Consider the following 72,089-nt stretch of genomic DNA (forward strand, 5'->3'; position numbering starts at 1 on the left):
TTCTACCCTCAAAGTTGGATCCAAGAAGCTCAAAGGAGTACGACAATCGTGCCCATACAATGCTTGAAAAGGGGTCATCTGAATACTTTGTTGGTAAGAAGCATTGTAGGCAAACTCAACGAGTGGCAAATATTGAATCCACTTTTTGGGTTCGCGACAGTGGGATGCCCTAAGCATATCTTCAATGACTTGATTGACTCGTTCTGTTTAACCATCAGTTTGGGGATGGTAAGCTGTACTGAAACATAGTTGAGTCCCAATAGCCTCGAAGATAGCCCTCCAAAAGTGTGATGTGAAGAGAGAGTCACGATCACTAATGATTCTTCTAGGTAACCCATGCAGTTTGAATATTTCCCTGATGAATAATCTTGCAATGTCTGAGGCTTTATAGTTTGTCTTGACAGGGATGAGATGTGCAACCTTGGTGAGCATATCTACTACAACCATAATAGAGTTGTATCCTCCCTGAACATGGGGTAGACGAACAATGAAGTCCATACTAATGGACTCCCATTTAATTTGGGGAATGTCAAGTGGTTGCAATTTCCCAGGCATTTTGACATTATCTGTCTTGATGCATTGACAAGACAAACATTTCGTGACATATTTGAGAACATCACCCTTGAGCCTATCCTAATAATAGCTCTTCCTAACCTCATTAAGGGTCTTGGCATAGCCAGGATGTCCTGAGAAAAGGGGAGTCATGGCCTTCCCAAAGTATCTTCTGCTTGAGAGTTTGGCTTTCAGGGATACATAATCTTGTCCTAAAGTAGACAAGTCCACCACTGACAAATAATTCTTGATACTTCGTCTTTAGCTTCGGGTCTTGATCTTTGATGGGGATCTCCCTTAGCAATTTCTGGTAGATGGGGTCATGACATGCTTCTTCTTTTGCTGGCTCAAGAATTGGGTTTTTTGTCATTGATACCTTTGTGGCTAGAGATCTTGTTGATGATGGATCGTGCAAAATAAGAGAATTTAGAAAGGCCTTGCGACTAAGTGCATCGGCAACTACATTCTCTTTTCCAGGCATGTTTTTGATTTCAAAATCATATTCTTCTAGCACTTTGATCCATCGACGTTGCCTCATATTAAGCTCATTCTAGATGAAGATCCATTTAAGACTCTTATGGTCTGTCACTAAGGAAAATTTGTTACCTAGCAAGTAATGTCTCCAAAGTTTGAGAGCATGGCTGACAGCCAGCAGCTCCAGATCATGGGTAGCATAATTCCTTTCATGGCTCTTCAATTTCCTTGAAAAATATGCTACAGGATGACCTTCTTGTATAAGCACACATCCTAAGGCAAGTGCGCTAGCATCAGTTACCAATTAAAACTCCTTACTAAGATCAAGAAGTTTCAGGATGGGTGCTGATATTAAGCTTTGCTTTAGTTTGTCAAAGCTGGTCTGTTCCGCAGGTGACCATACAATTACTACTTGCTTCTTTAGTAGGTAAGTCAAAGGTGCTGCAATCAAAGCATAATCTTTGATAAAAATCCTGTACCATCCTATCAATCCAAGGAAGCTACGTATTTCTTTGACAGAAGTTGGTGTTGACCATTCTAGAACATCTCTGACCTTGGCTAGATCTAATAAAATCCCTTCTACTGATACAATGAATCCCAAATATTCAATCTATCGCTTGAAAAAGGTACACTTCTTCTTCTTGGCATAAAGCTTGTGTGCTCTCATTGTTTCAAGAACAATGCGAAGCTTGGGTTCATGATCTTCTTCCTGTTTAGAGTAGACTAGGGTATTGTCAAAGAAGACAAGTACGAAATCATCAAGATAGGGCCTAAAGATATCTTGCATTAACCTGTTGAAGGTAGCAGGAGCATTCATTAGCCCGAATGACATCACTAGGAATTCAAAGTGTCCATACCTTGTGCTGAATGCAGTCTTCGGGATATCTTCTTCCTTGATCCTTATCTGATAATATCCAGATCTGAGATCTATCTTAGAAAGTTTTCGCTCCTTGAAGACGGTCAAGTAGTTCATCTATTCTTGGAATGGGGTATTTATTTTTTATGGTTGATTGATTCAACCCTCTGTAGTCAATGCATAGTCGAAGCATTCCATCTTTCTTCTTTTGGAATAGCACTAGAGCTCCCCATGGCGAAATGCTAGGACGGATGTAACCTTGGTCTAACAGTTTCTTGAGTTGCTCTTTCAGTTCAATAGCTTCCAGGATGGACATCCTATATGGCCTCTTTACGAGACTGGTGTAGCTTCTGCTGCCAGCTTGATTTTGTGGTCGACTTCCCTTTGAGGAGGAAGTTCAGTCAGATCCTCGGGAAATACGTCTGTGTATTCCTTTAACCATGAAGGTTCTTCCCTAGATTCCTGATTCTAATCTAGCTTATTCAAATTAATCAGATAGACATGTAGGCCCTTTCTAACTCCTTTTATTATCCGTGTTGCTTTTGCCAGTTGTATTTTTGGCTTACCAGCCTTTCCTTGAGTCGTAGCTAGTTCCCCTTTAGAATTTTGGAAGGAGACTTGGCCCTTTCCACAGTGGATGTGGGCATCATTGGGTATTAGCCAATCCATTCCAAGTAAACATTCATGGACACCTAGGTTCATTACCCTAAATCTCACCGAAATTGGCTTCCCACCCAGTAGGAATTTCACCTTAGCAGTTTGCCTAGTACAAGAGACCTCACGACCATTTTCCAATTCCACAAGTAAAGTAGGTGCATCTATTGTGGCTATCCCTAGTCTTTTTGCACAAATCGGTGAAATGAAGGAATGTGTACTGCCACAATCAATTAGGGTTTTGAAGCTTTTACCTTCATAATCCGATGGAGTTTGGATCACCGAGAATTGGTGATTTGGACCCTTCTTGTGCAGAGTGGCATGGACCGTTTCCCTCTCAATGTTAGCATCCATGGATGGATCTTCTTCATCACCCAGCTCCTTGTTGGGAACACTGGAGGTCCTCCCTCTAGCCATGACGGTGGTTCCCTAGCCATGTGCGGCTCCATGGAATTGCCCTTGGCGATGTCCTCTGCTAAGCTTGGGACACTGCCTCTTGAAGTGTCCGAGCTCATTGCAATGGAAGCAACGTAGATTGTGGTCATTACCTTGTGTAGGAACAAAGTTGTTGATGACATTGGTCCTAGCTTTCTTCCTTTGTCCCTGATTCTGACCCTGCGCTCTTTTAGTCTGAGCCCTATACATTCCCTTGTTTTGATCCCTATAAGGCCAAGTCCTGTTGTTCCTTGGCTTGGTCTGCACTTCCTGTATTATTGGAGCAGCTCGAATGAGTGCATCCTGTAGGTCTGTTGGGCGCATAGATTCCAATCAGGTGTTTATGGGTGGATTCAACCCAGCTGAAAACTTTAACACCTATTATGTCATATCCATTGGAGGTGCGTAATTTAGGAGAGAAACGAACTTTGAATAATATGTATCAAGGGATAGTCCAAGCTGCTTCAATTCATAGAATTCATTCATCTTCTGTGTGCGGTAGGCAGGTGGCAGATACCTCCCTCGCACAGCTTCCTTAAGCTTCTCCCAAGTGACTGTCCCTTCCGAGATCGCTTGGTCTCTGCACCATTGTTTCCACTAAAGTCTTGCTTCTCCTGTAAGCTTAAGTTTGGAGAGAATAGCTTGGTTAGCAGGTGCAGTTTCTGTTGCCTCAAAATAGTCCTCCATGGACTCGATCCAGATCTCAGTGTCAGCTTGAACAGTCCTTCCCTTGCCATTGAACTCAGTTGGCTTGATTTGTTTGAGAAGGAACTTTTTCTCTTGAATCACAGTTGTACTTAGTGCGGGAGTCGAACTTGGAACTTGCACTTGGGGTTGCATCTGGACAATAAGATTCTTTATGTTAACAACTTATCACTCATTCCCCATATCGCATTATTATGACTTGCACAGCTTTTAGCCAAGTGACTTAATCACTTAACACATTTGCTAACATTTACATTCAGGATAGACAATAGTAAAAAGTCTTATTTATTCATGAGGGCATAACCCTTTGTGTACATTTTCTTTTCGAAACATAAGACAAGCTGATTGATACATCAATTTAGGGAAAATAGGATCGTGTTACAATCGGCTACAGGGACTGAGTAATAATATGGAGTGGGGTCATGGATTTTCAAGAAACGATAAGTCATAGGAAGCTTGGGGTATCCCTTCCTTTGATACCCGTTCTTCTCATAGCGCCCTAGCACATTGATTCTATCTGCATACTTGTTCTGCTTGACTTGCCGACCGCCAACATGCAAGGTTGCGTTTGTGTGAGCTTTGACAAAGATGAATAGCTTCACGATCTTTAAATCCTCCATCAACTTGATTATCTTCAAGTTGGTCTGAAGATATGCGAGTTGGTGGGCTGCTATGTAGTATATTCCTAATTCTCCCGTCCATCTCTGTTCCACATACAGGGGTGAAGGATTGTAGATGTAGCCAAGAATATTCATCATGCCTAGCCTCTGATGATAATCCGAAGCATGCATTGCAATCATGAACATGACCTGCAACACCAAGAACTTGCTCCATGCTTTGTGCCTCTGCAACCCAGCATCCATAAGTGAGTAAGGAAATGCTTTAAATAGAAAACAATACTCTATCCCACTCACCTTCCCCTGGCTGTCCCCTTATTCCCCTTTATTTTCCCCCATTAAGTTCCCTTATAAATCTTAGATCCCGTTGGTTCGCTCTAATACCAACTGTAACGTGCCCACTTGTCCGCTTCTGGGACACGTCTTAGCAGCCCATCGGGAGGAGGGTCTAGAAGGCTCCGCCTGGCACTCTCAAGGAATGACATAGGGTTTGCAATCTAGGTCTTCCTGAGTCTGCCCAGAGTGGAAGTGTCTGGCCATTCCCACTTGGGATCGACCTGAGGTCAGGGTTCCTTTCCTATCAGTAGGAATAAGCTAGCGTCGAACTCTAGATGTACCACTTTGTGTAGGAACAACAGAATCGAAGTTGTTTCACGAGAGGGATGCGGAGCTCAACCTCTCTGCCATACGGCATAGTCCCATCCCTTTCCCCTAAAACAGAATAAATTGAGATTCTACATCTATTGACACTAGGTCTTCATAGTCTTATATGATCTCATCTTTTGAGAAAAGTTCCCAGCTAACTGGGACCACCCTTCCATAAGACGGACCTAAGTCACATCCACCGCACTTTCCTCAGTTTGCTTTAGATATCTAATTACCTAACACATTACGTTTTGACATGCAAAATCAGCTTCCTTAATTAAACAAATTAATCACGGGTTTCTTCATGTAACTTAGGCACCGACACAAAAACAATGCCAAGCAAGTTCCTTTTTCTCCAATAAATGCTCTTTATTTATAAAAATCCTGGAGTATATCCAATATTGCACCCGAAGGCTATCCCAACAATCTACAGGATTGCTGCTCCAAGTTCCGCCCGTTGACTAGTACACGCGCCTCGAGATCCCATCTCGTGGCCTCTTGTGTGGGATCCGGAGGAGGCAAGGGATTTACAGCCAGATCCTCCCCTGGCTCCCAAGTGTCCTCCTGCTCAAAGCAGCATCCACAGAGAGACCTCTCGTGGGGGTTAGGCCCATATACCCGGCGTGGCTAACAACCCCCTTGGATAGGGCCAGGCAGACAGTCAGAGGTAACTGTTCCTGCCTCTCCCTCCATGCTTTTAACCTGAAGCATTAAGTGTTTTCCTTGAATTAGTTCCTTGAGCAAAGAGATCAAATAATGTACCTAAGTACAAGCACGAACATTTCGGAGGTCGGTTGTATGACTGACTGCTAAGGTGTGACTCCTTTCTCCCTGAATGCTCACAGCATCCGATCTTGGGTCTTTTTGCAACTTGGCGAGATCCCAATAATCTCAAACAAGATTACACAAGAAAATGATATTGGAAAGTTAACTTATTTTTTTACTTGCCCTTTTCCTTTGGGTTTTACCTTAGGGTATCTTAACCCTAACTCAAGCATTAGGGTCAGTCAAGGCAATGAACATGCCTTATTCACAACCCAACCAAGGGTCTTTTAATCTTCTAGTTTCAACCAAGTTCAGTTAACACACTTGGCAACACATGATTCTTCATTTAGACCTTCAAGATGCAGTCTAGATGCATGTGATTTCTCCATTTCCCTTAGTGCGGTTCCATGCAGAATTTTCCAATCAACCTTATCCATCATGCACATGGTGCGCGATGCACCGGATCACATGTGACTTGCATATATGAAAGTCTAGAGTTTTTCTAACGATGCAAGTGTATCTCATGAACAGAAATTAACATTTCATGTGTTTCTTTTAACCATGATTGCGAAACATGAACTCTAAATGACTATTCATGCACTGAACTAGTTAAAAAGCTATCATTTTATGTGAAGTAAGGCGATAAACTCATCATTTTATGTGTGTAAAAGCTATCATTTTCTTCATATAACCTTATGCAAATTCCAAACTCTACCGTTTTGCGCATCCAACTTAGTATTTAGAGTAAACTAAACCCTAAGACTCATTGTTGTTCCATGCACGTCACAAACCATTTCACCTCTTGTACGAGAAATAATACCTAATTAATTTTAAAGCTTAGAACCTAGGTTTGATTCGTGTTTGTTGTGTTGGTCACTCCGCTCGCCTCTCCAGCATTACCGGTATCTTGGGCGCCTACGCTTTCCACGACTTTTTTCTTGGGAGCCATTCGCCCCGCGGAGATTGGGCAGTCCAGACCTTAACGGGTTTCGGGTTGATAGGTTCGAGTAGGAAAGACCGCTGGATGGGATCCTTCGTCGAGGGAGTGGTTTGGGTGTGGCTTGTTGCGGTTACTCATCAACTCTCACTCCCTTTCCTTCTTTCTTTCTCTCTCTCTCTCTTCTTCTCATTTTTCTCCTCTTCTCCTTCTTTCTCTCTCTCTCTCTCTTCTTCTTCTTTTCTTTTATTGTCCTACTCTCTCTCTCTCTCCTTCTCTTCTTCTCCTTCTCTCTTATTCTCCTACTCTCTCTCTCTCCTTCTCCCTCTCCCACTTCTTTTCTCCTCCTTCCCTCTCTTTCTCTTCTTTTTCTCTTCTTCTACTTTTGTCCTTCTACCTCTTCTTCTTCTTCTTCTACCTCTCTTCTTCTCCTTCTTCTCCTCTCCTCTCTTCTAACCCTTTTTTTTTCCTTCTTCCTCTACTTCTTTCTCTCCTTCTCTTCCCTCCTTCTCCTTCTCTCCCTCTTCTTCTCTTCTCTCTCCCACTCCTTCTTCTTCTCTCCTTCTCCTTCTCTCCTTCCCCTTCTCTCCCTCCTCTTCTCTTCTCTCTCCCACTCCTTCTTCTTCTCTCCTTCCCCTTCTCTCCCTCTTCTTCTCTTCTCTCTCCCACTCCTTCTTTTCTCTCATTCTCCTTCTCTCCCTCTTCTTCTCTTCTCTCTCCCACTCCTTTTTCTCTCCCTCTTCTTCCCTTCTCTTTCCCACTCCTTCTCTCTCCTCACTCCTTCTCTCCCACTTCTTCCCTTCTCTCTCCCACTCCTTCTTCTTCTCTCCTTCTCCTTCTCTCTCCCTCTCCTTCTTATTCTCTCCTTCTCCTTCTCTCCTCACGGGCCGAAACTGGATGGCAATCAGGGGGAAGTCGGTTTTGTTTGGAGGGACCCGCAGCGTTTGGTAAACATGCCTCTCTCCCCATCACCACTACTCCCACTCTCTCTCCCCCCGACGTGTTGTTGACGAGGAGAGAGGGGGGAGTAAAAAAATTTGTACTGGTGAAAAAAAAATTCCCTTGAAATTTAAAAAAAGGGGGGGGTTCCTGGGGGGGGGGGGGGGGTGTACACGGGGATATTACAGGGTAAAGGGACAAGAGTTGGTGTTAGTTCACATAAAGATGTTGCACTTGGCCATTACTTAGCAAGGATTGATCAGCATGTTTTCTTGGTATTTCATAACATCTTCTCAAAGGAAGCAACATGGCCTATACTATGTATTAAGGCACTTACAAGGCTACTTGGTTTCTCTGGGTTACAATACAATGCACACAAGGTGATTCTTTTGGAGAAGACTGTGGCAATTAGGATTTTTGGCTATGGTCCTGGTTTCTCTACTTCTAGAGTAGGATACTTTCTGGCCCTCTCATCTTATGCTTTGGCAGCAAATCGAACTAATATAAAATCAATAGTTGGCTACAAGAGAAGAAAATTTATGCGTTATAGAGGAAATATCCCAAAAAGGGAGGATGATGTAAAGGCTCCTGAGAGCTAGCTTCGTACTTTCCTTTCTTGAATTCTCAAGTTGAAGTATTCATTGTTTGAAGTTGTCGTCGAAAAATACTATGAATTTTTTAAGTTGAAGTATTCATTCTTTGAAGCTGTCGTCGAAAAAACCAATTGAATAGCTCCTCAAGAGCATTACTTTTTGTAACTCCACCTGCATGTCTTGTGCTTCGAGAAAAACTTGTACGTGCTTGATAGTGAGATTTTTCCATGCCTTGGCCGCTATAAGTTGCGAGGGGGCCTTGCTCCTCCACAAAGTAAGGCCCATGGATATGAAGGATATGCTTCAAATTCATAAGAGTAACAATCAGTTTCTGCCAATGAAAATTTTATCGAAGAAAGCTTGGATTAAATATTCTCTCTTGCCAAATAAAAAGTGGTATCTTTTTCTCCCCATGCCTCCTTTATTGCCTGAACAAGATTTATAATCGAACATTTGAACTCTTCTAGATATGTGTACATTTTCGTTTGTTGCTTGAGGAGCTTTATGAAGACATCAACATGTCTCCAAACCTCCATCCATAGAAATGCAAGTTCTGGTGTGGTTGCAACATTTGTCGTTATCCCACACAGCTCTCTCCAATGCTCCCAAGTAATGCTTACATGTTTTCTTGTATGGTTACCTAAAAAACGTCTAGCTTTTGAGCCTCCCATTGAGACATCAACTGAGACATCTCTTGTTTTCCCTGAAAGTGTTGGATCTTTTCTTAAATGAACTTGACCTCCATGAAAACCCATTTTGGAGAGTAATGCCTCACGTTAGTCAATACACTCATTCGATAAAGACAAAGGCTTAATTGAGTATGCATAGTCAAGATGCAACCTGAGAAGTTTATCGATAATTCTAATCTCTGCAAGCAAAGTACATATATGAACATTAGTAAGAGGAATTGAAAGAATTGGATCCCATATATCTTTCTTGTTTTTTTTTAAAACTTAGATCTATAGAGTCTCTAGTTGGGGCTCTTCTTACAGGGCACAAGTTGCTCCAATTTTTAGACCCAACACTTTCCATGCAATAAATACAAGGATATTTTGCATTTTCCCCATTACAAATTCCAATCATACATTTGATAGTTTTCAAGTCAGCGCTCATATGCCATTCCACATTAAAATTACCAGCCCCATCAACAACCAACATTTCTCCTTCACTTTGAGACTTAATAATGTTTGGAATACCTGTATGAGTAAACAACCGTTTCAGTGTTTCATGATTCTTAATTCGTACCTAAGCTGCACCAACCCACCAAATCTCCATCTCAGGCTGGAACTTATGCACTGGTGCTTGACCCCCACCATTACTATATTCCAATGCCTTGTTCATGATGCAAATGCTGACTCTTTCCATCTTTTTTTCTTTTTAAATATGTGCTTCATCTAACTTCAAGGCAAACTTTAAAACACCGTGACATTCCTCTAACGTGAGTCTATACATGTGAACCATTGCAATTTGCACTCTTCTTAGATCAACCCATATATTGTTAAATACATTGTATTCAAAACTAGATTTTGTTTTTGTCTTTTCATACAGCATAGATTCTTCAATATGAATGTATTCCCCGAAAACTTGTGGAATCTTACGATTCATGGCAGTCCTTGCAAACCGATAATCCTAGGGCTCGAGGTAACCCAAATGCAGTTATTCTATTACATTTTAGATTTTTAAACCATAATCTTGAGATAGCCCGATAACCTTTTCGACTAATGCCCACAGTATCACATGCTTCTACAATTTCGTTTAGTTTTACTGTGTCCTTTAAGTCCTTCACTAATTCTTTGAGAGTTGGGCCTCTCAAATCCATATTTTGAGGTGACCTAAGAATCCTCAAAATATCATTCTTATTTATGGTCTCTTTTAAAAAACTGATTCTCTCCTCACTCTCTCAAATATTTATACCCGACATGTTGGAGACATATTCTTTTGCAAGATTCAATCTTCTTTTCTTTGCTCTCTCACACAAGCTAGTTATATTTTTCAATGGTCTCTTTCTCTCTCTTAATCCTATTGGAGTTTTCTTTAAATATGCTAACTTGTCTTGTAATGACTTATTAGCATTTTCCAAAATGTCAATCTTATTTGTAAGCTCAGAAATTCTTGTATGTGCAATAAATAATGTTTTTCTCATTTTATTCATTTGATCCATGTATGTGTAAGATGCAAAGTATAAGCTTTTACAATACCCAAGCAACCCATTATAACCTTCCCCAACATATCTCACGTAGTCATGAATATTAAAAAAATTAGGAGGTTTACCTGTTGAAGGATCCTTTGGATAAATATTTCCATCTACCCACAAATCTATATGTTTCTTTCCTTGAGTTTGCAATCTGTTGGCCTCCATCTCATCTATTAGTACTCAACGATGTATAATTCTCCAACATGAATAAATTAGATCTAGTTGGATGGTAAGTTTGTATTTGCATGTGCTTGCATTTGTATCACTTGCAGAGGTGTTGCTAAACATTTTAGTAGATCAATGGTCGCAGTGATAAGAAAGTGAGCACAAAGAAGAGAATGGCGAAAGAGAATGGAGAAAGAGCATGTGAAAAGAAGACGCGGGAGTAGCCAAATCACGATATAGGTGGACATTTCTCGTGAAAATACAAATTCTCCCAAGTTCCAAGACAAAAAATGGCCGAAAAGGTGACACTAACATAAATTAAATTTGAGGGATAATTAATGGATAAGCTCTTTGATGAATTCAATATTCTCTCATTAATCACATCTGAGCAACCAAATTTGGCGTTTTCATTCTTCCAAAATCTCAACTAATTAGCAACTTAATCATTTTCTTACAAGTGCCTTTTTTGAAGCATTTTTGGCCCTAATGTCTCTAGATTTCTTGCATTTCTAAACTTTGGCATAAGTTCCTAGTTTGTGGATCCTGGTTGTATGCAGCTAAGCCTTGCAGAGCTCTGCGGGGCAGTTTTCTTTCCTCCTCTAGGTCTGCTATGATGTCCTCAACTGGTCTACCGCGGTCTTCTAGCCGGGTTTGAGTGTCGTATTTGTACACTAATTGTTGGACAACCTCAAGAAAGTCTCATAGGTTAAGCTCGTTGTTGCTTCTACGACGGCCTAAGTGTTAGAATATCAAGCTCCCGCTACTCTTCAGTCAGTCTATCTTCATGTGTGTGACCAACATTAAATGGATACATCTATACACATGTGTAACATTCAATAAGCCGATGTAGTCAGTGACTCAACCACAGTTAGTCTTGGTTAGTCATACCTATGTATGTAAGTCCCTTTTAGTTATTAGTATGATGGAAGAATAATGAAAGAAGAACAACAATGAGCTAAAGCTCATCTTCCACTCCACTTCGTCTCTCTCCCTCTCTTCCAACATGGTATTAGAGCTTGAATGCCTGAATCCTGAAGGCTTGGCAGTGGCCATTTGACATCAAGACATCATATCTGAAGAAAGCGTCATCAAAGGAGACTATGCCTACAGCCCGCAGAAGCTATATCTTGCTACAAAAATGGTTTTTGGAGAAACGGCTTGCTATTCCTGACCATTTCGACGTAGTCTACAACTTTGCATAAGAAAGTTGTTTCAAATTCCTCACAAATTTTGAGATATTCAGCACTGACCTGTGCAGACTGGTTGTTTACCGCAATAAACAGCAGGTGATTCCAGGGCACTGGTGGCTTTAATCCTAACAATGTATATGCCCTTATTATCATGCATTTGACCATGATATTGGAGTGTTAAATGCTCAGTTTTGGAGTTTATTTGTAGGCTGGAAATAGTGAACTAGTTGCTGTCCTGAATTTGGAAACAATATACCTACACGGTTGAAGTATCTGTGATGCTTATTTGCTACTAACAAATGCTTGAATCATACCACTTGAGTGGTAGATGCTTTTTGGGATATTGTGAGTGCTGAAAGTTCAAAGTTTGGACTGATTTGCTACTAATTATACCAAGGTATTGACTGGTTATTGTCTGTAGGAAGGATACCTATCATCTTCACTTGACATACATGCAATATATTCTGACCGGTTGGTGGACATGTATCAACTTCTACATAGAGTGGCAACTGAATGAGATGTTTTGGGGTCGTTTTGAGGTCTGAGTACTCTTGTTTTAATAGAGAAAATACTGCTAGTTATAGCAATGGGCTAGCTATATTTGGTACTACTACTTGCATACAGTATAAACATTAATACTTGTATGGACATAGTTGGTTGCTAGGATGTTTTGCCACTACCATAGAATGTTTTGAACTTATTTGAGCTTGGTTTATGCTCAGTTGACTGTGTTTTTTCATTGTTGAAATACAGTTTACAACAAGCAAGTTGTCATGAAAGCTATTATCCTGAATTGCAGGAAACTGTCCTGAATGGCATAAAACTGGTCTTGAACTATAGGAAAAGGAGTTAGATACTTATAGGCTGTATACATCACTGAATACTAAGCTGCAACTATGGCAAATGCTCAAGGCACTGACAATATCACTCAAATTGTGGGAGAAAATCTAGACAACAAAAATTTTGCTTTATGGAAGTTCCGTATGAAGAATTTTTTGGTTGGCAAAGGTTATTGGGTCTTATGTAGAGATGATGAGACTGAACCTGAAATACATGAAAGAAATCCAACAAATGATTAGAAAAGGGCTCATAAGCTATGGACTGAGAGAGCATGCAAGGAGTTACATTGGTTTTTCTTATGTATATCAGATGTTATGGTTATACATATTACTTGATGCAATTCTCCAAATGATGCATGGGACATACTCATGAAGAAGTATGGAAATGTAACACATGCAAGAGAGATTCCACTAAAGCAACAATTCAATAACATGTCTAGGAATGGCAGAAGCATTCAGGCCTAAACTACAGAGATCAAGAACATAGCGGATCAGCTTGCCACCATTGGATCTTCAGTGTCTGAGGATGATATGATTGTAGTGACATTGAATGGATTTGGCAAAGAGTATAAAGCATTTGATACGTCTATTTCACTGTCTGAGGATGATATGATTGCAGTGACATTGAATGGATTTGGCAAAGAGTATAAAGCATTTGATATGTCTATTTCTGTGAGAGTTGAATCCCTTGGTTGGGATGAGTTGATTGCTTTGCTGCTACATGAGGAAGTTAATCTTGGACTGAATACCAGTTCTAGTACATCTCAAAGCAGAGACATTGTTCTTTACTCTAGACAATGTGGCAGAGGTGGCAACAGAGGCCGTGGCTCTTTTCAAGGTCGAGGAGACACTCAAAATACTTATGGAAAGTATCAACAAAATGTCTGGCATGGCACAAATACATAGGGTCCGCATGGATTTGGTGGCTTTAGAGGTAGGGGGAGATCACCTCATGGTAGAGGTGATGGATCTAGTCCATGGCAGTCGAATAATCAGTCAAACAGAGATAAGGATTGTCATTACTGTGGCAAATATGGACACATTGCAAAGGATTGTTGCAACAAGCAGGGAGATATGTAGGCAAAGGGCAAACAGCATGGGCACTATGCATCTTCTAGTAGTGCTCATGATGAGCAGGTTGACAGATTGTTTGCCATGCAACATGTGTCTAAGAATGCATCTAGGCAGAACAGAGATGAGAGATGGTACATTGATTCAGGGGCTTCAAATCATATGACAACCCATGGAGAATGGTTTGATGAGATGGTTGCAGGTTCACATGGTTATGTGTGTACTGGGGATGACACCCAACATGACATTCAGCACACAAGAATTGTTCCGTTGTTGATGCCTAATGGCAAGAAAAAGAGCTTCATGATGTACTACATGTACCTACATAACCAAGAATCTTTTGTCAATTGGACAAATGGCAGAACAGAATCCACATGTGAGATTTAATAGAGATGGATGCTTTGTTGAAGAATATGGTACTGGCTACAAATTGATTTCTAGAGGCCAAAGAGATGGCAGAATGTTTACTCTTGATGCGTCAATTCCAGAATTGAAAGCAACCATGTTTGCACATGATGATGGTTCTATGCGAGATGTTGAGATATGGCATAAGCGGATTGGCCATGTGAATGTACAAAAGTTGAAATCTATGTAGCAGAAGGGGATTGTGCTTGGACTGCCTAAGTTCAAGTATCATGACTTTGGACATGTATATAACACATGTCAGTTTGAAAAGCAAGCACCGTTTCCATTTATGAGACATGTACAGAATAGCTCACGACCCTTGCAGCTGGTACATTTATATTATGGGGTCCGTCTCATAATGCTTCGTTTGGTGGTGCTTATTACTATGTATCCTTCATTGATGATTTCAATAGGTACACTCGACTTTACATACTAAAACATAAGGATGATGTGTTTGATGCATTCAAGGACTTTAAGAAGCATGTTGAAAATGAGTTGAGTTGTAAAATTTCATGTCTTAGATCAGATGGAGATGGAGAATATGTCTCTAATTACTTTGACATGTACATTGCTAAACATGGGATCAAAAGATAGTTAACTTGTTGTGAGGTGCCCGCCCATCGGCGTTCCAGGCACTCTTTTAGCGGTCTATCGAGAAACAAATCTAAGCGTCGCTGCCCCGGCACTCCCAAGGAATGTTCTGAGTTTTGTCGCCAAGGGTTTTTTGAGTCCGCCTCGCAATGGAACGTTCACGACCGAACCCACTAGGATCGACCTGAAATTCGGGTTCCTAGTTGTCAAGGTCTCCTATTAGCATTCTAGCATCGGGTTTTGGACATCCTACTTTATGCAGAGATACCCAACCCGAAGCAGATCTATGCCGCACTTGGTTCAAAGAGAATGGGAAACGAGAGGGATGTGTTGCTCAACCTCTCTGCCCATAAGGCATAGTCCCATTCTGGTCCCCTAAAACAGCATGAATCAGGTTCTAACCTATCAATATCTAAAGGTCGAATGACGATAAAAACTTGTGAGAAGCCTCCCAGTTCTCTGGGACCACCCTGCCATAGAACGGACCCGTCGGGGATTCCGCCCACCCGCTTCCCTTAATAGCTTTAGTTTTCTAATTAGGTCCTACCACATTTATGTGTGACAATTAAAATCAGATTCATTAATTAAGCCTTTTAGGGAACAAGGTTCGTTCGCATAAATTATAGCACAGACACGAAAACAGAGCAAAGCAGTCTATTGACAAACAAGTTCAAACAAGTTCCTTAACTTATCTTCAAGTTAATCTTTGTCTCCCGCCCATACAGGAGAAATTATGTTTCGCTTCTGTCCAACAAAAGTATCTCTTTTGCCATGCAGAAGTAACTGGTCCAATTCACATGGCACCAAAACTCAATCCTTTATCTAGAATAGGATCTCCCAACATGCCCAGATGTTGGGGGCCACGGAGGTCTTCAACTCCATTCTTGACCTAGCAAGGGGTGTCCAGAGCTCCAACTGACCCACAAGCTGTCTAGGAGCGAAACATCATTCCCGTGGTTGGCCTTTTCACCACTCGACCTTCGGCCCGTGAATCGAGCAGTGCCCTTTTCGGGTTAATACCCGGTGCGACCATGGAGGTGATCCACCCGTACAATATATCCTTCCCTAATTAAATCCTTTAGGAATCAAGAACAAAAAAGGCATTCAGCCTATATCATTTTCTAAGAAAACATTCCTTTAATCCCATGGTGACTTGTCATCACAGACCCTTGCCATGCACTTACCATAAATCATAAGCACTTGGAATAATCATCCAAACAACAACTAACAATCAGTTGAATGTAAAAGCATTTAGGATATTGTTTGATCAACCAACAAAACCAATTGCATTCTTTCCAAAACAATGCAAGAGTAGATGAAATAATATTTCCCATTGCATAATTGCTCTTTCCCTTGGGATCTAAGAGCAATATTATGCAAAAATATTCTTAACACTTCCTTTCTTCGGCTAGGGTATATGTTAAGGGTTCAAACACTATTCATGATGTAAGTTCTATAGGTCAGTTACCTTGATCGATAACCCAACCCTGAATTTGGATTGGCAAAAGTCATCATTATCCAACGGATCTCAAGACATCCTAGCTTTAACCCTTATGATCAATTTCTTGTACTAGCTCTGAGTCAGTCATGAGGCAACTAGAAAATTATCCTCATATATCAAACATGTCATAGGCATAACGTATAAATACTCGATAAGATAAGTGTGAGATTATCTCAAGTAATTAGACTTTAACATGCCTTGCCTTGAGCTAGAATATAATTCTTCTTAATATTTGGGTTCTTAAGCTAAGTACTTTTGAAGTATCTAAACTTTAAATTAGTACTTCTCTATTCATGATTCTTAATGTCATATTATTTTAGCAATTATGCTATTTATAACCCTTGACTATACTTTAATCTAGCACTTGTATGCCCAATCTTTTAATGTCGTTCTTTTGACGGCTATGCCATTCATAACGCTTGACTAATTCTTCCTTGTAATTGCTCTACTAGCAAATAAGTCATATGTAACTGGATGCAATTATCTATCCTTGTTATATGCACTTCACAAACTCCATCTTCCGAATAGGTGAGATGAAATTTATCCTTTCCCATTACCTATACTCGTGCAATAGTATGGGGCCTAACGTATCTCATACGAGAATCAAAGCAAGCATCAATCAATTTGAAAATACATTACTTACGACCGGAACCGCAGTTGGATTGATAGTGATGCCTTTGCCCGAAGCCTTGTTGTTGGTTGCGGGATTGTCATCCGCACGCGACATTCCTTGCTTGGAGGACATCGTCTGCAGGTAGACTCAAGAGATTAAGAAGGTGGAGTAGATTCAAGATGGGAGAGCGTAAGAGAAGATGGTTAAGTCAAGGCTCGAGATAGAAGGAATTGAGCTAATTCTCTTCCTTGCAGCCTCTCGGGGTGACTCTTCTCTCTCTCTCTCTCTCTCTCTCTCTCTCTCTCTTTCTCTCTCTCAAGCTCTCTTTCAAGCTCTTCCTCACAATCTCTTGGAGGAGTATCCTCCTCTCTACCTCTCTCTCGCAGCCTCTCGGGGTCTCCTTATGCTCTTTATGCCTCTCCCATGCCTCATATTTATAGTGAATTAGAGAAGAGGGCTTGTGGTTGAGAAGTGGAGCTCTTTGTGGAGGGGGATCTTGGAAAGATCAGTGATCTGATGCTCAGATCATAAATCTGATGGTTCCATTGGCTCCGAAAGGGGGGTAAAACCCCAAGACACTTGCTTAGAAAGCTCTTAGTTCACTCCTTCTTCTTTTCTCTGTTCGAAGTGCTGTCTACTGCCTGTAAACTGCGATCGCGGCGTGCGCGATTTCGCCATTCACTTTTCTTTATTTTTCTTTTTATAAAATCTTCAAACTAACTAAAATATCACTTGTCTTTTCTTTTAAATGGCATCTAGTTCTAAAAATCTCCATATCTTTTTTTTAAAAAAGGATAATATCTAAAATATCTAAAATATACTAGCTTTGCCCAAAATCTAATATTTTTGGATCATCTAAACTATACACATCAACCTAGTGATTAATATAACTCATAAGTCTCGTTCACGTTGCAATTTACGTGAAGGGTAGCTACGGTCTTTACCAATTCGAGAAAAACATCGAATTTATGACTCTTGATATTTCTAAATAAAATATTTTAAATTAAATAAAAATTGTCAATAATTAATGTTAGTTAGTTTTTACCTTAGTTAGTCTTTAGTTAGTAATCTTACTAACTTATTAATTGACTAACTAACTTACGAACCAACCAACTAACTTTTATTGTGCGGAGATATTACACTTGTAGCTATACACCACAGCAAAATGGTGTAGCAGAAAGGAAAAATAGGATACATATGGAATCGGCAAGAGCTATGCTGAATGAGAAGAGTTTGCCAAATGGTTATTGGGTTGAAGCAGTAGTGATTGCTGTCTATGTGCTGAATAGAACCCCTCCAGCAGGGATTCATGATGTAACTCCATATGAGAGGTTGTATGGTCATAAGCCTGACATTTCACACTTGAAGGTATTTGGCAGCATTGCATATGTGCATGTTCTTGATGAAAAGAGGAAGAAGTTAGATCCTAAATCTATCAAGAGTGTGTTCCTTGGTTATGCACAAGACCAGAAAGCTTACAAGTGCTATGTACCATCTACACATGAGACATTGATTAGCAAAGATATTGTTTTTGATTAGCTGGCATCGTGGTATGGTAATCCTATTGCAGTGGCTACTGATGGATCAGCCACCAGCACTAGTAATGCTAAAAATACACCTACATTGAGTACATCTATGAGTGGTCCTACAGGTGATGGGTCACCTACAGTAAGTCAGTCAAGACGCTTGCAGAGTCGTACTCCTACGTCCACTAACATGGATATGTCAGAGAGGGGGAGATTGGATTAGGGAAAAGAAAAGATGGTTGAGGATGTGACATGTCCACTTATAGCGAGTTATGAGTCATCTAACATCGACAATTTGGATAGTGAGTTGGGAATTCCGTCCATTATGACGCCTGGAGCAAGGCAAAGTCGTTATGTACCGCCTCATGAGAGGCAAGCTCAGAGTGAGCCACAATTACTGAGATCTGAGAGAGTCAGAAAACCAGTTGACAGGCTTACATACACTGGTTATTCAGCCCACCATTATGCATATATAGCTAGTGTGACAAGTTACAAAGAACCTACAAAGTTTGATGATGCAATTACAAATGATAACTGGTGTGCTGCCATGGATGAGGAGTATGCAGCCCTGGCTAAAAATGAGACATGAGAATTGGTTGAGTTTCCTAAAGGCAAAGTTCCCATTGGCTACAAATGGGTGTACAAGGTTAAGTGCAAGTCAAATGGTTTATTAGAACACTATAAGGCCAGGTTGGTTGCAAAAGGATATGCATAGCAATATGGCCTTGACTATGAGGAGACTTTCAGTCTGGTGGCTAAAATGGCAATAGTCAAAACTGTCATTGCTTTGGCAGCATACAATGGCTAGAAATTATGGCAAATGGATGTCAAGAATGCTTTCTTGAATGGTGATTTGGTTGAGGAAGTATAAATGGAGCTACTTGAAGGCTATGTTCACCCGAACTTTCCTACACATGTATGTAAAGTGGAAAAGGCTTTATATGGATTGAAACAGGCACCTAGAGCATGGAATGTTTGGATCAACAATTATTTATAGCAACATTGATTTACATTGGGTGATGTAGATCACAGTCTATTCACAAAGAAGACAAATCGTGGATATGTGTTTCTAGTGGTTTATGTAGATGATCTTATCATCACTGGAGATGATGAAGAGAGCATCATTGAAATTAAATCATGTTCACAAGTTGAATTCAGAGTCAAAGACCTTGGTGAACTAAAGTATTTTCTTGGGATTGAGGTAGTCTCTACGCCTCAAGGTATATGGCTGCTCTACAGAAGCAGTATACTCACATGACATGTTACAGAAGTATGGTATGGTTGAATGCAAGCCTATGGAGACACCTCTTGATCAGAATGTCGAGCTATAAATTGATGTTGGGAATGATATAGAGAATGTGGCGATGTATCGGTAGATGGTGGGCATCTTGATATACTTGACTATTACCCTTCTTGACTTATGTTATGCAGTGGGGTTGATTAGTCACAGTTCATGCAAAAGCCTTGCAAACCACATTTAGATGCAGTCAGGAGGATCATGAGATATGTAAAGGGTACTACAAATTATGGGTTGTTTTATGCATATGGAAAATCTATTGACTTGATAGGGTTTACTGATGTTGATTGGGCTAGTTGTGCCTATGATAGGAGGTCAACCAGTGGTTATGCATTTGGATTGGGCAGCAATATGATCAATTGGCAGAGTAAGAAATAGCCTATTGCTACATTGTCTAGTACAGAAGCTGAGTACAGAGGAGCTGCCTTAGTGGCTTACAAAGCAGTTTGGCTGATAAAACTATTGAAAGACTTGGGAATACAGCTGGAAAGCAGAGTGAGATTGCAATGTGATAACCTCAGCAGTGTTATGTTGGCTAGCAATCATGTCTACCATGCTAGGTCCAAACATATTGAGGTTCACTACCATTTCATCAGAGAAATGGTTCTTACAGGGGAGATTGACTTGATTCATGTGAAGACTAAAGACGAGGCAGCAGACATATTTACCAAGTCTCTTGGTAAAGAAAAGTTCATACACTTTAGACAACTACTTAGAGTTTATCAGATAGTTTGAGCTTGAGGGGGAGTGTTAGAATATTAAGCTCCTGCTACTCTTCAATCAGTCTATCTTTATGTGTGTGACCGACATTAGATGGATACAGCTATATACGTGTGTGACATTCAATAAGTCAGTGTAGTCAATGGCTTGACCATAGTTAGTCTTGGCTAGTCATACCTATGTGTGTAAGTCTCTTTCAGTTAGTATGATGAAAGAATAATGGAAGAAGAACAACAATGAGTTGAGGCTCATCTTCCACTCCATTCTATCTCTCTCCCTCTCTTCCAACACTGAGCTGCCCTCTTCCATGGCTAAAGCTTCCTATTTTGCCAAGTTGTCGATCAAGTTGATAAGGCCGGGTAGATCCACTTCCACAATAGTGCTTGTTCTTGTTGCATCTGGCTTTTTGGTTGTGATCTTCACTTGGGCCTACTTTTGGGGATTCGATCACATTGATCTATGTCTTTGGGTCTTCTCTTACTGGTGGGTTCCTTCAAGTTCTTAAGTGAGGGAGGGTTCCTTGTTAATTACAACCAGTGCTCAACTTACCCTCACTATGTGCGTGTGTGCATGTGTGTGCTCTTTTCCATGCACTGTGAGAAATCAGGAATTTAGCTCTTTCCAAGTGTGCTTTGAGTGATGGAAATCAGAGTGAGTGAGAAAACAAGGCGTATGCAGCTCCGACGTCTGTGTCTATGGGTTGGCTTTATAGGGTCGTGTGTTTGGTTCCTAGCTATTCTAACCAGCTTCTAGGGTTTTCTATTGCACTATCCCATTCGACTTCTTCAGGGTCGAGTTGGAGTCTTACAATCAGCCCACAACACCAGACACCATTCAAGACTATTCGGCCACGATTTCTAGGTTTGTAGCCACATATGAGGTGCTTGGTGGCTTCTTCCGGTGTGGGTCGCGCTTCTTGTCAGTCGGGATTTGTCAAATTCCCAAGTTTTCTTTCTGAGATTGTGTCTGATCTACTAATTTCCACTTCTAGGGATCGAACAGGGTCAAGTCCGATTGTCACAATTGGACCATGTGTGTGTCCGATCGGATAGCTCGACTTGGTCCCAATTCTGGGAGTTTGATCCTAGGGATCGGATGTCCGATGCAACAGGTGTCTAATTTTAGAGTGTTCGATTCAACTTGATTCAACATGGTCCAATTGCGGCGATCAAACAGTCAAGCGTCCGAGATCAGATGGAAGTAGTGTGTCTGATTCCTTCTCGTCCGATTCTCAGAATCGGACAGAAGTGGTGTATACAATTGTCGCGATTAGACCGGTCAAGTGTTTGACTTGGAGTTGGTCTGATTTTCAAAATTGGACAAGGGTGTCTGATTGGACCAGGTGGGTTTGTCTGAGTACGATTTTGGGAATCGAACGGGTCGCTTGGTCCAATTTTGGGAATTGAGCACTCTGGAAGGCGTCCAATTCCGTCGGCCGAAGTGCATGTAGAATCATGTTTTTTCCCCAAATACTCACCCTAACGTTGCTAGCACCTATAAAGACTTCAAGGAATGAAGGAGTGTAGGCCAAGGGCATCCTATATCTAAATCTCACTAGAAGCCCTGATATGCTCCAATCGATCTGCTTCGATCGATTTGACATAGGCCTAAACCTTCTCTCTCTCTCTCTCTCTCTCATACAAACCTAGGATTGTAAATGAGGGTTTTTCTTGGTCACCCAAGACCTTAAACCCTAGCTGATCAGCACCTTAGCCCTTTGATCACTCCACCTCTATGACTCCAAGACAGCTAAGCCCTCTTCTTTTCCCATTTTTCCTTGTTATTACCTTGTTCAGGAGTGTTTTACAATATTGTTAACCCCAAGTCAAGAAGGTAAAAAAATGAATGAAAAAGTGAAAAAAGGATGGAAAAATAGCAAAAACACGTAGGCGGCCTTTAAAGCTAAGATGGGGCCAAAAGCGTAATTTTAAATGAAAGGCACCTCAAAAAACTCCAAAAATTCGTGTAAAAGAGTGCCAGGCTTCCTCCTGTGCCAATTGTAAAATATTAGACGGGTGTAGACTAGAGGCATAAGGCTAGAAGAGGAAATAGAGAAAGGACCTTGCCACAATGGCCGGTCATGTAAAGAAGGGATGGGCGCCCATGGGATTTTAGGGCTTGTATATAAAGTTCAAAAAGTGAATGGAAGCTCATTCTTTGGTGTGTGGCTAACAAGAGTTCTCTTCTTCTTCTCTTCTCCTTGCTTGTGTGTGCTCTTGAGAGAGGGAGTGTGAGAGTGTGAGAGAGTGAGTGTGTGGGAGTGAGGGATCAAGAGGGTGAAGCTCTTCACCATCTCCTCTTCTCTTCTTCTCTTTTCTTTTCTCGCACGTACAGCTATGGTGGATGGAGCTTGGAGATGGAGGAGGCTTGAGGATGCTTGAGCTAACATCTAGGATCATGGAGCTATCGGTGTGTGCAAGAGAGGAGGCAACTCATATCGGCATCAAGGTAAGCCCAGTACACTCGTAGGATCGATGGCGCGTCTGCTAGGTGAGAGATAGCCATTAGAGCTCGCTTGAAACAATAAGCGGTCTATGGGTCTTGGCGGTTAAGCGTGAGCTCCCTCTACATTTTTGGTTCTGTTGCCGGGATCAACGAATCCAAGTTTGAGCGCTTGTGTGCCTCATATCAAGCATCGAAGTAAGGGATTCATCCCCAAAACGGAGCTTGAGATAGGTAGGAAGTTTGGGTGTTTTGATCTTCGAAACAAGTAAGTATTTTGGATTAGTTTGTTTGTTTGATGATTGGAAAACATGGAGAAATCATTTCAGTTTGTTGCTTTCAATTCTTGTTGCATTTAGCATAGGATAGGATTAGGAAATCGAATCGGGAAAGGGTAGGGTTTACCGTTGCAAAACAGGGCATAAATCATGCAAAAGTTGATAAAAATCTTTCTTGGGATGCTTAATGTCGGCATGAGTGATTGGGAGCGTCAAAACCTTACCTGGGAAGGGGTTTAAGAGCCAAGAGGCCAAAGGAGATCTCATTTGTAACCATTGTAGTGAGAGAGAGAGAGAGAGAGCCCCCGCAAAGATTCAATTCAATCTCATCATTGGAGAGCCTACTACTCACCTCAGGTATATCAATCACTTCCCTTGGCACCGTAGTTAGAATCTGGAAGTTTGTGCTTGGAGTGATTGTCTAAATCATGAGATTTGATCGAAATCGTCACCGCACTGCATTCATCATGCCGTGGTTGGCCCATCCGAGCGGCCGTTTCTGGGCCGAGTCCCAAAATCGGCCCTCAGCCCTTGCCATCGACTCGGCCCGAAAACCCTCATCAGCCCTCAGCCCAAAGTCTACTTGGCCCGTTCGAGTGACGACACTTGGACCCATTGACAAACTCAACCCTCGGCCCAAGACTCGATTCGGCCCTCAGCCTGCGAAAAGTTCGGCCCTCGGCCCATGTGCCTCGGTCTGTCTGAATCACCCACTCGACCCCTGCAATTCGGACCAATTGAGCCCAATGTGAATTTGTCTCAAATTTTCAAAAAATTGACACGAGCCGGCTAGAGCTCAGTAGTGCAAACTATCGCAAGTCCTCCTGACTCTCAAAAGTTGATTCTGTCACACGGAATAGACAAAATCGTAAGGCGCAGCCGCTTAGCAGCTTGAGTAGGCAGTCGCGAGACCTAGATACCTAGAGGAAACCCGCTGAGCCATAAAACCCTGATTGGACCAAAAAATGAGCAAGGAAACGTAACAGAAAAACCCTAAACCCCATCACAACGACCAGAGAATTGATCAACAAAGCCTATCAGGCCCAAAATGAAGCGAGAGTGCGTAAGACGCTTAGAGATTGTTTGCCGCACTCACCTTGAATTTCCGCACTTGAAGTACACTTAAGGAAGACTGAAAGACTGATTGAACACAAGTGCACTGGAAAGAACACACACACTGAGTGGAGATAAATTGAGGATTGTATTTAATAAGTCAAGGAACTCACTCAGATAAACCACTCAAGGAACCTACCAATAGGAGAGGACCCAAAGACGTAGACAAACCATCAACACGCGAAGTAGGACCAAGCAAGCAGCACCAACGAAGTGGATTTGACAAACCTACTCAACCTGATCGATAGCTTGGTGGAGCACGAGAACTCGACTATGGCAGAAGAAAGCTCAAACCGCAGGTGTAACGAGGAACTCGACTTAGGCGTCTTCCCAGAGGCTATTCAGTAGAGCTGGTCAGTAGCTACAATGCACACACTCGATATGAGCATCGCGGTAGGACAGCAGATGCTATCATCATAGACTTAGAAGAAGAGAGAAAGCTAGCCCACAAGGCATTGCAAAGCATAGTCGAATACAATAGAGACCAGCATGCTAGGAGCCAAAGGCAAAGCACGGAGTTGCATGAGATGCAGCGAGCGTTGAACTTAGCCGCAAATGGATCATGGGAGAGCCCTAGAAGGAGACTTAACGCTAAGCAAGCTTCTCATGTAGCGACTGCTAGACAACACCGCAGCATAGCAAAGCGTCGTAGCATTGGTGACATCACTGCTGGCAGGATTAGGAGCAACCCAAGACTCTAAGAGCCAGTCTAAAATCCCAGTAGTCGCAAAGCAGCTCGACAAGTACCAACCCCACGACAATCCATACAGCTTTGTAGAGCAGTTCAAGCAAGTCTGCGAAGCCAACGGCCTCAGGACCTGACTCAACACTCTCAAGCATTCGGGCTCTGCTTAGGTGACAAGGGTAGGACTTGGTATACAAGCTTAGATGCCACAGAGCGAGCCAACTTCAATGGCCTCAAGAATATCTTCATCAAGAGATTTGCCGAGCCTGGATACTCCAACAATCTGCTAGTACGATTGATGAATGTCAAGCAGAAAGAGAAGGAGGACATTCGCGATTACGTAACCCACGTGAGGAATCTCTTCAAGAGAATCCCTACGAGCAAACGACTGTGGCTGAAAGAGCAGTTTCAACTGTATTCATCACCGGAATTCAAAATGGGAAACTGTATAAGGCTTTGGCAGGCAACTTGAGCTTGCAGCGAGACATGCTAGCTAGGGTTTTTGAGAAATCCATCAGAGTTGACGATCAACTGAAAGAGCGGAGCTCTAGGAGCTCAAACTCAAAAGAAACCAATTCGCGAAGTTCAGAGAGAGCATCACCCTCTAGTGAACGATCAGTCCCATCATCCCAAGATAAGGGGAAAGCCACCGAGACAAACCAAGACTTGACTGATGTCAAGTTGGAGATAGCCAAGCTGCAAGATATGTTGAGATGACCAATGCGCCCACACGTCCCATGCGTGTACTGTGGCAGAAACCACTTGCCAGCCGAGTGTCAAGACCCTAGGTCAAGACCTTGTGCTAACTGCGGTAGGTTCAGTCACGACGTCGCGCATTGCAGATTGCCAAGAAGACTTTCGTACTCGCAACCATATGGCCAGCCTTACCTAGCAAACAGGCCGCAACCACTCTTCTGAAGGGGAGCCCCATTGGCCCTTCCTGCGCCTAACGACATTAAGCCAAATGTTCCTAGGATGGACATAAACCCTACAGGCATACCTAGACCACTTGGTCCCTACGTGACCCATCCACCGAGTGATGCTCCAATCCACTACGTGAAAGAGCCAAATGAGGAAGAGACTTACATATACCCTTATGTCTCTCATAACGACGAGGGCAATGCAATCCTTATGGACTATCTACCAGTACCGGTGATGGCATTAGGGAGAGGACGAGGTAGAGGCCTAAGAGGGCAAACGTAGGATCCAATCATCTGTTGGACTTATGGTCACCTAGGTCATGTCTCACCACATTGCCCTGAGAGGGAGTAGTAGAATAGAGACAAAGCTGACCTAAGGTGCGTTGAGTGCAGAATCACCCATCTCTTTGTCGATTTCCCAAAGCAAAAACCTTCTTCAAGTTTAGATGTACCATCTGTCCCATTGGGGCTATTTGGTGTCGAGAACCTCGATTGTGAGGCCACGCCTATCCCATTGCAGCTCATGACCCATGCCCAGACGAAGTAGGCTGGCATATCACTGCCAAGACCTAGCAACCTCGATGCAACCTCAATAGGGAAGAAGAGCCGCAGGCGAAGAAAGAAGAGTTCAAAAGCTAAGATTGCATTGAAAATTGAGAGTGCTGCAACTCTGCCTATTGGAAAGAAGGTCACGGACGCAGAGGCAGAAACTTCAGCCCCTAAGACGATCGAAAAGGGAAGTGCCAAGGTAGGGGAATACCCGCATCCGAAGCGCCAACTAGAGGCCATAGAGAAAGTGAAGGACTAGGTGAAAGACACCCAAGAGCACTTAAGGGATGCTGAGCCTATCCTAGAGGGCGAGATCGATGATCTCCCCAGCATAAGCATGCCAGTCTCACCCCCTCAACCTAAGTTAGGAGATGCAATCACACCACAAGCAGCACCGCTTAGGCCAAGCCTTGATGCTGCAGGCCCGCAAATCAGTCACGACCATTGGCCAGGACAATCAGGTTTAGTATAGAGATGAGCAGCCAACAACCTCCTTACCATGCTAGTGACCATCCTTGTGACGTTAAGCCTGGGAGAACTGCTTAAGCAGCATCCCACCCTATGGCAAGACCTGAAGCAGTGGGTTGAGGGATCACAAGAACAAATACCAAGTCTAACGTTGCACTCTGTGCCAAAATCCTTCCAAGTTAATGCTTTCTGGGAAGGCACCAAGATGCATGCATTATTACCAGTCCTAGCCCTAGGCGACACAATGAGAAAGGGGATCGTAGACAAGAGAGCTGGGTTTAGTGTGTTGAGCCATGCAGTACTTCGGTCTTGGGGAAACCCACCTGCCAAGACCGCTCGGTTTAATGTCGCATTAGCAAATGGCATGAGAGTGAAGCCATCGGGGTACTTAAAAACTGACCAGTGAAAATCGCAGGTGTCCAATTCTCTGTCGACTTTATAGTCATGAAGGGAGTGGACTACGATATCCTATTAGGCCGACCCTAGATGCGCAATGCCAGAGTTATCAAAGATTGGGATAACGGCTTAATCTTCCTAGGCAACAGAACGGAAGCTGTGAAGGTAGAGATGGAAGACCTCACCAGTTGACTTGGATGCCATCTCCGCAATGCTCAAAGGTAACTCTCAAGTCAAGAAGTCTTATGGGCCCTTGACCAAGTATATCCCATGCCCAGAGGATGAGCGGGATTGGATGCATGTCCTTGCTACAATCGACCTGCCGTTCTCGGATCATGAGGCATATGAGCAAGCCATGAAGATGATGGGAAAGTCTAACCGCATGCCCTCTGAACCAATTTGCATGATGGCAAGAACCCTTTGTGGGAGACCTAAGCCCATCACCTTCCAAGTGCCAAACAACAAAAGAGAACTCTAGGAGATTTTGAAATACTTAACGAACAAGCTAGCTGACAATCCAGTAGCAAACTTCAAACCACTCCAGGATCTCTTAGACGAATCCAAGTGACAATGGACCAGGGTGCATGACTTAAACCTCATGTACAAGTGGGCCCTAGTCCCTGACAATGACAAGAGATATACCAAGCCCTAGGAAATGACGAGTAGCTTGACGCAGAGGACTCTAATGACGAGTATGAAGACTGCCAATCCTTCAGTGACGAAAGTGAGGGTGAGATAGATACCATAGAATATAACACTGAGGGACATGAAATAGAACAAATACATGCAGACTCCAAGCCACAGAAAAAGAGTGTCTTCAAGATAGAGCGAGGGGTCATGCACATGGATCGTGATCACACATGGTTAGAACACATAGGAGCCATAGACTTTGAGCAAGTAGGCCTAGCCCAACTGGGAATGACACCAGTGCTTTAGGACATAATCACCATCTGAAGTGCGACCACCAAGGGAGACCACCTCTTCTAACGAAGACGAGGAGCTTGACTCTAAGTCAGAGGTAAGTTCGGATAGCAATCCAAAAATAACTAGGCCACCCAAGACCTGATGCACCAAGGGGGACCTACCCATCCACCTGAGGCGCAAACAATTGAAGCAGGAAAGGGCGAAACAATCCAGGGACACACGAACAGAAGAACAGCAAAAACCGCGGGACCTCCCTAGTAGATTTACGAAATTCAAGAAAGGAGATAGGGTATTGATCCTGTTGGGTGCCAAATGGCAAGGGCAAACGAGCGAGCCAATCGAGGGACCAACCAAGGTCAAGGAGGTGAACCTAACCCAGGAAGGGGAGACACCCCAACCAGTCTTCATTGCCAATGACTTGACTGAGAAAGAAGAAACGAGTCTTGACACTCTCTTGTGAGAGTACATAGACATATTCGCTTGGTCCTTGGAAGAGCTCAAAGGGGTAGATCCAAGTGTAGTGACTCATAATGTACCCATGACACCAGACGCAATGCCGATGAAGCAACGACTGTACCCTATGAATCCAAAACACGCTCATGCTGTCAAGGAAGAGATTGATAAGTTGATGAGAGTGGGATTCATTTATGAAATTGAGCACACGGAGTGGGTATCACCCATAGTCATCGTGATGAAGAAAAATGGAAAAATCAGAGTGTGCGTCAATTACAAGAAGGTGAACGCTGCTACTAAGAGACAATTACCCATTGCCATACACTGAGCACATGCTTGAAAGAGTAGTGGGCAAGGAGGCCTATAGTTTTTTGGATGGCTTCTCAGGATACAATCAGGTGCAAGTGCATCCTATTGACAGGCATAAGACTGCCTTTGCCACTGAGTGGGACGTCTTTACTTACATAGTCATGCCTTTCGGGTTGACTAATGCCCCTGCCACTTTCCAATGCCTCATATGCACCATATTTAAAGACATGCTTTGCAAAGAGTTGGAAGTCTTTGTCGATGACCTCTGCGTTCACTTGACCTGGATGGAACGCTTAGACAAACTCTAAGCAGTCTTTGAGCGGTGTTGTCTATATCGTCTCTCCTTGAACCCCTTAAAATGCCAGTTTTGGGTGAAGCATGGATGCATCCTAGGCCATGTGGTGTCGAAGAATGGCATTGCCACTGACTTCTCGAAAGTCAGGGTTATTGTTGACCTTCCACCCCCAATCAACTATAAGGAAGTCCAATGCTTCTTAGGCCATACAAAATATTATCAACGGTTTGTGCTAAATTATGCCTTGATGGCCAGACCTTTATACAAGCTGCTGATTGTCTTTGAATGGACTGAAGCATGCCAATGAGCATATGAAGAGTTAAAGAAGGCTCTAACCACAGCACCAATTCTACGAGCCCCAGATTGGACCATTACCTTCCACGTGCATATTGATGCTTCTAAATTTGTTGTGGGGACAGTGTTGTGCCAACCTGGCGAACACAACCTAGACTATCCAGTGAGATTTTCTAGTAGACAACTCACTGAGACAAAAATGAACTACTCGATGGCAAAAAGAGAGGGCTTGGCCATGGTGTTTGATGTGAGGAAGTTCCGGCATTATCTATTGGCTACACCCTTTACCTTTCTCGTGGACCATCAAGCCTTACTATATCTAGTGAATAAACCTTGCGCTACAGGAGGACGCATAACTCGGTGGCTCCTTCTGCTTTTGGAGCTTCTCTGTGGTTGTATGGAAGGGAAAATAGCACTACATGGCTGACCATATGTCATGCATCCCCATAGGAGAAGCCACTAGAGAAGGCATTGCCGATGAATTTCCAGACGCCCATCTCTTTAACCTTTCCAGCGAGAGAGATTTATTCAAGGCCAATCTAACGCCATATTGGACAGATGACATAGTCCAAGTACTTGAGCACGGACTATCTGAACGACCGATAGAGAAGGCAAGTCTTAGGCGACTCATTCTCAAGATCTAACCCTACCAGTTGATAGCAGGCCAGTTGTATCGCCTAGGGCAAGATGGATTGCTGCGCAGATGCGTGTGTAAGCATGAGATGCACGACGTGCTCTCAGAGGCACACAACAGAATTGCTAGTGGACACTTTAGCGGAGACACGACGGCCCGCAAGGTGCTGCAATCTCAACTATGGTGGCCAACGCTATTTCGTGATGCAACACAATTTGTTAAGCATTGTGACGAGTGTCAGCAGGACAAAGGTCCCAATTCGCAAGGATCAAATGGAGTTGACCCCAATCATTGCATGACAACCCTTTGAAAAATGAAAAATTGACTTCATAGGACCCATTAGCCCTACTGCACAGTATTCACAGGCCAAATACATCATTGTGGCCACAAACTACCTAACAAAATGGGTAGAGGCGAGAGCAACACGAAAGAATGATGCTCGAACGACTACCAAGTTCTTGTGGGAGCAGGTAATCTCATGATTCAGATGCCCCATTGAACTAGTCAGTGACCATGACACACTTCATCAATGAAGTGATAGCGCATCTCCTATCCACCTTCCTAATTATCCATCGAAAATCCTCCCATACTACCCTCAAGAAAATGGCCAGGCAGTATCCACGAATAAGATTCTTGTCAACGTCCTGACTAAAGTAGTCTCTGCCTCGTGCAGCAACTGGGATAACAAGCTAATGGCAGCCTTGTGGGCTTACCGCACAGCTTATAAAATGGCTGTCGGCCAGACCCCCTTTAGGTTGATCTACAGAACCAAAGCAATTCTCCTTGTAGAATTCTTCATGCCTAGCCTGAGAATAGCACTTCAAGAACGATGGGAAGGAAAGGAGGCATGGACGCAACGCTTAGTTGAACTTGAACACCTCTCGGAGACTCGCCTTCTAGCCACTCATGCACTCATATGTGAGAAGGCATGACGCAAGAGCTTGTTTGACAAGCACGTCAAGCAGCGCGACTTCGAACAGGGCGACTTAGTGCTCCTATACTCAGTTAAGGGGCATAAGCAAAAAATGAAGTTTAGAGGTCTTGGACCTTTCAAAGTTCATGCAATCAGCCGAACGGGCAACGTCGAGCTCGAGACTCTAGACGGCGAGGGAATAGGCTTCTTCAATGGCAGTCGTGTCAAGAAGTACTACCCTCCCACTCATCCGTGGCATGAGCCACCAATGTTGGAACCACCTGCCACAGTACGAGTAGCCACAATCATTGAAATAGATGATGAGGATGAGAAAGCCATAGAGCCCGCATACCTGCACATCAGGGTCACTGCCAAGTGAACATGTGCCTTCAATGCCTTGATCAAAAAGCGAGCAGACTTCAATGTCTTGACTCACGATCATTGGATCCAACTTGGCAAACCACCATTATAGCCCACTAATGCCAAATTAAGCCCATATGGGGGCAGCTCATATGCACTTCTCGGCAAGTGCAGAGCCGCTATTTCTATCGAGTCTGAAACTATACCAATGATCTTCTACGTGTTGCCAAACGCCAAAGACACAAGCACGGAGTCGCTGCTAGGGAAAACCTTCAAAAAGCAAACTCATTGCAACGTTGATTATGAGTTGCAGCGCATCCACCTCGCCATAGGCAACGTTCACATTGTTACAACTTTCAGCAAGGGTTGCACGACCTCATCACAGTCCGTAAGGCCACCGGTGTTGAGATATCGAGCTCCACTCGTGATACGCCAGGGTGACCGTTGTGTATTTATGTCACCGACGTGTCAGTTGCAGATGCGGTTGGTACACCGCCCATGAATAATAGCTACATGATAGCTATCCTTATCTATTCTAGTTCGTGGCTCAGTTAGTATGCCACCTTAGTTAGTTGAGTTTGGTTTTGAGACCCATATTGAGGGTTCTTCTATTTCTTTGTACTTGAGTTCTTTTGGCTTACACAACTAAGAAGAGGAAAACTGTTTTCAGCCTCCACCCTTGTGTGTCTTCCCCCATTGTGCAAGCAAGAAAGCTTCAAGCGAGACTCCTTCCTTCTCTCCCACAATCTTGACATGGTATCAGAGCCTTGTTCGTGGTAAGGAGCTCAAGAAAGCAAGCCAAGCTCGCGGTGGTCTGGTAAGAGGAGCAGTGTTGCTTTCATTTTCTGTTTTGGGAGCAGATCTCTGCAGGTAGCACAGCCGGAAATTGCAGGAGTGCATTGTCTCAGGTTGAGACGCCCTTCGCGGTGAAGCAAGAGGGCAGTATATTTGAGGCCATTTCGGGGCCTGTTTTGCAGACGGAAGTTTTCTGCACGCACTCAGGAAAAGGCTCAGTTTTATGCTGTGCAGCCACTGTTCTACAGGTCGGTGAAAAGTTACTGTAGAAATTGCATCGTATGCTTGTGCGCAGAGACATTGGGAGTTTCAGAATCATCCTTGGTTCCTGTTTATGCAAAATCATCACTAGGAAGTGACTGTGTGGTCAAATACCCATGGAAAGAGCACGGAGACCACGGCCATGGAAAGAGCACGGAGACCACGGCCACGGGGCAAAAGAGACCAGCCATAGATGTTGAGTTGAGACAGGACCAGAAATGTCAGAAAGTGGAGACCTCGACCACTCCAATCCACACAACAATGATGCCACCAACCAATTAAGACAAGTACGTCACTGAGCTACTCTAGATAGTTGTGGCTAAGTTGGTGGCAGAAAAAGAGTCGGTAGCTGCATTCCAACTCGAAAAGACCTGCAAATAGCCATGCAGCAAAGAGAGATCTCTGATCTCAAACAAGAATCCAAGGCCAAGGAGGACATGGAGGAGAGCTATAAGCGGTGGCTGGAGGATGAAAATTAGGAATTGGTGTAGATGCAGAGAGAGTATAAGCTCCTCCTGATGCAACATGGGGAATTAGAGGCAAAAACTGTCAACATCGAGAAAATGATGGAGGAATTGAATGCCAAAGAAGAAGAGAGAAAGCAGGAGATGGAGCAACATCAAAAGGAGATCGGCTACACTTGGGAAAGAAAGAGCAAGAGGACATGAGCAGGAAACTGAAAGACCAAGAGCAGAAGCTCGTAACCCTGGTACAGAAGCACGGAGAGAGCATGGAAGAGATGAACAAGAGAGCAGAGGAATGGGCAGTGCAGAATGAAAAAAGGGTGAAGACACTGGCACGACGCCTCGCTCTAGTAGAGAAAGAAAAGATCCTCGCAGAGAGCAAAGTAAAAGCCGCCCAGACAGCCTTTAGTGCCCAGCAAAAGGCCTTCATTAACACACTAATGGACACCACCCGCCCAGAAGAAGGAGAGTCATTGGAGGTGATACAGAAAAAACTCAGTATCGCACACAGAGCTCTGCACGTAGGGCTGCAAATGCCACCCCAACCTAGGAGGTTAGGCTGAGCCTAGAAGAGCAACGAAAGTACCTGCTACTAGCTGGCCTAACCCCCCAGGAAGTTGACACAATGGGCTTTGAAGAAGGAGAACAACAAGGAGACCGGCAGGGGGAGGAGGCTGAGCTTGAATTCGATATGGGGAGATTCAGAGAAGAGGTGATCCCACAACCCCCCTCGCCGCATTTCCAAGAGCAACAATAGGTTGATCCATCTGCAGAGAGACAAATCACGCTCAGGGAAAAATGGAGAAAGTTAGTCGAAGAAACCAGGAAGCAACTACGGGCCAAGCCAATCGTGCAGCCATCCACACCCCTCCCACTCTGCCCCGATGGCATTCCTGCTAGATTCCACACAGAGCTAGTAGTTTGGGAGCGGCAAGAAAGAGAAAAAGACCCATTCACCTTTAGCTTCCTCATGCCCAACAACCTGCAAAGGGTCTTACTGCTCAAGGTGATGGAGGAGGTGATCGCGATTGGTAGCCGACTAGGGTAGAAGTGGCTAGAGGAAAGGGAGGAGACACCCACTCTTTGGGGAAATGAAGAAGCTGAGTTTTGGCAAAATAAAGTGTTTGAAGTACCACATACTGTATAGGGATATAACTGCCAACCCCTATAGAGGAGGCAGGTGTGCGACATCAACATGCTCGCATGGATGGCTTTTTGCAATACCCTGCTCTACGAGAGGAACAACCCTACGTTCATGGCATACCCTCGTAGGGTAGGTGTGGATTTTGATGCCACCCTCCATGGGCGTTATGACTTTCGTATCATCTACAACTCTAATGTTGTCTCCTTCAAACATGCCCTCCTCTTCAACTCAGAAAGCTTGAATGACTCCATGATGCGTTTTGTCACAGATTTCTCTTCATGCCCCGATCCAGCTTTAGTAACTACATGTAATTATCTTAGGTTACTTAAATTATTACTTAATCATGACCCGACTCCACAAGAACGTGGCCTACCTCCCCTCTTCTTTAACCCTAATGCCATTGACAGCTATGCCATGGTGCATCTAACGATGAGGGCTAGTCTCCTCCCCTCTTTTTGCCTAGCTCTCCTGGAAGACATGAACGATAGCCAGTTCACTAGATGCAATCATCCTTTCCTCTCCACCACCTCCCTCCACATCTGCATGAATCTAAAAGGATACATGCAAAGCTATCAATTTTTTAGCAAATCCATCCGACCCCCTTCTCCCTCTAATTCAGACGATGAGAATTAGGCACTAGCTATCATTCTGCTAGCGTAATACTATTTTTTATTTTAATTTTTTTAAATAAGAAGAAGGAAAAAGAAAAGCATGAAAGGAAAAGCAAGAAGAGTATTACACATAGAATGGAGAAAACAACTCACTTGCAGAAGCACTTAGCACCACATAAAGCACGATCACTGCACCTAGGGGTCCTCAAGCTAGGTGTGCCTAGTGGCTTCGGTCAGCTGACTTCGCTCCTAACCCCTAGCCCTTTTTGCTCCCCCACTTCACGCTTAGGGCCCATCAAGGGCAGGACATACCTAGGGAGGTAACACTCGCCTATAATTAGACCTGCCACCCTAAGCTACTTGCACCCCACCTCCCTTTGCACGAATGGGGTCCTCAAGTGTGGGACATCATGCAGGCTAGCCTGTGGCTACACCCAACTCCCCATTCCACCAGCACGAGCACAATGCACTGCATAATAAGGTAGATATCCCCTTAGGTAGAGCACCGCACCTTTTCCTTTCAAGCATCACAAAGGCGACAAACTGTCGACTTCAAAGGCCCCCGTCATCCACTTACTATCCATTTGGCTTCTCCAATAAACATCATTACCAAGCTTTCACAAGCACCCAAGTTTACATGTGGCCCTACCCTCACAAACTACTTTGCAAACTGCTTATTAAATCCCAATAGTAGTCAAAAGTGCCATGGGACTGGCACTCGTCTCAGAGGGGGTTAATGTTAACCCCAAGTCAAGAAGACGAAAAAATGAATGAAAAAGCAGAAAAAGGATGGAAAAGAGCAAAGACACGCAGGCGACCTCTAAAGCTAAGCTGGGGCCAAAGGCATAATTTTAAATTAAAGGCGCCTCAAAAAACTCCAAAAACTCGTGTAAAAGAGCGCTAGGCTCCCTCTTGTGCCAATTGTAAAATATTAGACGGGTATAAATTAGAGGCATAAGGCTAGAAGAGGAAATAGAGAAAGGACCTTGCCACAACGACCGGTCATGTAAAAAAGTGATGGGTAGCCATGGGATTTTAGGGCTTGTATATAAAGTTCAAAAAGTGAATGGAATCTCATTCTTTGGTGTGTGGCTAACAAGAGTTCTCTTCTTATTCTCTTCTTCTCTTCTCCTTGCTTATGTGTGCTCTTGAGAGAGGGAGTGTGAGAGTGTGAGAGAGTGAGTGTGTGGGAGTGAGGGATCAAGAGGGTGAAGCTCTTCACCATCTCCTCTTCTCTTCTTCTCTTCTCTTCTCTTCTCTTCTCTTCTCTTTTCTCACGCACACAGCTATGGTGGATGGAGCTTGGAGATGGAGGAGGCTTGAGGATGCTTGAGCTAGCATCTAAGATCTTGGAGCTACTGGTGTGTGCGAGAGAGGAGGCAACTCATATCGACATCAAGGTAAGCCCACTACACCTGTAGGATTGACGGCACGTCGGCTAGGTGAGAGATAGCCATTAGAGCTTGCTTGAAACGCTTGAAACAATAAGCGGTCTGTGGGTCTTAGCGGTTGAGTGTGAGCTCCCTCTACAGTAGTGAACTTCAAGCTTTCCACTCTGATTTCTCCTTCCTATCCTACTTCAAATGCGACAAAAATCAAAAGCACAATACTGAATCAATTTCTCCTGTTCAACTAATTATCAAAAACCAAAAATACTTACTTGTAGCATGGATTAAACCCCAAAACTTCTTATCTATCTCAAGCTTTGGTTTGGGGATGAAACCCTTGTTGGGGGTAAGGCGCCTCTGCCTAGCTGCCAGTGTATTACTACACTGACAGTCACCGCCACTACACACTGCAGGTGGCGGGCGCCCGTCACTGTCACTTTATTTGTTATTCTTTTAGTGACAGTTTGAATAAAGGAAGGCCCGATCACACATTGTGACTGCTGGAGTTCCCATTTCTTGTCTCTCTCTCTCTCTTGCTCTTGGTCTCCCACCATAGCTCTCGAGTCCAAGCTTCGGTCCTTCTCTCCCTTTCAACTAGTATCAGAGCTCGGCTTCCCGACTCCTAAGCTTGGTTCATGGCATTCTCAACTTCCTATCAACTCCCCACTCGCATTGGGTCTCCTTCTCGGCAGCCATAGCTCATTCTCTTGAGCTCCCATCACTCCATGGCTTTTCGAACTTCTTCCCGGCCTATTGAGGCACCATCAGGGCATTGACACTGAGGTATTGCTTCATTATTTTACAGTTTTACTTCAGTTCTCAGGTCTCACAAGTTGTAAACAAGTTGCGGGCAGCCATAGCTCACACCTCTTGGAGCTTCCTTCACCTGGATCTTGCTTCCAGTCTATCAAGGCTTGCTGAGGCTTGGTGTAGGCCTTCGTTGGCCCTCATTTGTGCCCCCTTTAGGCCCCATTGTTGACACGTGGGACAGCAGAACCCCCCAGCCAGCTCACATTTTTTTTGCGCCTGTTTCAAAATCTGGCCCAAAAATCACTCTTTTTGTCATATCTCAGGTATTCAGAACCTGATTCAGGCAAGGTAAGAGTCTAAGTTGGGGTTTTTGCATGCTCCAAACATGATGGTGATGTCCAATTTGCCAAATTCTAATGACAGAATCTTCTGCAATAGATTTCAGGTCTGAAACAGCATGTATTTGTATGCCTATGCTTGTTTGGTCATGACTACATAACCGGTTTGATGCCTATTGCATCCCGATTGATTGGGGGATTGAAGCTACATGTAATGCTATGATTTTGGCCTGATTTTGGGGCTGGAAATACACAATTTATAACAGTAAATACATGCTGAATACTCTTGGGCTGAAGCTATCTTTCATGCTTTGACATATGCCTATTGGTTCCGGATGTATTCTTGGGTTACGCTATGATGTATTGATCATCGAGGGACGACTTTGAGCTTGTCATTGAATCTGGATGCTTTTGGAAGCTTGAGCTTATTTCAGCCCGCACTTATTGACATTGGTATATGCTTTGATAGTGATGCTTCTTAGATTTATGCATACCCGTTGCCTACGGCTTGATGCTCATGTCACGGTTGATTACTCTATGCATACGTTGAGCTTGAGTGCTCATTGAAGCTCCACCTTGGATGCATTTTGGATTATCTAGAGTAGTCTTGGATGTTACTTGGCTTGTCAGAGTTCGGATTGGGATGTATTTGATGTCTTACATGCTTACAGATGCTACATACGGATGCTCTACCACCTACATGTTCTGGATGTACTATTGATGTATTGTCTTGGACGTATATCATTGGCACTGTGTCCTGCCTTGGCTTGAGCTCTTGAGCTCATACATATGGCTTTGTACCAGTGGGAGCATTCTTGAATGCTTATCAGACATTGAGTAGGTGGTACTTTTATGCATTGAGCCATTACATGCCATTGAGCAGTTACAGACACTTGAGACTTTGGGACTTCTTACCTTTTGGGATGATACATCATATGTCTTGGCTCACTGTATGCTTATGAGCTAAGTCTCATTTTTGGATCCGTATCTTTGTGAACTGACACCTACTTGTGTCAAGTTTTGGTATTGGCAAAAACACTTTGCTCCGTTGGACTGGGGGGTGTGCCTACTCACTGGCATATGTTTGTATGACATACTTGGGTATTGGATTCATGCTTATCGACCGTCGTATGCTTATGCTATGCCCGCATGATGCTGGCTTTGGTCTTGGCAATTATTGATTGCCTTGGGATCCGATTTTGGCACTGTTAGCTCTCTTTTACTGAAATCTGAAATTTATTACAGCAAGCATATATGTATGGACTGACATGGATTTTTCATGCTAAAATACTCTAAAATGATGTACTTTCACTAGTACTTGGTGGGCAGTAGCTTTGGTTCCACTTTTCTCGCCATTTTCCCTCAATTATGGTGATTTTTTTATCATTTTCTGTAGTAAACAGTAAGCAGTTTTGAACTGTCTACAGTCTTCCAGCTTGCATTATGGCGAGTTCGTCCACTGATCATGCCATTTTCAACATCACTAAGCTTGATGGTACGAATTATTCTTATTGGAAGAGCCAGATTTGGTAGGTATTTGTGCAAAAATCACAGATCAAACCTTTGAGGTTAAGCGGGCATCCGCCTGCAACTATGCCAGATGAGGAATGGCTTGAGCTTGATGAGTTATGCAAGTCTACCATTGTATTGTCTCTCACAGAACAGGTTCACTACAATGTATTTGAGGAAGAACAAAGTGCATGGCAGTTGTGGGATAAAATCAAGAATCTCTATGACAAGAAAAGTCCAGCGAGTCAAATGTATTCGCTGAAGCAGCTTATGGATCTGTGCATGAAGGAGAATGTGACTATGTCTGCCCATTTGAGCCAATTCCATGCTATACTCAAGAACTTGACTTCGCAAGACATCACTTTTGTAGAGGATGTCACTCCTCTTTTCTTGCTTGGTACTCTTAATGAGTCATGGGATGTATTCCGCACTGCATTATGTGCCTCTACTGCTACCTTGAAATTATCTGATATTGAGAGTGCTCTTTTGCAGGAAGAGGTTAACTGTAAGAATTTGGATGCCTCTCGTGTGTCTCATGCTATGATAGTTAGAGGCAGGAATGATGGACATGGAAAGCATGGCAATGGTAGTGGCCTTGGACGGGATTCTCAGAAATCTCGGTCCAAGTCTCGTGGGAAGTCACGTAGCAAATCCCGTGGCAGGAATGCAGATGTTACTTGTCACCATTGTGGAAAAAAGGGCCATATTAGGCCACAATGCCATGAATTCCGCAATGAAAGGCGCAAAGATAAGGGGAAAGACAAAGTGCAGGATAAGACTTCTGATCGCAGCATAGTACCTGCAAAGTCCAGTGTTAAAATTGAAGAGATCAATGTTATGCAGCCTGAGAATATTGATGATGATGATTATATCCTAGCAGCTTCTTCTAGTGCTTCGCAGATGATAGAGATACACTCTATGTATGCACAGTGTTGGCTCTTGGACTCACGTGCGACCTTTCATGTGACACCTTGCCAAGAGTGGTTTCATTCATACCGTACTATTTCGGGTTCTGTGTGCTTGGGTGATGACAACTCTCTTGATATTGTGGGCATTGGTGATGTTAGGCTATATTTTCCTTCTGGCAACAGCTTTGTTATGCAAGATGTACGTTATGTACTTGCTTTGACACGCAGTCTCATGTCAGCTGGACAGTTTGATCACGCAGGTTATCATGTATCTTTTGGAGACTCTGCATGGAAGATCACTCATGGCAGACTTGTGATTCCGAGAGGTGCCAAGGCTGGCAATCTCTACCCCTTGATTGAATCAGCTTCTTCCCTTGATCATGTTTTGTCTGTGGGTTCTATCCCACATATATCTCTTTGGCATGCCCGTTTGGGCTATATGTCTTTGAAGGGAATGAAAATGTTTTCTGGTTTGCAGTACTTACTGCCCCTTGATTATGTATGTTTTGATTCATGTGAGCATTGTCTTTATGGTAGGCAGACTAGGTCTACGCATAAGAAGTCTGGTAGGCTACACATGAGTGAGCCCTTAGCATTGGTACATTTGGATGTCTGTGGGCCCATGCCTTGTCAGTCTATGGGTGGTGCAAAGTATTTTGTTACGTTCATAGATGATTTTTCACGAAAATTTTGGGCTTATCCCATTAGGCTGAAATCCGATGTCTTGGATGTGTTTCAGAGATGGCTTACATTGGTTGAGAACCAGTTTGTGTATAGGCTAAAATGCCTAAGGATAGATAATGGGGGTGAGTATGTCTCACGTGCTTTTGAGCAATTATGTGATGAGAGGGGTATTAAGCGTCAGTTGACCGCCCCCTACACCCCCCCAAAATGGCTGAGCGGATGAATAGAACCATCCAGGAGCGTGTATGCAGTATGCTTAGTCATGCAGGCCTACCACACAGAGCTTTTGGGCTGAGGCAATTAGTACAGCTGTGCATGTCATAAATAGATCACCTTCTAGTGGTTTGGATTTCCAAGTTGTAGAGGAGGTATGGACTGGAAAACCACCCTCTTATGCGCATCTCCGTGTCTTTGGATGTGAGGCATTTTGCCATGTGCCCAGGGTCAAGAGAAGTAAGCTAGATCCCAAGAGTGTCAAATGCATTTTCCTTGGTTATGGGGATGCATGCGAGATGGGTTACCGTCTTTGGGATCCGCAGGTGCAGAAAGTCATCCACAGTCATGATGTCTTCCATGAAGACAAGATGCATAGGCAGCCTGAGAGAGTTGTTGAGATCCGCATGGTCATATTTCAGGAGGAGCCGAGAGCTCCTGCACAACCACTTGGACAGCCTACAGCCGCAACAGATGCTCATGGTCAGGGCGTTGGACAGGTAGTTGGGCAGGCAGCAGAGCCTGCCATGAGACCGTCTACTAGAGACAGATGTCCACCAGATAGATTTCAGCCCTTGATGCATTATGTCTTGGTTACAGATGCAGGAGAGCCTTTCACCTATGATGAGGCTATGCGCAAGGGTGACAGTCACTCCTAGGAGAGGGCTATGCAGTCTGAGATAGACTCCCTGCATAAGAATGACACTTGGGATTTAGTTTCCTTGCCTACGAGCAAGAAGGCTTTGCCATGCAAGTGGGTATACAAGCTAAAAAGTACCCCTGGACACCCCAAGCTAGCATACGAGGCTAGATTGGTAGCAAAGGGTTTTAAGCAAGAGCATGGTGTGGACTTTGATGAGGTCTTTTCTCTGTGGTTAAGATGACCACCTTAGTCTTGGCTTTGGTTGCACAGCTTGACTTAGATTTATACCACATGGATGTCAAGACGGCTTTCTTACATAAGGACTTGCATGATAAGATTTATATGGAGCAGCCTAAGGGCTTTGCAGAACCTAGCAGGGAGCACCTAGTGTGCAAATTGAAGAAAAGTCTTCATGGCTTGAAACAGGCACCTAGGGAGTGGTATCATAAGTTTGATGCCTTTATGCAGTCACAGGGCTACAGCCGAAGTGCTATGGATCCGTGTCTTTACACAAAGAAAGCTTGTGATGGTTCTTTATTGATTTTGGTACTCTATGTGGATGATATGTTGATAGCAGGGAAAGCTCATGATGAGCTAGATGCTCTTAAGGCTCAGCTCAAGAAGAGCTTTGAGATGAAAGATCTGGAACAAGCTGCTCACATACTTGGTATGAGCATTACGCGCGACAGGCATCAGGGACTCCTCTACTTGCAGAGGGAGTACATTCATAAAGTCCTTGAGCGCTTCCGCATGCAGGACGTAAAGCCTATTGGCTATCCATTGCCTTCTTATGTAAAGGTATCACAGGTTGATTGTCCACAGACAGAAGAGCAAAAGGCCAAGATGGCCAAGATTCCCTATGCATCCGCAGTGGGTAGTCTTATGTATGCCATGATAGCCACTCGTCCAGATATTGCCTTTGCAGTTGGTGTTGTGGCACGCTATATGGCTACACCTAGCAAGAAGCATTGGGATGCCGTGAAGGGTATCATGAGGTACCTAAAGGGCACTACAGATATGTGCATATGCTATGGCAGCTAGGATACAGGAGTCCTGGGGTACACTAACTCTGATTATGTAGGACATGCAGATAGTAGGAAGTCCACTTCCGGCTATGTATTCACCTATGCTGGAGGTACTGTTTCTTGGATGTCCAGAGTGCAGAAATGCACGGCCCTTTCTACTATAGAGGCCGAGTATGTTGCAGCCCTCCCACTAAGGCTTGCAAGGAGTCCATTTGGTTGGGTCATTTCTTTGTTGACCTTGGTATTGATGCTATCCCTACACTGCATTCGGATTCTATGGGTGCTATTCAGTTAGCCAAGAATCCGGTCTTCCATGCGAAGATGAAACACATTGAGGTAAGGTATCACTTCATACGTGGGGTCGTTGAGGACAAGTCTGTTGATCTTGTCAAGATCTCGGGACTGACCAGAATCCTGCAAATCTGCTCATGAAAAGCCTCTCTACAGAGCGCTTTGCCTTCCTCAGGAGGTTGATGGGCATGGGATGAGATGACATCTTTCCTCATCCTAGTGTACATGTGTACATGTTGTACTGTCTTTTTTCTTTTTCTTTTCACTCCTCATTGGGGCAGATTCGCCTTTAAGTGGGAGGTTGTTGGGGATAAAGGCACCTCTGCCTAGCCGCCCGTGTATTACTACACTGACAGTCACCACCACTGCACAGTGCAGGTGGCGGGCGCCCGTCACCGTCACTTTATTCTTTATTCTTTTAATGGCAGTTTGAATAAAGGAAGGCCCGATCACACATTGTGACTGTTGGAGTTCCCATTTCTTGTCTCTCTCTCTCTTGCTCTTGCTCTCCCGCCATAACTCTCGAGTCCAAGCTTCGGTCCTTCTCTCCCTTTCAACCCTTACTTTGATGCTTGATTTGAAGCACGAAAGTGCTCTAGCTTGAATCCGTTGGTCTTGGCAACGAAACCAAAATGTAGAGGCAAGTGCTAGCTCAGTCGCCAAAACCCACAGATTGCTTATTGTTTAAGCATTTCAAGTGAGCACTAACAGTTAGCTCTCACATAGCTGGTGTGCCATCCCTCTCTATGAGTGTAGTGATCTTACCTTGATGCCTGATCGAGTTGCTTCCTCTCTCAAGCACTCTGATAGCTCCACGATTCTTGATGCAAGCTCAAACATCCTCAAACCTCCACCTCCAAGCTCCATCCTCCATAGCCACACGCAAGATGAGAGAAGAGAAGAGAAGAAGAAGAGAGGAGATGGAAGAGGGCTTCACCTCCACGATCCCTCACCCTCACACACTCCCTCCCTCACTCACTTACACTCCCTCACTCATCACTCACAAGCAAGCAAGAGAAGAGAAGAAGAAGAGAAGAGAGAGTCCACTTTGCCACATACCAAAGAATGAGCTTCTATTCACTTTTTGAACTTTATATACGAAACCCTAAATCCCTTTTGGGCAGTCATCCCCATATCCCCTTTTTTTACATGGCCGGCCATGGCCTAGGTCCTTTTTTCCATTGCTCTTCTATCTTCTTAGCTTCCTTCCTACCGCCCATCCACCTTTACAGTTTGCATGAGTCAGAGCCCGGCACTCTTAAAATAAATCAAGGTGCGCCTTGCGCTCTCTTATGAAAGTGTTGACTTGTGCTTTTCCTTGTGTGCCTCTCCTTGATTTAGGGCTTTTTCATACTTCTTGTCTTTCTCGATTTTTCTTGGCGCACCTTTGTCCTCCATTCCACTTTTTCCTTGGCCTTGTCTTCTGCTTTAGATTTTTTGATTTTGTGTATTTTTCACCTTGTTCGTCTGAGGGTTAAAAATGGGAATAGTTGAGGAAGTAGCTCTAAAGAAGAAATGGTCCTGATGGGGGAGTAATACATGAAGTTGATAAAAAACTCTAGATGATGAGAATGATACTCCTGCTGCATGTATTACTATGAGGTCATTGGTACTGTGGTAGATGGCAATGACAACAATATGGTTGGGAACATAGCTTTAAAAGTTGATGTTGGTAAAGAGAAGATTGATGGCTATCCTCAAGGGGAAAACTTGAAGGCCCACCAAAAAAGAAGAGGAGGTTGCAAAAGATGGGAGATTTGATCAAGAATGCAAAAGGGAGTGATCATTGTCTCCACAAAATTTTTTACCTACAAAGTAAAATCTATTGTGTGATCACTTCCTAAGAGAGAGTGCTAGACTTCTATTTCTGTACAAGACGTAGAATATTATTGGCTTGGGAGACGATCAAACTCCAAGGAAGCCTAAAGGGTTTCCCAACACTTGAGAACCCAAAACAATAAATAGGTTATAGTGCAAATATTTTGTGAGTCCACATGCTTACATAGTCTAGTACTTAGTTAGAAGATGGGAAGAAGTAGCATGTCTAAGAGAAAGGATTTTATTGGAGAGACACCATTAGGGAGATGGACAAATGGTAGATTTAAATACAAAAGTCTCTTGAAGCACATAGTTCGCTACTAGATCAAACACAAGTAGAATTGCTATCCTTCAATTAAAGTATATTTTCTAGCTTGCTTCAAAGTTACATGATGGCACTAGGATGAATGAAGTGGAAAGTGGAAATGTGCAAGTGACTCAAGGAGGCATGTCTAACCAAGGTGAGACTCCCTAACGGGGAAATGGAAAAAGGACTAAGGGGGTTGATCAACCAAGATCACCAGGATGCATCCACCTTGAGGACTGGAGGGTATGGTATAGTGTATGTGATTGCATGTATCGTTTTCTTTTCTTTTCTCTTCTCTTCTTCTCTTTTTTGGTTTTTTTTAATCCTCTTTCTTATGTGTTTTTTTCCTTCTACTCTCTTCCTTGAGTAATATAATGTCAGAAAACTTGGGTAGTAGCCTTACAAAATTGAAGCACAAGTATGAGAGATCTGAAGACTGATATGGAGATAGAAAACCTGGCTTACAAGAATGAAGTTGTGGCGTGCCTGCCTAAGTTAGTACATTCTTAGTAGTCCATCAAGAGATATCCTAAACAACACCGTCTGGGACTCCGTGGAATACCTTGGAGTTTGCTATCTAGGCCCTCTTGAGTCTACCCTGCAATGGAAGTTTTCGGCCATTCCCATGAGGATCGACTAGAGTTTTGGGTTTCTAATAGTGGTCAAGTTACCTATCAATAAGCTAGCATTAGTATTTCGAGATCTCATTTCTCATAGGATCACTTGAACTGACGTAGACTTGCATTGCACTTGGTTCAAAGAGAATGGGAGATGAAGGGAAGCGCAACATGTTGATCCTATTCCCTGTAAGGCAAAATCCTATTCTGGTCCCCCTAAAACAATGCAAATCAGGTGTTTCCTAATATCTAGTGGCCATTCGTTTTGCCTATTTACTAAACTAACATATTTTTTATGAGAAAAGCTCTTGGCACCGAGACCACCTAGTTGTAGCTCTAGACTTGTGGGGGACCCATCCACCCACTTCCCTCAATAGAGTATTTTTAATTACCTAATCACCTACTACTTTAGGTTTGACATATAAAAATAACTTCTTTGATTATCTCCTGGCATAGATTCATTACACATCTTTATTTCATGACACAAAAACAGTGTAAAGCAATTCTTTCTCAATAATTCATTCAAGAAAATATCTTTTTACAATGTTTCATGTCCTAACTAGACATAATATCAACCCAAATGTATTATTTCCACCAATTTGTCCCTAAACTAGTATTGGGACCTCCAAAATACAATTTGGATTTGAAGGGTAATTGACCATTCATAAGAGTCTAAGGAATTTGTGACCAAAGCCCCCTGGAATCCTCATCTCCTCCTACCAACTAGAATTCCCTACAACAGGACCTTTTGTGTCGTGGTTGGTCCATACTCACCGACACAAAAACAAAAAAACTCATTTGGAGTAGATTTTATTCACTATGAACTTGGGGAGGTCTAGCATCATTAGGGAACACCGCCTCAATCCGTTCTATGCCTATCAGAATATTGCCTCATTCTACAACAATCTATGCTCGATTATCTATCTTTTGTCTTGATAATTTAAGAAAACTCAGATTCTAATTTATAACCTCAAACGGCTTAGTATTACACACCACAATTTTAATGAATTTCCTTCCAAGACAATCATTTCCCTAGAATAACAATATCAAGGCTAAACTTTAGCGTAGCTGGCAATAGCTTCCAATAATCCTCGTGGATTACTCTTTCCCTTAGGATCTAGCCCAAGATAAATTTTAACAAGAGCTTCTTTTTCAGAACTTCCATCTTCATAAGTTCAAACAATCCATCTATCCTTCCAAGTTTGCTAAAGGACTTCTATAAGTAAACTTTTGTGATGATATTTTCATTTTTCTTAAAATTAGGTTCTTGTCTAGTGATAATTCACTAGACAAGGGTATTGAACCTAGTGATAATTCACTAGGTTCAATACCCTTGGATATTTTATTACGAAAAGTATTATAATAATTCCATCTCAAGATTTTTCAAGGGATTAGCATTTGTATTTATCGATCAGAGGTTCCATCACTTTAATACAATTTGGATTCAAAATTTTAACTACATAAATATTTCTTATTGCAAAAATCATAGTCATTGAATCTAGTTCTTGGTAATTCCTATTTGATGCAATAAAATCATAAATTTTTTTAGGTAGTGTAGTAACTTTCCTACATCCTATTTGTGTAATCCGAATCAATCCTTTGAATTTGTGATTAAGAAATTTCCTTTAGTAATTTTTCTCTGCATGAGATTATATGGAAAAACCCTACTCTTACTTATGCAATTTTTCTTTACCAGTTTGTGAGATAATGATCTTTTTTCCACATTTAATATTTAAAATAATAGTCAAATATGGCATATAGGGATTTACAATGATGCTTGGTTGTTGTTGGTATTCACAGCTTCATTTGTAATTTCAATACTTTCCATTTCATTTGTAGTAGTCGTACATGTAGCATTATTAGTAGCTCTCACTTCCGTGGCCTTTGTAATTTTTATCTTCAAGGACATGGTCTTTGATCAAGAAATTGTAGAGAAGACTTTGATAATAGAGCTATGGGCCATCTCGACTGGATCAATAAATATGGTGACAATAGGAATTGAAAAGAAATCAAGTAGAGTCTCGATTCTACAAGGGAATGAAGGTAGAAGAGACAAGATGTGACTTAGAAAGGAATTGAGAAGAAATCAAGTAGAGTCTTGATTCTACAAGGAAATGAAGGTAGAAGAGACAAGATGTTGAGATAACGAGCTCCACTCGTGATATGTCAGGGTGACCATTGTGCATTTATGTCACCGACTTGTTAGTGCAGATGCGGTTGGTACACCGCCCATGAATAATAGCTAGATGATAGCTATCCTTATCTACTCTAGTTCGTGGCTCAATTAGTATGCCACCTTAGTTAGTTGAGTTTGGTTTGAGACCCATATATAGGGTTCTTCTATTTCTTTGTATGAGAGTTCATTTGGCTTCCACAACTAAGAAGAGGAAAATTGTTTTCAGCCTCCACCCTTGTGTGTATTCCCCCATTGTGCAAGCAAGAAAGCTACAAGTGAGACTCCTTCCTTCTCTCCCACAATCTTGACATGGTATCAGAGCCTTGTTCGTGGTAAGGAGCTCAAGAAACCAAGCCAAGCTCGCGGTGTTCTCGTAAGAGAAGCAGTGTTGCTTTCATTTTTTGTTTTGGGAGCAGATCTCTGCAAGTAGCACAGCCGAAAATTGCAAGAGTGCATTGTCTCAGGTTGAGACGCCCTTCGCGGTGAAGCAAGAGACCCTATTTTTTTTATTTGAGGCCATTTCGGGGCCTGTTTTTGAGGCGGAATTTTTCTGCACGCACTCAGGAAAAGGCCCAGTATTATGCTGTGCAGCCACTGTTCTACAGGTCGGTGAAAAGTTACTGTAGAAATTGCATCGTATGCCTGTGCACAGAGACATTGGGAGTTACAGAATCATCCCTGTTGCCTGTTGATGCAAAATCGTCACTAGGAAGTGACTGTGTGGTCAAACACCACTTTCGTCAGTTTTGCAGATTTGCCCTTGTGAGGCTGAAGTTGTGTTCTTTGCAGTGACAGAATTTTTTGTAGTGTTCTGTAATGGCATCTGATTCTCTTTCACAGATTGTCACTGAAAAGATTGACAAGAACAACTTCCAAGCATGGAAGTTTAGAATGATGAATTTCCTTATGGAAAAAGGATATTGGGAATTTGTTGCATGAAATGATGAAGAACCAGTTCTTCCTGATGTTCCCAATCAACAGCAAATGCATGCATTCAAAGCATGGCATGAGAGAGCGAGGAAAGTTATGTACTGGCTGTGTATCAGTATTTCAGACTCTATGATTGTGCATATTCAGGATGCAAGTACGCCAAAGGAGGCATGGGATACTTTGTCAAAAAAGCCAGGAAAATGTAGCTCAAGCAAGAGTTGCATAATGTGCAAAGAGAAAGTATGAGCATCAATGACTACCACATGAAGGTGAAGAAGATTGTAGATGCACTTGCTTCCATTGGGTCGCCAGTGGAAGATGATGATTTAGTTTCTGTGACCTTGAATGGTCTAGGAAAGGATTATGCACAGTTTCGGACATTCATTTCAGTTCGTGAAAGATTTCCTCATTTTGAGGAGTTGATTGCCCTTCTAATTTCTGAGGAGCAGAGAAATGGTGGTGCATCTTCTTCAGGAGGAACTTCAAAAGAAGTTGTCTTCTACTCAAATGCTGGAAGAGGTAGAGGCAGAGGTAGAGGAGGCCGATTTGGAGGCTGTGGTAGAAATCAGAATATGCAACAAACTCAAGAAAACCAGTCCTATGGAGGAGGATGTGGTAACTCTAGAGGCAGGGGGAGCCAAAGAGGTCGTGGTGGATGGCAAAGAGGCCAAAATGCAAACAATAATGTTGAATGCTACTACTGTGGTAAAATGTGTCATATGGCTAAAGACTGCTATAAAAAGTAGAATGACATCATGAATGGAAAACTACAACAAGGAAATTATGCATCTTCTAGTAGACAGGGTGATGACAGAAATGAACATTTGTTTTCGATGCAACACATGAACAATTCTGTGACAAGTGCAGAAGAAAGCAACGAAGTGTGGTATGTTGACTCAGGTGCATCAAACCACATGACAGGTCATGCAGAATGGATGGAGGATGCAAGAAAAATGGAAAAACCAGGATTTGAGGAGACTGGTGATGATACTGCACATCCTATTGTGCAGATTGGAAAATTTCCTTTGTCCATGCAGGATGGGAAAAAGAAATACCTGTTAGATGCATTTCATGTCCCGAATATCACCAAGAATCTGGTTTTTGTTGGTCAAATGGTTGAGCAGGGCTTGCAGGTCAGATTTAATCCTCATGGATGCTTTGTTGAGGATATGAAAAATAAAGGTCACTTGATAGCAAAAGGAAAGAAGAAGGGCAGAATGCTTACGTTGGATGCAGACATGCTTGAATTGAGTGCAGCAATGTTTGCACATGGGATCGGTGTAGTTGCAGATATTGATATCTGGCATAAACGCATTGGTCATGTTAATGTACAGCGACTTAAATCAATGCAAGCCCAAAATATTGTTGCAGGATTGCCAAAATTCAAGGTTGCAGAAATGCATAAGGTATGTGAAGCCTGTTAGTTTGGAAAATAGGCAAGGAAACCATTTCCTAGACATGTTCAAGAGAGTAAGAAGCCATTGGAATTAATCCACTCTGATGTGTGGACTACTAAAGCTGCATCTCTTGGAGGCTGTCATTATTTTGTCAGTTTTATTGATGACTGTAGCAGAAAAGTTTGGGTGTATTTTATGAAAAAGAAAAATGAAGTTTTTGGGCATTTCAAAACTCTTAAAGCTATGGTTGAAAAAGAAACAGGCCTGCAAATAAAATGCCTAAGGTCAGATGGAGGGGGAGAGTACCTCTCAAATGAGTTTGCAAGGTTCCTACAGGAGCATGGCATAAAGCAGCAATATTCATGCAGTCATACCCCACAACAAAATGGAGTTGCAAAAAGGAAAAATAGGCATATTGGAGAGGTATCTCGTGCCATGCTCAACGAAAAAGACTTGCCAGATTTTTACTGGGCTGAAGTAGTTGCTACAGTAGTCTATATAATGAACAGGACTCCCACTGCAGCAATACATGGGAAGACTCCAGAGGAGAGGTATACTGGTAGGAAACCAGATATTTCTCATTTGAAAATTTTTGGTTGCATTGCCTATGTACATGTGCCAGATGAGTTGAGATCCAAGTTGGATCCAAAAGCTGAGAAGTGCATCTTTATTGGTTACTCTCTACAGCAAAAAGGGTATAGATGCTATAACCTTCTATTCGTAAGTTTACAGTGAGCAGAGATGTTGTTTTTGATGAGATGAGTAGCTAGTATAAACTAGTTAATGTGATTGATGATGTAGATGCACAAAATGGTAATGCTGCACAGAATTCACAGTAGTAGTCACAAAATATTAGTGGACCTGGAGCATCCTCTAGCAGTGGTTCACATTCTTTGCCATGGACAGGCAGATTGAGATCACGAGAATCAAAGCAATGCAGTTAGTGGTATGCAGGTATCATGAAAAGGAAAAGAGAAGGTTGATCAGCCCATGTTTGATGTGAATGGAGGTCACTCTTATGTGGATGGTGAATCCAGTGGCTCAGAACAGAGCATTGATGATGAGTTGGGTATTCCTTCTATTGTTACACCTGGAGTAAGGAAGACCAAGGATGTTTTGAGAACACCTGGGAGTGAACCTATTTTGCGTAGGTCTACGAGAGCTAGGTATCCTATGGATAAGCTGAAATATGATAGATTTACAGCCATTCACTATGCATATATGGTCAAAGTGATACAAGAACCTGAACCCACTTCTTTTGAGCAAGCCATGGGAAAAGAAAAATGGGAGAAAGCCATGGATGAAGAAATGGATGCCTTGGAAGAAAATGCTACATGGGAGTTAAGTACCTTTGCCTAAAGGTAAGAATGCAATTTGCTGTAAGTGGGTTTATAAGGTGAAGCACAATGCAGATGGTTCTGTGAACAGATACAAGGCAAGATTAGTAGTCAAGGGGTATGCACAAACATATAGCATTGATTATGAAGAAACATTCAGTCCGGTTGCAAGGATGGCAACCGTAAGAGCGGTCATTGCTATGACTGCATCAAAGGAATGGTCTTTACATCAGATGGATGTAAAGAATGCCTTCTTGCATGGTGATTTGCAAGAAGAGGTATATATGGAGCAGCCACCAGGTTATATGCATGCTGTTCATCCTGAGTTTGTTTGCAGGTTGAAGAAAGCATTGTATGGCTTGAACCAAGCACCTAGAGCATGGTCTGACAAGATAGGACAGTATCTTGTCACTACTGGCTTTCAGATTTCCAAGGCAGATTTCTCACTTTATGTGAGAAAAACAGAGAAAGGTATCATGCTACTTGTCATTTATGTTGATGATTTGATTATGACATGTTACAGTGATGAAGATATCCTTCATGTGAAAATGCTATTGAAGCAGAAGTTTGAGATGAAGGATTTGGGAGAGCTACGTTATTTCTTGGGCATTGAGGTGATTAGATCACCAAGTGGGATACAGCTCTTGCAGAGGCAGTATGGATTGGACATGCTATCCAAATATGGGATGACAGGCTGTAAGCCTGTTTCAGTTCCTTTGGAGTAGAATGTGAAGCTGAGCGTAGATGCAGGTGAGCTTCTGGAAGACCCTACTATATACAGACGCATAGTAGAAAGCTTGATTTATATGACTATTACCAGGCTTGATTTGAGCTATGATGTTGGATTGGTAAGTCAGTTTATGCAGGCTCCAAGAAAACCGCATTTGGATGTGGCTAGACGCATACTTAGGTATGTGAAGTCCACATTGCAGTATGGACTATTTTATGAGACTGGGGTTCAGATACAGTTGCATGGATACACTGATGCTGATTGGGCTAGTAGCATTTCTGATAGACAATCTACCAGTGGATATGTGTTCTCTTTTGGGAGTGCTGCAGTCACTTGGAGTAGCAAGAAATAGCCTACAGTTGCCTTGTCGAGCAAGGCAACTGTAGGCACAGAGGCTGAGTACAGGGGTGCAGCAATGGCTACATGTGAGGTAGCTTGGTTGCATAAGCTACTTTATGATATGCATCAGTCTACAGATGGGCCAGTTGTCATTTATTGTGACAACATGAGTAGTATACACTTGGCAAATAACCCAGTCTATCATGCTAGAACAAAGCACATTGAGGTGCATTATCACTATGTGCGGGAGAGGGTTTTACTAGGTCTTATTGATCTAGTTTATGTCAGCACAGAGGATCAGGTAGCTAACATATTCATGAAGGCATTGGGCGCAGAGAAGCTGCGCAAGTTCAGAGACCTGCTTAGTGTGCAGGAATTGGGATTGAGCTCGAGGGGGAGTGTTGAGATATCGAGCTCCACTCGTGATATGCCAGGGTGACCGTTGTGCATTTATGTCACCAACTTGTCAGTTGCAGATGTGGTTGGTACACCGCCCATGAATAATAGCTAGATGATAGCTATCCTTATCTACTCTAGTTCGTGGCTCAGTTAGTATGCCACCTTAGTTAGTTGAGTTTGGTTTGAGACCCATATATAGGGTTCTTCTATTTCTTTGTATGAGAGTTCTTTTGGCTTCCACAACTAAGAAGAGGAAAACTGTTTTCAGCCTCCACCCTTGTGTGTATTCCCCCATTGTGCAAGCAAGAAAGCTACAAGTGACACTCCTTACTTCTCTCCCACAATCTTGACACAAGATGTGACTTAGAAAGGAATTGAGAAGAAATCAAGTAGAGTCTTGATTCTACAAGGGAATGAAGGTAGAAGAGACAAGATTTGACTTAGAAAGGCAACATAGCATCCCCTTGTCTTCATAATAACAATTATCTCTCTTGCTCTCCTCTTGTCTCTCTCTCTCTTGACCTTCTCTCTTGATTCGAGAAGAGTCTCGTCCCTTTGATTTAGGCTAACATCCTATATGGCTTCTCGTGCCCCATATTTATAATTTATTGAAGGAAGGGGGGTCTCATGAGTTATGGCCAAGAATAGGAGTTCTTTATGGATGATATCTTGCTAATCCAGCTATCTGAAAGCTTTCAAGATACAATATGATACTGGCAATCCATTCTTTGAGGTCGAGAGAGGATGACAGAGATGCCATGATTGATTTTCCAGGCTTTTGGGTGATCTTGCTTCAATCTAGGCCTCTTGTCAAATTGAGAAAAGGGGGAGATTGCTGGAGTTTACTGTTGAGATTGAAAAGGGAGATCTCTGGCTTTTTTTTTCTATCAATTTTTCAAATTGGGAGGGGAGAAGATGATAGTGAAGTTTTTAAAACAAAAAGGGGGGGCGACACCTTCAGATCATCGTTTTCTTCTCCTTCTTAAGCTTTTTTTCCAAGCCTTAATCTCTTACATGTCAAGTCTTGACTTGCTTTACTTGCTCAAGTCTTTAAATGTGTCTAGTTTGATCCAATCATAATGGCCATACACATGGCAATTCTCGTGTAGACATATTCACAGTTGTATCGATCTTGAAAAGTATCGAGATATGAGATATAGATTATTTTATTTGAGATCCCACTTTTGATAATCTAAGTTTTGTAAAATTAATGTACGAAAAGTCAAGAAAGTCGAAATATCATAGGATTCTTGCACAATACTATGGACAATGTGAAGAATAAGTAGTGAGCTAGGATATGAAAAGACCATTGCCTTATTGTTGATGAAGAACCAAACTATTGATAAGAAGCACATGATCATTGTAGGTTGCAGTCAATGGAGGTCTTCATTGAAGAAATTAAGGACCTTATTTTGGATGGATATCAAATCTCGTTGTCTCTTTGTTGAGTCTTCAAGATGATATTGTTGTCTTTGAATATTTTAAAGAAAAGGTCAACTACTGTGTGTGATCTTTATTTTCCTTTCTTTTTCCATTATATTTATCTTCTAAGAATCAAATACTTGTTTCTACCACTTCATGAAAACACATATTCAAGAGGATAACAACATCATCTACTTCATTTTGTAAGATGCATTGATAACACCTAGCTCTTGCCTTGCATTATCCCGTATGACAACTATATATATGTTTGTTGAGATATGGAGCTCCTCATGAGCTGGTAACCAACCACTACATGCCTTGGTGATATGGGAGGATTTTACTCTGTGGCATGTTAGGTGACTAACATGGAGGATATGCTAATGATTCTACAGTTGGACTACATCCATGTAATCCACTCTTGGTCATGTCACATTCATTGTGCCACCTCATCTATCCTTACACAATTCAACCAATTCACACTTATTGACCACATATACATATGTTCTAGTATTTTTATATTAGTCTTTTTATATTTTGTGTGGAAGAAGAAGAAAAGGAGGAGAAGATTTTAGACCTACTTCTTTGTGTGCTCAATTCTCCAATATTGATTGCTTCACCTCTCTCTCCTCTTGTATTTTTACATTCTATCAAAGCAATGACATGGCTATGAAAATCCTAATCAAAGGCTGAGGTGAAGGCACTAAAGCATGAAAGCAAGAAAGTAAGCAATGGGTAAGAAGTTGTTATTGATGGATAGATTCCTTCTTTTAACCTGATTCAGCTTTGACTTGAGCTATAGCTTCTAGCCTTTATGTTTACCTCAAAACTCTTTCGTGTGATGGTGAGGGTTTTAGATTCCTAAAATAGCCCATTATATTATGTGTGACACTCACAGCTAGCCAATATATTACTTTACTATATATCTACTCCCAATCCTTCTTAGCCTTTACCTATTCCCAATCCTTCTTAGCATTTACTATACATCTACTCCCAATCCTTTACCTATTGTATAAGTAGCATTTCGTTGATGCACTTCGAATGCCATAACCATGTCTCCTTCAATGTAGCTCTAAGCACCTTTGTCCATATTGTAGATTTGGTTGTGTTTGCTATTTACAAGTGCACAAGTTTCAAGTGTTTGCTAGGTTGCACACACAAAGGGCATTTTTCTATAGATTGTGAATTGCAATTATTGTAGTGTAGTTAGTGGAGAAGGTTGCATGTTTTAATTGTAGGTACACCCAGTATTGGCTTTGTTGCATACTGCAATTTTTGCAAGGTTGCTTATCTTGTCATGCAATTCTTATTGTTTGTGATGTACCATACCCATCAGAACTATAGCAATACCCTAGGAATCAAACAAAAAGAAGGAAAGTATGAGATACCCTCACTAACACCTATAGTTTCATAAAATTGGAAAAAGACTAATGCTAATAAAAATGTATTTTTAGTTCCATTATGGAAAAATAATTGCATGTAATATCCCTTACACATATAACAACCCAAATCATCCACCATAGCCCTCGTGGAAAACATACAAATCGAGGAGATTGTGATTAGGAATTGGAATGACTTTTGGATAGAGAGAGTTCACAAGTCCATAATCATGACCAAAATGGCTATCATTTAGGATTTTGACACTAATTCCATTAAGTTAAAGGGATTGGCAATCAATTTCAAGAGTGCACTCACTAGGGTGATCAACATATCACTTTATCATAGAGGTACCACCTACCCAAGGGATTGTTAGATTTTTAAGAAAAGTCACCATCTGTGTTTTTTTTCTAAGACCTCTTAAAAAATTGATCATAGTTTGGCAACAAGATTCTCAACTTAAGAGGTATGTGATATTTCCATGTACTTGTATATGGATGCTTATTAATATCCATACTTTTCCTTTGTAGAAAAGGCCATTTTAGGCTATCAAAATTCAATTTTTATGCCAAAGTTTTCAATAAAATGCAATTATTATGATTTTGGGGCTCAAAAATGATCTAATTTTTCACTTAAAAGTAAAAATTCACCTAAAAGAAAAACACTAGTAATAAGAGCTCTATAAGAATGCCATTCAAATAGTTTTTATATCTAATATCAAGATTTAGCTACTTAAAGTTATGATTGGGTTTGACTATCACAACATTGAAAATTTTAAACTTATACCAACCTCTTAATTTTCTAATCCTAGATCCGATAGGAGATGCTCCCATACCCCATATGAGGAGCATATACTATGGAGGTTAGGAGTTGAAAGCTGTAGAACTTGGTGAACTAGAGTCCTTTAGGCTAGTGCAGTCCACTTCCATACAGCCATGGGAAATCATATCTTCCATGGCATATTATCTACAACCATTTGAATTTAATGAGCCGAGAGAGAACACAAGTGATGTGCCTCACGGTTCACAATAAATAGTGGAGATGGTACTTGAAGTAAGAGAGCATTATGTAAAGTGATCTATGCATTGTGGGTTCCCATTCAAAACATGTCAGATCATCCTCTTGGATTTCAAAGATATGTAGAATGATAAGAGGATCTTTAAGAATCAACAAATAATAAGATATCAAGAAAGTACATAAATTTTGGTGGTAGTCTTTGATTTCAATATCTCATAAAAAGCAAGGTTCCAAAAGGCTCCACTCTTGAGATGGTATAGTCTTTGATCAAGCTAGGAGAGAGCATTGCCACAAGGTTGGGAGAATAACAAGACAATGCATTGTGGAAAGCTTATCAACTTCAAAAAGGTAAGCTTAAAAGTGGATACTTGATATCACAACCTCACTTTTCAATATTGAACAATGCATTGTTTGAACTCAATGAAGAAGCCATCATGACAAAAGTATGTCAGCATACCAAAAGCAGTAAGATATATCAAACTATAAGCTCAAAATAAGAGCAATAAACTACAAATGAAGTGTCCCCTAAAGCCATGCAACAATTATCTAGTATAAAACTAATACAAAAATAATATTTTAGCACTCCCAAAGGCATATGGTTTTCGCAAGAACTAGATTCAGGGACTATAGTTTTTGCAATAATAAAGTAGTTAAAATTTTGAATCCAATTTGTTCTAAATTGATGGAACCTTTGACCAATAAATATGAATGCTATTTCTTTGAAAAATCTTGACATGGAATTATTAGAATATCTTTCGACATAAAATATCCAAGGGTTTTTTTATCTAGAATATCCAAATTATTAGAATACCAAGGGATCTTTGATCACAAATTCCTTAGACTCTTATGAACTCTCAATTACTCTTTGAGCCCAGATAGTATTCTAGAAGTCCCAATACTAGTCCAATGAGTGAACTAGGTGAAAATAATACCTTCGAGTTGTATTATGTCCAATCCCAATACTAGTCTAGGGGACTAAACTTGGTGGGAATAATAGCTTCGAGTTGATAGTATGTCTAGTTAGGACGCAAAGCATCGTAAAAATATGTTTTCTTAAAGGAATTGTTCAAGAAAGAATTGCTTTACACTATTTTTTTTGTTGTGAAATAAAGATGTGTAATGAACCTGTGCCAGGAGATAATCAAAGAAGTCGTTTTGGTGGGTTATCCATTGAGGGAAATAGGTGGATAGGTCCCTGGCAGGTCCAGACCTACGGCTAGCCGGCATCGATTTTAACAAAGTAGGTAGATGATTGGCCATTAGATATTAGAAAAAACCCAACTTGCATTTTTTTAGGGGGCCGGAATGGGATTTTTCATTATGGACCGAAGGGTTGATGTACTACACTCCCCTTCATCTCCCATTCTCTTTGAGCCAAGTACAATGCAAGACTACTTCAATTTGAGTAATCCAATGAGAAGTGGAAACTCGAAATACTGATGCTAGCTAACCAATAGGCGACTTGACTAATATTAGGAACCTAAAATTCAAGTCAATCCTCATAGGAACGGCCAAAAACTTCCACTACGAGGTAGACTCAAGTGAGTCTAGATGGCAAACTCCAAGGTATTCCACAAAGTCCCGAACAACATTGTCTAGGATATCTCTTAGTAGACTACTAATAACATGCCAACAAGAAAGTAGCTCGAGTGGGCATATCACAGTTGGTATCAGAGCCTACATTAATATAGGAAACAACACAAGTATTAAAACTAGTAAAGATTTGTAACTACAGCTTAAAATAACTTTTTCTTAAGTTGTGAATTCTTCTCTTGGTTAATATATATTCTTTATTTCTAGTAGAAGGAAAACCTTGGGAACGATTCTTGATTTTCCAAGTCATGCCTATGTTAGCCATGCACTCATCTAGTTTCCACTATTGAAGAAACTAGATGATGTGAATATTAGATCAAATATACAATCCTTTGCCCTTGTATTGTGAAAGACAATGGATGTTAAGCTAAGGGTATTGTTACAGACGCAAATCGTCTCACTTACCTCCTTAACAATTTAAAGAGGCTGAAATGGATAGAAACCCTTACAATTTGCCAAGATTTATCTATTCTACGAGGATAAAGTAAATTGGAACATGTTAGTTGAAGAACAACAAGTCAAACTAAACTGGTACATCTACAAGGAGGTCACAAAGGTTATATTGGCTGACCGAGTGATAGTTTTTGGGCGCTCCAGTCATCACAACTACAAAAAAGATGTTTTACCTAAACTTTTCCAAAAATATAGATTTTTGGATATCCATTCCCAAAACCCTAATTATTATTTAATGGACGTATCACAGTGCCATGTCTAGATTGTAATGGGAAATCCCTTTCCAAGAATAATATAACTCCATGAGCTACTCGAATAATGTATTCTCTTGCTATTGATGCAAGGAATTACTTTCGTCCATTTGTTGAAATCAAGACTGGTTGTCACCTTAGCAATTGAGAATAATGGGAAATTATTATCCATTTTATTGCAATTTTCACATTTTTAAAAAGTTTAGACCTATTAAACCTTAGTGGGGATAGGTTATTACAAACTAATAGCAATTTATTTCAAGGTAATGAAGCTAGAAAGAATTCATTGTATTTCAAGCCATGTGTATATCCACCATGCATTCGTTATACGAATGGCAAAAAAAATTCTATGACTATACTATCTAGAATGGAGTCAGAGGAAACATGGGACAAATCGTTACATTGAGGCTAATCATCTCAACTATATCAAGATCAACCTTAGGCAAATCTAATGGATGGAGAGCTTAAAGCTCATTGAACTATTTCTCTTTGATGACTTTGAATAGAATCCCATTCTTCATATTAATGGTTGACTAGATCACCAAAATCATTACATATATGAAGCACTAATAAGTTCATCCCCATCACTAGAATTGCTATTCTAGGGAGTGACCCTCGTCATAACTATTACAGAGAAGGATATCTAGACCTTCCTACTAAATATTGAAATATGGATGTACACACTATAATTGAAAATCTATTTTTAATGAAAAAACCCTGATCATTATCAGGAAGATTGAATAATACATACTTCCCTTCCAAAATTAATGAGATCACATTAAGCAAGTTAACATCTTTCTTGAATATTATTACCATAGAAAAATTTGATCATGAAAATTGTTTAAATCCCTAGGATGTTACTTTGAACCTCAATAGCACAAAACCTCAAGAGAAGAAATTTCTTCTCAAATAATACAAGCAGTTAGAGTTCAATGGTAAGGGAAATAATACTCCAACCGAGGCAAAAACATGGATAGAGTCTATGGAAGATTATTTCATTGTTGTAGGAATGGTACCATCAAATCAAGCAATGATTGCAAATTGAAACTAACATGGGATGCCCATCTTTGGTGGAAACAGTGGCGCAAGGACCAAGGAGTGTCCAAAATCACTATCACCTATGTATCGGGCCTAGAAGATGGATGAATTTTTCAATTTGAAGGAGCTAAGCCTAAGCCTAGAAGCTTACTACTCAAAATTCATAACTCTTCTAAAATATGCGCCATCGATGGATATTTAACAACAAGCATCCAAATATTGCAATGATCTAAATCCACCCTTGAATACACGTCTTAAGTCAATGTGACCATTAGATTTATAGGATGCATTAATTCGAGCAGCACCAATAGTTCAAGAGATGGAGCAAAAGCCAAGAAATGCAAAAATTTGGAACAAAAACCATCAGAATAAGGGCAACTCCCAAGGCTATGTGAAAAGAGCCCAAGGGTAGTACCAGCCAAACAAGGCAAAGAGAGCCAAATCAAATGTGGTGGGGAACTTTGTACCCACAAGAAAATACAATGAGGGTCCAAGTTGCATTTATTGCAAGGAACCAGCACACTTCAAGAGATAGTTCTTGCCTGAAGCTTGGCCCAAATAACCACCAAGGGCAGTTTTGAGGGCAAAACCAAGTTGCCTAAGGCAAAGTTGCTGGAGTAACCTTGAAGGATATTAGTGATGATAAAGATCCTATGATGAAAATTGATATGGAAAAAATAAAAGTGCATGCCACTCTCAACAAGAAGGATCGGAATCGCCAACTCTCAGTGATCCAAACACTAGCAAATTATCAAGGTAAACCCTTCTAAAATTTAATTGACTATGGGAGTATCCATTGTTTCATATCACCAAGATGTGCAAAAAAGCTAGTCATAAACACTACTCCTGTACCTAGATTGCTTGTGGAACTAGCAAATGGTAAAAAAGTTTTTTCAACACAACACACTAGCAAGGTAGAATTTAGTTTGGGTGGCAATTCTTCCCAAATGGGTTTCCAGATTATGAACCTCAGAGCATATCAATGCCTATTGGTTGTGGATTGGTTAATTCCAAGCAATGCCTATATCCATTGTGAAAAGTTTAAATTACATTTCAAAACCTAGAATGGAAACAAGTAATCACTTAGGGAGAAGCAGGAAAACTTAAAGTTCCGTTGGCTAAAGCTTCACGAATAGTGAAAGGACTAAAGAAATGATTACCCATCTATCTGATTAAACTCAACAAGGCCAAGCAAGATAGTGAAGCCAAAGACCAACCATCTTGGCTAAAAGATTATGCATATGTTTTTCTAGAAGACCTGACGAGACAGAGCTTCCACCAACAAGAGAGGTAGATCATGAGATCCAACTCATTCCAAGCGCATTGCTCCTACAACCAAGTGACCTTGCCAAATGTCAATCCCTAAAGCCATTGAGCTAAAAGAATAACTCAAACAGTTATTAGACCAAAGATACATCCAACCATGTAATTCACCATGGGGAGCCCCTGTACTATTTCAAAAAAAGAAAGACAAAACATTCCACCTTTGTATTGATTATCATGAATTGAACCGGGTGACAACGAAAAATAAATATCCTACCCCAAGGATAGACGAGTTGCTTGATTGACTCCAAGGAGCAAATATCTTTTCAAATATTGACCTCAGATCAAGCTACTATCAAATAAGAATTAAGGAGGAAGACATCCCTAAACCACCTTTAACACAAGGTACGATCATTGCAAATTTATTGTGATATCATTTGGATTAACGAATACTCCTGTCACCTCCAATAGATTGATGCAAGATATTTTTAGACCTTATCTTGATGGTTTTGTCCTTGTCTTCTTGGATGATATCCTAACATATTCCAAGAATGAGGAAGACCACGAACCACAGCTACAAATAGTTCTTAAAACAATGAGACCTCACAAGCTATATGCTAAAAAGAAGAAATGTACTTTCTTCAAAAACCAGGTTGAATATCTAAGGTTCATAGTGTCAATAGATGGCATTTCAATGGATCCTACTATGGAACCTCTCGTTCAACCACCAGGATCCACAGACCGCTTCTTATTTCAAGTGCTTCAAGCCAAGTGCAATGGCTATCTCTCACATAGACATGCACACTCTCACACCTACGAGTATAGTGAGCTTACCTTCATGACCTGATTGAGTTGCCTCCTCCCACGAGCTCTCTGGTAGCTCCACAATCCAAGGTGCAAGCTCAAGCAAGCTCGATCCTCAAGCTCTAAGGTCCAAGCTCCATTGTCACACTGAGACGAGAGAAGAAAAGAAAACGGAACAAGTAGAAAGGAGAAGATGGAGAGCTTCTCCACCACATTCCCTCACCCTCATATACGCACTCCCTCACACTCCCTCTCTCAAGTACAACCACAAGCAAGAACAAGAAGTAGTAGTAGAGAGGAGAGCTAGCTTTGGCCACACACAAGAATGAGCTTCTTCATTTACTCTTTACTTTTTATACATGCCCTACTCCTCTTGGGTGCCCATCCCTTTTTTACATGACTAGTCATTTTAGCCTAGGTCCTCTTTCCCTTTTCCCTTCTTGTTTACATTGTTCCTTCACCCATGCCCTTCTATATTTACAAATTACACAAGAGGGAGCGGCTTGGTGCTATTTACAAGGATTTAGGGTGTAATTTTATGTTTAAAATGCACATTTTCCCTTTTGCACTTCCCTTGGACTTTTAAGTTTGCTTGTTATGCTTTTAGCCCTTTTCCTACTATTTTTTCATTGGACTACCTTTTTCTGCTTTATCCTACATCTTTTTTATTTTCTTTTACTTAATTACACCATCATTAACATTATCCCCCTTCTAGTAGCTGAGTGCCAGTCCCATGGCACTTGTTGGGGAGGGCTCAGGTAGTTGAAGGTTTGCCAGGGGGTCAATGATGGGGCTTTGGGGAGATTGGCTGTGGAGAAGAAGCATAACAAAATTGATGAGATATTGAAGAAGCCAAGGATAGATTGAGTGGGTGATGGGACCTCTAATGTCAGTGGTTGATCACAAGTTATCGAATGTACCTAAAAAGAAGTATACTACCTAAGGGTATGTCTACCTCACCATGCAATGTATGGTGTTCGTGCCAGTGGAACTGGAAGTCAGGAAAGCCTTGGTGTTGTCCCACACTTAAGAACCCAGTTCATGTACAAGGGGAGGTTCTGTGGGTATGGCTTAGGGAGACAGGTCTAACCATGTAAATTGCCTAGGTGTGTGATGCCCTTGATGTGCCCTGAGTGTGAAGTGGGGGAGGGGCTAGGAATATAAGTGTCCCTAGGTACAATGTTTGTGGCACTCAAATGGTATATGAGAATTCCATTTCTTCCTTTTCTTGTGCTTCATCTTTTTTCCTTTCTTTGCCTCCTTTCTTTCTTTTTCTCTTCTCTTTTTTGCTTTTTTTTTAACATTCAATACATTTGTAGGGAGTATGCTAGATGTCATCCCAATGCTCTTCAAGAGCTACACTACAAGGGGGCCTAAGAGACTTAGTAAGGAAGGGTCTGCTCTGTAAGTATTATTTACGTTAATGTGTACATTTAGAAGTGTCATTGATCGAAATGAGTGGCTACACTTGGTAAAGTGGCTATCATTCATATCTTCGAGGAGGATGGCCATACAAAAGAAAGGTAGGGGCGTGGCCCTCATCATAAGACAGGCCATCGTGTAGCTATCAATTCCTGTATTTAGATAGAAAAAGAGTGGCAATAGTCAAGCCCCTTCCACTATGGGCTTTTACTTGAGCAAAATCCTAAGTAACCTAAGATAATTACATGTAGTAATAAAGGTGGGGTCAGGGTAGGATGAAAAATCATCGAGGAAGTGTGTGATGGATGGACACATATCCTGCTCGGTGAAGATTAGGCACTCCTCTGGACTCCCTACATTCACATTGTAGATCCTTGGAAAATCATACAGGCCATGCCTATCTGAGTTATAATATGCCCCTATTCTCCATAGATATGGCATGTAGGTAGGATCATTGCACTCATCTGATATGGTGCTGCAAAAGGCCATCCAAGCATCAGGGTTGGAGTCCCAAACACATCACCACTATTTTGGTTGGGCTTCATATCCACTGACAATCTTTGGAATCTCCCAAACCTTGTCTTACCAATAGTCCATGGGCTCTCTCTGCCACCTTGTAGGGTGTCTTGCTCTTAAATTGTAGGCTTTCTTCACTACTACTCTTTTGAGCATGTGCTCCGTGTAGGGTAGTGGATAGTTGTCCCTCTTAGTTGCAACATTGACCTTTTTATAAGTCACACACACTCGAATGTTCCCATTCTTCTCCAAGATAATCACTCTAGGTGTCGCCTAGTCTATGTGCTCATATTCGTAGATGAATCTAGCCTTCAACAGCTTATCTATCTTCTCCTCAACGGCATGTGTATGCTTTGGAAACACTGAGTATGGTCATTGCTTAACTAGTGTTGCATCACAAGTCATAGGGTGCTCCTCTTTTTCAATTAGGTCCTCAGCTATGAATATGGATCGAGGCTTTTCACCTTTCCCTACTAAGTTGACTTCCCTGACCTTAGAGAGGGCCCCTCTATTGGTTTGCTTACATGTCCTTGCCTCTTAGATCCCAATAAGACCAACACCTTGTTGCCATTTTTGAACTCCATGAAGTGCTCCTACAGGTCCTGGGGCTTCCTTTACTCTTTGGCTTCTAACCCCTTTGGTTGCCTCTTCTTTTCCTCCTTCAATCATTTTTGCCTTAAGTGGACTAATAGGACCCCTTTGGTGTGTTTGGTCTTAGGTGGTTGGGGTATCTCTGGATCACTCTTAGAGCTCACTTCCGATTCAAAGTTAAACTCGCAACCCTTTATAGAAGAAGGAGTTTCCTCTAGTGGTCTCACTTTGAGGTTGATTCAAATCTAAAGAGTGATGTTGTACTTGGTTGAATTAATCTAGCTTGTTCATTGTCCATTACACCTAGGTGGTCCAACCAAGTTGAAAGGTGAGAAGGATTGAAGCTTGCACACGAGCTATGGCGGGAGAGCAAGAGCAAGAAAGAGAGAGACAAGAAATGGGAACTCCAATAGTCACAATGTGTGACTGGGCCTTCCTTTATTTACTAGTCACTAAAAAATGAATGTAAAGAATAAAGTGACGTGACAGGTGCCCACCACCTGCAGTGTGCAGTGGCGGGTACTGTCAGTATAGTAATACACAGGGTGGCACGGCGGAGGCGCCTTTACCCCAACAACCTCCCACTTAAAGGCGAATCTGCCCCAGTGAGAGAGAAAAGAAAAGAAAAAGACAGTACAACTGTACATAGGTACAAGGGATGAGGAAAGGCATCATCTCATCCAACGCCCATCAATCTCCCGAGGAAGGCAAAGCACTCAGTAGTGAGGCTTTTTGTGAGCAGATCTGTAGGATTCTCGTCAGTGGAGATCTTGACAAGGTCAACAGACTTGTCCTCCACGACACCACGTATGAAGTGATACCTCACCTCAATGTGTTTCGTCTTCACATGGAAGACCGGATTCTTAGCCAACTGAATGGCACTCATAGAATCCGAATGCAGTGTAGGTATAGCATCAATCCCAAGGTCAGCAACTAGACGGCCTAGCCATATGGCCTCCTTGCAAGCCTCAGTGGCTGCAACATACTCGGCCTTAGTGGTAGACAAAGTCGTACACTTCTAAACCCTGGACATCCAAGAGACAGCACCTCCAGCATAGGTGAATACATAGCCAGAAGTAGACTTCCTACTATCTGCATGTCCTGCATAATCGGAGTCAGTGTACCCCACGATCCTTGTATCCTGGCTGCCATAGCAAATACACATATCTGTTGTGCCCTTCAGATACCTCATGATACCCTTCACGGCATCCCAATGTTTCCTACCATGTGTAGACATGTAGCGTGCCACAACACCAACTGCAAAGGCAATATCTAGACGAGTGGCTATCATGGCATACATCAAACTGCCCACAGCTGAAGCATAAGGGGTCTGGGCCATCTCAGCCCTCTGCTCATCTGTCTGCGGACAATCGGCCTATGATACCTTCACATAATAAGGCAATGGACAGCCAATAGGCTTTACGTCCTGCATGTGGAAGCGCTCAAGGACTTTATGAATATACTCCCTCTGTGACAAGTAGAGGAGTCCCTGATGCCTGTCGCGTCTAATGCGCATACCAAGTATGTGAGAGGCCTGTCCCAAATCCTTCATCTCAAAGCTCTTCTTCAGCTGAGATTTAAGAGCATCTAGCTCATCATGAGCTTTCCCTGCTATCAGCATATCATCCACATAGAGTACCAAAATAAGCAATGAACCATCACGGGCTTTCTTCGTGTAAAGACACGGATCCATAGCACTCCTGCTGTAGCCCTGTGATTGCATAAAGGCATCAAACTTATGATACCATTCCCTAGGTGCTTGCTTCAAGCCATAAAGACTTTTCTTCAACTTGCACACTAGGTGCTCCTTGCCAGGTTCTGCAAAGCCCTTAGGCTGCTCCATATAGATCTCATCATGCAAGTCTCCATGTAAGAAAGCCGTCTTGACATCCATCTGATATAGATCTAAGTCAAGCTGAGCAACCAAAGCCAAGACCAAGCGCAAGGTGGTCATCTTAACCACAGGAGAAAAGACCTCATCAAAGTCTACACCATGCTCCTGCTTAAAACCCTTTGCTACCAATCTAGCCTTGTATGCCGGCTTGGGGTGTCCAGGGGTACTTTTCAGCTTGTACACCCACTTGCATGGCAAAGCCTCCTTGCCCTTAGGCAAGGCAACCAAATCCCCAAGTCTCATTCTTATGCAAGGAGTCAATCTTAGACTGCATAGCCCTCTCCCAGGAGTGACTGTCACCCCTGCGCATAGACTCATCATAAGTGAAAGGCTCTCCTGCATCTGTAACCAAAATATAATACATAGAGGGCTGAAATCTATCAGGTGGACGTCTGTCTCTAACAGACCGTCTCACTGCAGGCTCTACTGCCTGTCCAACACCCTGACCATGAGCATCTACTACAGCTGTAGGCTATCCAACTAGCTGTGCAGGAGCTCTAGGCTCCTCCTGAAAGATCACTCTGCAGATCTCAACCACTTTCTCAGGCTGCCTATGCATCTTGTCTTCATGGAAGACTACATCATGGCTGCGTACTATTTTCCACGCCTGCGGATCCCATAGGCGATAGCCCATCTCTCCTGAATCACCATAACCAAGAAAGATGCATTTAATGCTCTTTGGATCCAACTTACTCCCCTTGTCCTTGGGCACATGGCAGAATGCCTCACATCCAAAGACACGGAGATGTGCATAAGAGGGTGGCTTACCAGCCCAAACTTCCTATGCAACCTGGAAATCCAATCCACTAGAAGGCGATCGGTTTATGACATGCACTGCCGTACTAACTGCGTCAGCCCAAAAGATCTGTGGTAGGCATGCATGGCTAAGCATAGAGCGAACACGCTCCTGAATAGTCATGTTCATGCACTCAGCCAAACCATTCTGGGCGGAGGTGTAAGGGGTGGTCAACTGACGCTTAATACCCCTGTCATCACAAAACTGCTCAAAAGCACGTGAGACATATTCTCTCCCATTGTCAATCCTAAGGCATTTCAACCTATACCCAGTCTGGTTCTCAACAAGAGCAAGCCAACGCTGAAAGACTGCCAAGACATCGGACTTTTGCTTTATGGGATAAGCCCACACTTTCCTAGAAAAATCATCAATGAAGTTAACAAAGTACTTCGCGCCACCCATAGACATACACGGCATGGGCCCACAAACATCTGAATGCACCAAAGCCAAGGGCTCACTCATGCATGGCCTACCCGATTTCTTATGCGTAGACCTATTCTGCTTACCATAAAGACAATGATCACACGAGTCAAAACGTGCATAGTCCAAAGGTGGAAGATACTGCAAACCAGATAACATTTTCATTCCCTTCAAAGACATATGCCCCAAACAGACATGCCAAAGTGATACATGTGGGATAGAACCCACTGCCAAAACATGGTCTACAGAAGACCCAGATACAACAAGAGGATAGAGGCTGCCAGCCTTGGCGCCTCTAGCAAGCACAAGTCTGCCTTTGGTAATCTTCCAGGCAGAATCCCCAAAACAAACATGAAACTCTGCATCATCCAACTGTCCTGCAGACATAAGACTGTGCGTAAGCGTAGGTACATGACGTACATCCTTGAGCAAAAAGGAACTGCCAGTGGAAAACTGCAACTGAATATCTCCATATCCCACAATATCAAGAGAACTGTCATCTCCAAGTCTGACTGATCCAAATACAGTACGGTAAGAGTGAAACCGCTCACGGTAAGGCATCACATGGAAGGACGCACCTAAATCCAATAACCAGCACTGTGCATACATACTAGGTGTCTCAGTCAAGTGTGAGGCATCAGAAGAACTAGCTACAAGTATGAACTCATCACTACCATCGGAATCCTCGGTCTGCGTGACATTAATTTCTTCAATCTTGACGCTGGACTTCGCAGGTACTATGCTGCGATCAGAGGACTTCTCTTGCACTTTCTCTTTCCCCTTATCCTTGCGCTTCTCATTGCACAACTCATGACATTGTGGTCTGATATGGCCCTTTTTTCCACAATGATGACAAGTGACATTAGTGTTGCGCCCACGCGACTTACTACGCAATTTTCCATGAGATTTAGACCGACCCTTCTAAGAGTCACGACCAGGCCATTCCCACGTTCATTCCTGTCATTCCTTCCTCTAACTGTCAAAGCATGTGAAACATGAGAGGCATCCAAGTTTTTGCGATTAACCTCTTCCTGCAGAAGAGCACTCTCAACATCATTCAGTTTCAGAGTAGCACTAGAGGCACATAGGGCAGTGCGGAATACATCCCATGACTCATTCAGAGTCCCAAGCAAGAAAAGAGGAGTTACTTCCTCTCCAAAGGTGATATCTTGCAAAGTCAAGTTCTTCAGTATAGCATGGAACTGGCTCAAGTGAGCAGACATAGTCGCATTATCCTTCCTGCGCAGATCCATAAGCTGCTTCAACCAGTACATCTAACTCGCCGGACTTTTCTTATCATAAAGATTCTTGATCTTATTCCATAGATCCCATGCACTCTATGCTTCCTCAAATACATTATAATGTACCTGTTCAGTGAGAGACAATACAATCGTGGACTTGCATAGCTCATCAAGTTCAAGCCAGTCGTCATTGTCCATAGTTTTAGGCTGCTCCCCACTCAACCAAAGTCGCTTAATCTGAGATTTCTGCACCAAGACCTGCCAAATTTGACTCTTCCAATAAGAGTAGTTGGTACCATCCAACTTTTTGATGTTAAATATGGCATTATCAGTCAAAGAGGATGCCATAATGCAGGCTGGAAATGCACAGACAATGTAAAACTACTGGCTATTTTACTGCAGAAAATGCCCAAAATCCACTGAAATGAGCTCCAAATGGCGAGAAAAGTGTGCCAAAAGATGCTGCCCACTTAGTACTAGGTGCGGTACACCAAATCAGGATATTTCAGCATAAAAAATACTCCTCAGTCCACCAATAAATGCTTGCTGTAATAAATTTCAGAATTGCAATAATGAGAGCAAACTGTCCCAAAACTGGATCTAATGTCAACTAAACAATGCTAGGTCCAAAGCCGGCATAAAGAGGACAAAGCAAAGCCAAATGACAGTGAAAATACATGAGCATAACACCGAGAGATGTCAAATAGCATCTGCCAGTAAGAGGCACACCCCAGACAATCTAGGCAAAATATAGAGCCAACTGCCAAAACCTGACACAAATAGGTGTCTGCTCAAAAGAAAGTGGATCCAAAATTGAGACTCAGCTCATAAGCATCCTGTGAACCAAGACATATACTCAATGCAACATCCAATTGTCGGAGTATAATCCCAAAGTCTCAATACATCCATAACTGCTCAATGACATAGACTACTCCAATAGCATGTAATCCCTGCTCAAGGTCAAGTAAGCATGCAAGATACTCCCACTGGCATAAAAGGCATACAATCGAGTTAAGGGCTCAAGCAACCCAGGACAAAGTACCAGTGACAAGTGACCAAGTCAATGCGTCATACGCTTCCCAAGAGCATGACATACATGAAGCTAATGTAGCAACCACTAAGCAAGACATAATCCCAATGGCAAGATCTCTGTCAAGTCAATACATCCAGTAGCAAGTCAAAGTCAATATCCATGTGAGTCAGAAGTGCTCAAAACATCCAAATCGGAGCTCCAAAATATCTGTCAAGCATGGACGAACTAAGAGGCATCAACCACGGACCAAAGCATGTAATGCATAGAGCTTATCCGTCAAGTACAGACAATAGGCATAAGCGGCCCAAATGCCAGTCAAGTCGACCAAACTGCCAATGACAAACCAATAACAACGGAGAAAATGCGATGCTCAAAAGCATTCCGGAATCACGATCATGAGTTCGAAGTCGATCCCCAAAGTGTAATACATCATGACATAACCCATAGCATACATCCGGTATCAATAGAGAAGCAATACGTGTGACAAATGAGCTTCAGCCCACTCATGTACAGCAGCTCTAAACAGTCCAAAACTATCAATTTCCAACCCAAAAACAATGCCAAATCATGGGCAAATCGAATGCATACATTCCCAAGACATTAGGCATCATGTAGACCGCATACGGCATCAAACAAGGTAACCGAAGTAGAGTATAAGCATCAAATGCCAATGCCAAGTGTGGCTGCCCTGTTTCCAGAACTATATAATAGTAAATAATAGTCCCAAATCAGCCAATATTTCAGGCCAAAATCATGGCATAATCATGTGCATACATTCCCAAGGCACTAGGCATCATGTAGACCGCATACGGGCATCAAATAGCACAACCGGAATGGAGTATAAGCAACAAATGCTAATACCAATGGTGCTGCCCTGTTTTCAGCCTGTTATGACAGTTTATGACAGTCCCAAATCTAAAGAAATCAGTCCCGAATGATCAAGACCAATGCCCAAAGCTTGAATGACATCAAACATGAAGTCTATAGCCCTCTTGATCAAGGTAGAGAGTTAGAAGCAATGGCCAAGTGTGGAGCTGAAGTAGACGAGTACTAACAGCCTAGAAAAAAATGGTGCAATCTGCCCTGTTGGTGCTGAACTTGCTGCTGCTCCACATGGGCTGAAAAGGGGGTAATGGGGGCTCAAGAAGGGCCTATCAAAGGCCTATGACAAGCCTCTTTGAGCCTTGATAGGTATAAGGCACAATATGAGGAGAATAAGCTTCAAGGGTTTGAAGCCATGGCTGCCCTTGCTGTTTGCAACCTGTAGACTGAAATAAAACCCTGAAAGAATGATCAAATACCTCAGTATCAATGCCTTGAAGGTGCCTCAATAGGCCGGGAAGGTGCTCGGGAAGCCGGGGAGTGACGAGAGCTCGGGGAGATCGGATATGGCTGCCGGGATGGAGATCCAATGCGTGAAGGGAGTCGATGCGAAGGTAGAGAAGCACCGAGTCGAGCTCGAGCAAGAGGAAGCCAAGCTCTGATACCAGTTGAAAGGTGAGAAGGATCGAATCTTGCACACGAGCTATGGCGGGAGAGCAAGAGCAAGAAAGAGAGAGACAAGAAATGGGAACTCCAACAGTCACAATGTGTGACCGGGCCTTCCTTTATTTACTAGTCACTAAAAAATGAATGTAAAGAATAAAGTGACGTGACGGGCGCCCGCCACCTGCAGTGTGCAGTGGCGGGTACTGTCAGTGTAGTAATACACGGGGCGGCACGGCGGAGGCGCCTTTACCCCAACACAAGTATGGTCACAGTCCATCCTAATGACTCCTCTTTCAATCCTAAAGACGTTGGCTTTCTATGGCTTGGACCCTACTCGTATTTGTTCGAGCCATCTGTATCATACCCTATTGTATCAACCTCTTCCTCACTTTCCTCATTTGTAGAGTAGTAGTCTTTGTACTCGTCGTCCAAATCGTCACATTTTGATTGCTCATCTTCTCCTAGACTTGTGCTCTTAGCCTTCTTTTCATGGTTGATTAGTGCCCAATTATACAATAGACTCAAGTCATGCACTTTGGTCTATTGCCACTTCAGCTCATCCATGAGGTCCATGAGAGGTTTGAGATTGGTAGCTAGGTTACTAGCGAGTTCTCTCATCAAGTGTTCAAGAATCCCCTAGAGTTCAAGTTTGTTAGATGGGATGTGGAAAGGGATAGGTGTTGGTTGATTGCTATAGCTCCTGGCTCGCTCCTGGCCATCATGCAAACTAGTACTAATGGTGAGATCCTACTCTTCGACAGCTGGCATGGTGTGACTTTGTGCGACTCACCAACTACTACATACAACAAATAAGATCATCATCTCATGAACTGGCAAAGGAAAATTGCATCCATGATAGTAGCAAGAGAAGAATTTTGCATATAATCTCGTGCATTAAAATTTTTACTAAAGAGAATTATTTTGCCTTAATAATTGCAAATTCAAAAGAATTAATCTAGATTACATGAGATTTATGAGGAATAAGATGCGTGAGAATTTTTGTACTACTTATAAAGATTTTATGATTTTATTGCATCAAATAGGAATTACCAAGAACTAGATTCACAAACTATGGTTTTTGC

This window comes from Lygodium microphyllum, chromosome 7 (genome assembly GCF_053477565.2).
Source record: "Lygodium microphyllum isolate KBCC chromosome 7, Lygodium_microphyllum_v1.1.10, whole genome shotgun sequence".
NCBI classification, from domain to species: Eukaryota; Viridiplantae; Streptophyta; class Polypodiopsida; order Schizaeales; family Lygodiaceae; genus Lygodium; species Lygodium microphyllum.